General features: G+C 47.1%; 6 protein-coding genes and 1 non-coding gene across 14 annotated transcripts; 4 read left to right on the top strand and 3 right to left on the bottom strand.

Annotated features, from left to right (window-relative positions):
• Positions 1–4,606: 4,606 nt before the first annotated feature.
• Positions 4,607–11,133, top strand: Foxr1 (forkhead box R1). Its single transcript, XM_055622033.1, is given in 7 exon segments — positions 4,607–4,667; positions 8,697–8,771; positions 8,873–9,054; positions 9,056–9,096; positions 9,363–9,515; positions 10,433–10,671; positions 11,067–11,133. Coding segments are annotated over 7 exon segments (804 nt in total). The 3' UTR covers positions 11,120–11,133.
• A 14,341-nt stretch (positions 11,134–25,474) lies between these two features.
• Positions 25,475–32,528, top strand: Cenatac (centrosomal AT-AC splicing factor). Its single transcript, XM_055621814.1, has 11 exons — positions 25,475–25,632; positions 25,708–25,871; positions 26,235–26,333; positions 29,509–29,575; positions 29,647–29,709; positions 30,007–30,071; positions 30,188–30,293; positions 30,717–30,747; positions 31,904–31,993; positions 32,160–32,292; positions 32,375–32,528. The coding sequence occupies exons 1-11, from the start codon at positions 25,513–25,515 to the stop codon at positions 32,421–32,423; spliced, it is 987 nt and encodes a 328-aa protein (XP_055477789.1). The 5' UTR covers positions 25,475–25,512; the 3' UTR covers positions 32,424–32,528.
• Positions 32,491–35,103, bottom strand: Rps25 (ribosomal protein S25). Its single transcript, XM_055621818.1, has 5 exons — positions 35,007–35,103; positions 34,683–34,778; positions 33,965–34,148; positions 32,644–32,742; positions 32,491–32,541 (listed from the first exon to the last, which is right to left on the bottom strand). Exons 1-4 carry the CDS (start codon positions 35,007–35,009, stop codon positions 32,648–32,650), a joined length of 378 nt encoding a protein of 125 aa, XP_055477793.1. The 5' UTR covers positions 35,010–35,103; the 3' UTR covers positions 32,491–32,541; positions 32,644–32,647.
• Positions 35,104–35,388: 285 nt separating this feature from the next.
• Positions 35,389–38,429, top strand: Trappc4 (trafficking protein particle complex subunit 4). Of its 3 annotated transcripts, none has more exons than XM_055621815.1 (5): positions 35,389–35,622; positions 35,830–36,004; positions 37,020–37,123; positions 37,726–37,852; positions 38,081–38,429. In XM_055621815.1, the coding sequence occupies exons 1-5, from the start codon at positions 35,448–35,450 to the stop codon at positions 38,157–38,159; spliced, it is 660 nt and encodes a 219-aa protein (XP_055477790.1). In that variant the 5' UTR covers positions 35,389–35,447; the 3' UTR covers positions 38,160–38,429. The 3 variants fall into 3 exon arrangements, with proteins under 3 accessions (XP_055477790.1, XP_055477791.1, XP_055477792.1); XM_055621816.1 differs by lacking the exon at positions 35,389–35,622 and adding an exon at positions 35,651–35,713; XM_055621817.1 differs by lacking the exons at positions 35,389–35,622; positions 37,020–37,123 and having other exon boundaries at positions 35,720–36,004.
• A 747-nt stretch (positions 38,430–39,176) lies between these two features.
• On the bottom strand, positions 39,177–45,403 carry Slc37a4 (solute carrier family 37 member 4). Of its 4 annotated transcripts, none has more exons than XM_055622117.1 (10): positions 45,250–45,403; positions 43,845–44,187; positions 42,752–42,984; positions 42,182–42,425; positions 41,584–41,742; positions 41,289–41,374; positions 40,673–40,786; positions 40,445–40,507; positions 40,005–40,143; positions 39,177–39,744 (listed from the first exon to the last, which is right to left on the bottom strand). In XM_055622117.1, exons 1-10 carry the CDS (start codon positions 45,316–45,318, stop codon positions 39,629–39,631), a joined length of 1,566 nt encoding a protein of 521 aa, XP_055478092.1. In that variant the 5' UTR covers positions 45,319–45,403; the 3' UTR covers positions 39,177–39,628. The 4 variants fall into 4 exon arrangements, with proteins under 4 accessions (XP_055478092.1, XP_055478091.1, XP_055478093.1 ...); XM_055622116.1 differs by having other exon boundaries at positions 39,177–39,881; positions 45,250–45,401; XM_055622118.1 differs by lacking the exon at positions 40,445–40,507 and having other exon boundaries at positions 39,177–39,881; positions 45,250–45,399.
• A 911-nt stretch (positions 45,404–46,314) lies between these two features.
• LOC129687859 (small nucleolar RNA SNORA40) lies at positions 46,315–46,439 on the top strand. The gene has a single exon (XR_008721826.1). It is a non-coding gene; the product is annotated as a small nucleolar RNA SNORA40 (small nucleolar RNA).
• Positions 46,440–49,818: 3,379 nt separating this feature from the next.
• On the bottom strand, positions 49,819–62,826 carry Hyou1 (hypoxia up-regulated 1). Of its 3 annotated transcripts, none has more exons than XM_055622014.1 (26): positions 62,805–62,826; positions 61,584–61,681; positions 61,278–61,371; positions 61,057–61,135; positions 60,779–60,933; positions 60,599–60,675; positions 60,102–60,283; positions 59,556–59,671; positions 57,515–57,707; positions 57,229–57,363; positions 57,039–57,121; positions 56,793–56,925; positions 56,440–56,627; positions 56,048–56,186; positions 54,965–55,025; positions 54,730–54,809; positions 54,173–54,361; positions 53,856–54,028; positions 53,668–53,755; positions 53,444–53,566; positions 53,200–53,333; positions 53,001–53,085; positions 52,607–52,847; positions 52,457–52,507; positions 51,191–51,241; positions 49,819–51,090 (listed from the first exon to the last, which is right to left on the bottom strand). In XM_055622014.1, the coding sequence occupies exons 2-26, from the start codon at positions 61,672–61,674 to the stop codon at positions 51,029–51,031; spliced, it is 3,003 nt and encodes a 1,000-aa protein (XP_055477989.1). In that variant the 5' UTR covers positions 61,675–61,681; positions 62,805–62,826; the 3' UTR covers positions 49,819–51,028. The 3 variants fall into 3 exon arrangements, with proteins under 3 accessions (XP_055477989.1, XP_055477988.1, XP_055477987.1); XM_055622013.1 differs by lacking the exon at positions 62,805–62,826 and adding an exon at positions 62,617–62,682; XM_055622012.1 differs by lacking the exon at positions 62,805–62,826 and adding an exon at positions 62,274–62,598.
• Positions 62,827–67,533: the final 4,707 nt, after the last annotated feature.

The raw sequence follows: 67,533 nt of genomic DNA, 5'->3' as shown, positions 1-67,533 counted from the left end.
CCTGGGCAACAGGACAAGACCCCTTCTCAAAAAGGGAAGAGTTGTGGGTTTGTTTTGTTTTTTGAGACACTTTTGTCCACACTGGCCTGTTCCATAGGGTGAGTGTGCAGATAGAAAGCCATCCACCTGCTGGGATTGAAGCACCAAACCTGGTCCTGTTATAATTCACCTTAAAAAAGTAGCAATCTAGGGCTGGAGAGATGGCTCAGAGGTTAAGAACACTCACTGCTCTTCCAAGGGTCCTGAGTTCAATTCCCAGCAACCACATGGTGGCTCATAACCATCTAAAATAAGATCTGGTGTACAGGCAGAATGTTGTATAAATAATAAGTAAATATTTAAAAAAAATAGTAATCTATGTAAGGGTACTTTATGGGGCTACTTTATTTGAATTCTTATACCTTCTTTCCAACCCTTATTCCACGCTAATCCCTTCTAACCCCCTAACACTAGGTAGGAGAGAAAGGCGGCATAGATCTCATTAGACTACTTCCTGTTGAACAGGGGCGTTGGGTTTCTTGGGCCAAGTCTAATCTTTGTCAACAGGATATCTTCAGCTTCTTCTCCTCAAACCACAAGAGCGACCAGAAGCAGCAGGAGGAGCAGCCTCCTTTTCAGAGCACCCCCCACCCTTCTCTGGGCTCTGGCACTTATACTCTCTCAAGAGTCTCCAGAATTCCAAAGTAAACTATCTGCAGGTGGCACAAATCACATCCCTGCCAGAACACAAGACATGTTATCGTCTGCTGCTGTGGGCAATCTGAAGCAGCCCCATATCCCACACCTGGGATTAAAACAAAAACATACTCCGATAACGTAGCTGGAGATATATAGGATCATATATATAGGATTTATGTATTATTTATGCAGCATTGTGCCTGCATGTGTGCTTGCACACCAGAAGAGGGCACCAGATCTCACTATAGATGGTTATGAGCCACCATGTGGTTGTTGGGAATTGAACTCAGGACATTTGAAAAGAACAGCTGTTGCTCTTAACCTCTGAGCTATGTCTCCAGCCCCATAGCTGGATTTTTTTTTTTTTTTTTAAAGAAACTAAAGTTCTCACTACAAATTTTTGCTGGAAGCTTAGCTCGTGGCTACAGAACTTGCTATGAGACCCTAAATTCAATCCCCAACACCATAGCACCACAACAAACAAATAAAAAAGTTAAAAAATCAGAAGGTCACTCATGGTGACTCATGCTCTTTTGTTTTGGCTTTTTTTTTTTTTTTTTTTGCTTTTGCTTTGTTTTTTAGATGGAGTCTCTCTGTCTTAGAACTCTCTAAGTACATAGGACTGGCTGGCCTCAAACTCACTGAGATCCAATTGTATGCACCACCAATGCCTACAGTGACCCACAATTCTGGGCAGTCTGGGCTACATAGTGGGACCCAGTCTCAAAATACAAAAAAACAAGAACATTGTTGGGACAACTGATGAAATTTGAATAAGATCTATAAATTAAATGCAGTATTGAGTCAATGTTAAATTTTCTGGTGGTCGGGGCTGGAGAGATGGCTCAGCAGTAGAGAGCGCGTGCTATTCAAGAACAGGCTACCCTCTTCCAGCCTTCAAGGGTGGCCACACACGTGTGTATACACTCACTCATAAATAAAATAAAGCTTTAAAAAACTCAGACTCAGGAAACTGGAGCGATGGCTCCACAGTGAAGAGCACCGACTACTCTTGCAGAGGTCCTGGGTTCAATTCCCAGCAACTACATGGTGGCTCACCACCATCTGCCTAATGGGATCTGATTCCTTCTTCTAGTATAAATGAAGCAGAACACTTACAAACATTAAAAAAAAAAAAAAAAAAAAAAGACAAAAACTCAGACTCAGACGTAATCCCAGCACTCGGGGAGAGACAGTGGTAGGTCAGCCTGGTCTACAAAACAAGTCCAGGACAGCCAAGGCTACACAGAGAAACCCTGTCTCAAACAAAACAAAACAAAACAAAAAACCCATGAATAAATAAATATGTCAATTCTGGATTCCTGTCTATGTAAGCTAATAGCTCTGTTTTTTAGGAAATACCAACTACAACTACAGTGTTTCTTGGTGAAAGAATATGCTGTTGACGGAACTATTCCTAAATAACCATTAAAAATTATACACTTTCAAGGGCTGGATGTTACCTAGTAGCAGAGCAGTTGCCTGAAACACCTACAGCCCTGGGTTCTATTTCCAGCACCAATCAGTCCATCAATAATTGGACGTGGTGGTGCACACCTTTAATCCCAGAAAAGGCAGAGGCAGGTGGATCTCTGTGAGTTCAAGGAGGCCAGCCTGGTCTACTTTGGGAATTCCTAGGGCTACCCAATGAGACCCTGTCTCAAGCAAACAAAACTAAAAAGAAAGAAAGAAAAAATGCCTACTGAGGACTTGTAAGACAGCCCAGTGGGTAAAGGCACTTGCCGAATTTGATGAATTTGACAATCTGAGTTTGATCCCTGGGACCCACACGGTGGAAGGAGAGACACAACCCCCCTAAGTTTGTCCTCTGACCTCCACACTAGCACAGTGTCCTGCAGACATGCATGCATTATCATAAGATAAATAAAACGTAATAAAAATGTAAAAGCACATGTAATGGGCTGAACACAGTGATGAATCCCATGAGTGCCTGTGATCTTGGCACTTGGGGGGGGGGGGGATGAAATAGCACCAGGATTTTCCAGCTAGTCTCAGCACAGAGTCCATATGCAGACTTTGTGAGTACAGTCCTATTTTCAAAACGTTGAAAAGAAAAAAATGGCATGTGCAAGGTGTGCCATCCCAGCCCTGAGGGAAACAACTGGTTAAATGAAGAAAAGGTTAATAAGAATGTAAAGAAATTTCTTTTTTTCGGGGGAGGGGCAGATAAGGGGGGTTGTTTTAAGACAGGGTTTCTCTGTGTAGCCCTGGCTGCCCTTGCCTCACTTTGTAGACCAGGTTTGCTTGGAACTCAGAGAGATCTGCCTGCCTCTGTTGGGTATAAAGAAATGTCTAAAGCACATAATTTTTCTGTACATTTGAAATTAAGAACAAAAATTTTAAAATCAAATTGCTGTTTAGTGTCAGCTCTACCTGCTAATGCTGTAATCTTAGATAAACTCTTTAAAACTTTTATGAAATATAAATGTATTTTTTTTTTGAGTCATGGTGTGTGCCACCATGCCCGACTGAAATATAAATTTATTAAGAAATAAAATATAGTTGGGCAGTAGTGGCTCACACCTTTAATCCCAGCAGTCCGTAGGCAGAGGCTGGCAGAACTCTTGAATTCGAGGCCAGCCTGGTCTACAGCATGAGTTCCAGGACAGCCAGGACTATACGCCAAAATTCTATCTTAAAAAACTTAATCAATCAATTAAATAAAATATAAATCTTTGTTTATATTTTATTTAAGTTTTTAAAAGTTTTCCTGAGTTCTATAATATAGATATTAATATAATCACGGGATCATTAAGGAGGAGCTTTTCTCAAATGTAGTAGGGAATGGTCTGGGACATATTTCTTCTGTATCTTCAAATCCTTTTGCTATGACATTTATTTCTTTTTATTTATTCAGTCGGGTGGGGGAGTCACCTGGATGAACCTTGACCTTTCCCTCAGAGCCATCTGGTCTTTTTTTCCTTTAGTTTTTTTCTAGATAGGATCTCTGAAGGTAGACCAGTCTGTCCTTGAACCCATCCAAAGTGCTGGGATAAAGATGTGCCCCACCACAGCGCTCTCTCTCTCTCTCTCTCTCTCTCTCTCTCTCTCTCTCTCTTTCTCTTTTCCTAGACAGAGTCTCTCTGTGTGGTGCTAGCTGTCCTTGAATTCAGAGACCAACTGCCTCTGACTCTCTAGTGCTGGGATTTAAGGCTTGAAGAGAGTTACCACGCCCTGCTTTCTTTTTTCTTTTCTTCTTCTTCCTTCTCTTCTTCTTTTTCTCTTTCTTCTTCTTTTTCTAGAAAAGGGTTTCTCTGTGTAGCCTTGGCTGTCCTGGCTTTGTAGACCAGGCAGGCTTCAAAGTCACAGAGACCCACCTGACTCTGCCTCCCCGAGAGTTGGGATTACAGCTGTGTGCCATTAGCGCGGGCTTTTTTTTTTTTTTAAGACCTGCTGGTGCAGCACCACCAGCCTGTACCACCACGCCCCGCATTTCAGTCATGCTCCACCCCATCCATTCCCTAGCCCACCCACCCAGACACCCACGCCCTCCAGCCAGGCTCTCTAGTAGCCCAGACTGGCCTACTTCGTTTAGTTTGACTTTGATTTTGTGCTTCCGCCAAATGCTTGTAGCAAGAAATCTGGTTTTAGGCGGTACGGGGCTTCGAACTTGCTAGCGAGCACTCTACCAGCTGAGCCACATCCGCGGGCGGAGGAAAGCCTGGCGATGTGAGCGCTGGGTGGATCCCGAGTTAATGAGGAGTGTCTGCAGGGGAGCTGCACACCTGACCGCTCCCACCGGCTCAATTGCCCGGGTTTGAAGAAGCACCTTCCACGCTGGAGTCTCCCTGCCTCTCGCACCCGGCACTCCTCGAATCCTCCATCCTTAAAAGTGGACCTCAAACTCCAGGACCGGGACTTCTGGGCCAGCCTCCATGGCCAGGTCCCGGGCTTGCTGGACTGGGACATGGGCAACGAGTGTTTCTTGACCTTCACCACGACGCACTTGTCGCTGGCCACGCAGAAACGTGAGTGAGGCTGTGGGGGAGGGGCGCGTGGGTGATGGCCGCATCAAGCGGGCGGGCCATCTGTGGCTTCCCAGGCTCACCACCTCCCTGGGCTCAGTGTCTGGAACCCCCACACTGGAGTGGGAGTGACCTTCTACCGTAACTGACTCCCCAGAGCCCACATAACCTTGGACTTTCAGCCCTTAACTCGTCACCTCCTACATTATTTCTAGCCCTCTTCTGAAATTTGGCCTTGAGCATCGGAACTTGGCATACCTCAGGCTTTATGATTCAGAATAAAACAGTCGGGGGCTGGAGAGGTGGCTCAGGGCTTAAGAGCACTTGACTGTTCTTCCTAAAGGTTCTGAGTTCAATTCCCAGCAACCACATGTTGGCTCATCACCATCTATAATGAGATCTGGTGCCCTCCTCTGGCATGTGAGGAGGGTATAAATAAATCATTTAAATCCATATATAAATCATTAAAAAAATCATATAAATCTATCTATAAATCATAAAAAATTTAAAAAGCAGTCACTGTTCTTTTGGGGGAAGTACCCTTGCCTCTTTGTGTTTGGCTGCCGATTGTGTTCCTGTTTGAGGCCCAGGCTTGCCTCAATTCCTAACAGTTAACCTCCTGTAGGCTTGGGCACGAACCCTCACTATTAGCCCACTTTTTCTTGTTTTGTCTGTAGTACCAGATGGACTTAATATTGCCGAAGGGATGGTGGACCAGAATGCTCTTTGTAAGTTTTTCCTCTTCCTTGCGCTTTTTTTTTTTTTTTTTTCTGTTTTTTTTTTTTTTTTTTTTAACCACTGCAAGGTTGTTGGGTTAATTACTTCCTCCTCCCCCACCCCCTTTTTTTTTTGGTTAGTCACAGCCATCCTCTCCACTTCCACATATACAAGTCATAAACTCGAGAGGCTGAGATGGGAGTGGCTGAGGCCAGGGGTTCTAAGCCAGCCTACAAGTGTCTCCTGCAAGGCCTTTGTCTTTGTTTCTGGGAAGTTTCTTTTTTTTCTTTTTGCATTTTGAGACAGGGTCTCACCAAGTAGCCTTGGGTGAGTCCAGAACTGTAGACTACAGCCTTGTAGTCCCTGCCTTGGGGTCATTTCTCCAAGCAGGAACAGAAAGTAGGCAGTTAGACCTTAGGGTGTGGGGTTCTGGGGAGAGGTGTGGATTGGTGACACAAATGTTGAGAATCTTTGGTATATGGTTGGTATTTAAGCACTAAGAATAATGGGACCAAGGCTGAACCCTTGAGGCACTGCAGTGCAGAGACTGAGGAAGAGATAATCATCCCCCAGAAGAAAGCCAGGAATGAAAACCGTCCTGCAGTGTACAGGAACCCTGCCGACAAGATGATTCTAGGACTGAGATTGGGAGATAGAGGCAGGAGCTCAAGGTCATCCTTAGCTTCAGGGGGACTCTAGCTGCTGCTGGTAAAGACCACGCCCCTCCCCCCAAATGGGGAGGAATAAAGAGTCTCAACAAAGAGTAATAGGGTAAATCTGATCAAATACTTTATATATGTGTGACGTGCTATAGAATTTTTGTTGTGAGACAGGTCTTTGCCATGTAGCCTCTCTAGGCTGTGATCCTCCCTTTAGCCTCACTAATGCTGGGGTCACTGGTACAAGCCTCTAGTCACAGCTTCCTATCTCTTACGATTAATCCATGCAAATAAAGAGATTAAAGAGCTAGGCAGGGTGCTGCCTGCATTTAATCCCAGCACTTGGGAGGCAGAGGTAGGCAGATCTCCTAGAGTTCAAAGCCAGCCTGGTCTACATAGTAACTGCCAGGCCAGCTAGAGCTATGGGGAGACCCCGTTAAAAAAATAAAATAAAAACTGGCTGTGGTGGCACTCACCTGTGGAAAATCTTAAGCTCCAGCCCAGCCCAGGCCACATCTCAGAATCCTGTCTCTAGATAACAATGGGAGATGGGGGGGAGGGGCAGGGATGGGAGATGCAGATAACCAGAGTTTAATTCCTGGAACTCAGATGGGAAAGTGGCCTTGACCTACTCACACACGGTACCTAAAGAAATAAGTAAATAAATGTTCAAAAGAATCACTAAATCATATTTTTCAGGTGTAAAGCTTTCTGAAATAGGTCTTTCATCTAATCCAGATTAGTTTGAATTTAGTATGTTGCTGAATCTGGCTTTGAATTCCAGATCCTCCAGCCCTTACCATACAAGTGCTAGGATTAGATGTGTGCCACCACCATTCCTGGCTTTAATGTGCTTTCCTTTTTTATTTTTATTTTATTTTTTTCAAGACAGGACTTCTCTGTGTGGCCCTGTCTATCCTGGAACTCATATTTTGTAGACTAGCATGGCCTCAAATTCAGAGATCCTTCTGGCTCTGCCTCCTGAGTGCTTACTCGAAAAAACAAACAAACAAAAAAAGAACAGAAACCTTTCTGGTTGTGGTGGTGCACACCTTTTAACACAGCCCCTCAAAAAAGAAAAAAATTTGTGCAGTGAAAACACTGCAGTTCAAACTGGGCACACCTTTAATCCCAGCACTTGGGAGGCAGAGGCATGCCGATCTCTGAGTTCCAGGACAGCCAAGGCTACGCACACAGAGAGACCTTGTCTCAAAAAAAAAAACAAAATCAAACAGATAAAAACCCAAAACATTGCAGTTCCTAATGTCAGGTTCCCTTGTAGTGTGATGGTGTGTGCAGCACCTGTGTAGATTTTGGTTTAGCTGGGTTGTTGTTTTGTTTTCTTCGGTTTTTCAAGAGTGCTGGGGTTAACTACAAACACTACCACTGCCCTGCTGGTTTTAGTTTTTTTGGGTTTTTGTTTGTTTGTTTTTGTTTTGTTTTCCCAGAAGGGTCTTCTCTGTGTAGCCTTGGCTGTCCTGGAGTCACTTTGTAGACCAGGCTGGCCTCGAACTCACAGAAATCTGCCTCTGCCTCTCAAGTGCTGGGATTACAGACCTGTGCCACTGCACCCTGTTTTCTGTTTGTTTGTTTGTTTTAACAGGGTCTCTCTACATAGCTCTGGCTGTCCTGAAACTCCCAATGTAGACCAGGCTGGCCTGTAACTTATATCCTTCTGCCTCTGCCTCCTAAATTCTGAGATTAAAGGCATGTGCCACCAAGCCTGGCCGTTCTTGTTTAAATGTGGTTCTGTAGATTGAAGTGAGTGAGGTGTAAGTGCTCTGAGCTATGTTTTCAACCAAGAAATTTATTTTTGAGTAATATTCCATATGCAGAGACCTTTTACTGGTGGCTGTAAGCCGCCATCTTCAAACCCAGGGCTCTCAAACCTACCTATGTGCCAGAAGTCCACTGTCTGTGACCTGCACGTTCAGTTGAGGTTTTGACTCACGGGTGGGTAGTTTACTAAGGTATAATGAATGGCACTTCTGTGTAGGGGCGGGGGGCAGGGGGAGAGGATTTCCTCTGAACCTTACCTTATGTCATCTTGCCAGCCCAAGAAAATGTAATTGAATTTTAGATATGTTAATCTAGGGAGCTGGCCATATAATACAGCTCTGTATTCCTGGGAGGCGGAGGCAGGGAGATATCAAGTTTGAGGCCAGCCTGGGATTTATAACAGGATCCCTGTTAGTATTTTGGAACACAACCTGCTCCTGGGTTACCCAGCAACCTATGATGTCATGTGTCGCCGGCCAGGTGGCCATACCTGGAAGGCGTGGTTACCTTGCCCCTTAAAGGGATGACCCCGACACAAAGTCTCTCTCTTACACTCTCTCTTGCTCTCCTCTTTCTCTCTCATAACAATCCCACGACAGGAGGAAAAGCGCAAAGGGGAGAGAGGGAAGGCTGATGGCCATGGCATGTATGAGGCTACTCAAAGACAGTATATGTAGAGGGAGGGGGGAAAAAAGTAGAAAATTCAGAAGTTACAGTTGAAGGGAACAGCAGTCTCTATAGCCTCATACAACCTGCTCCCAGAGAGCTTCGAGGCCCAGAATATCTTGACTCTTCTTTTTGCCAGTTGCCAAGTACAGACTCCAGATCGTTGAACCACCAAAACTGCCTTTGTCTTGACTCTCTTTCCTTTTGCCAGTTGCCAGATACAGACTCCAAATAGTTTATCCACCAAAGCTGCCTTTGGAAAAAATACCCAACCCGGATAAAGATGGTATGTGTTGCTTTATGTGTTCTGTCTCCTAAGCCGGGATCACCTTGCTCCTCAAAGCCAGTGAACCACGGGATGTCTCCTTCTCCTTTTCCTCTGCCCAGGTCCAGACATTAAGCCCAGCCTGTGGATGTGGGTGAATCCAAACATTGTGTATCCTCCCGGGAAGCTGGAGGTCAAAAGACCTAAAAAGGAGCCAATCCTGGAAGAGGAAGGAGCCTCAGAGGCGTGGTCATGGCTGCCTTCCTCCAGCCAGCTGTCACCTCGAAAGTGGAAGAGGAAGCAGAAGGAGAAGCACCTTGCCTCTTCCTCTAAGGCCTGCAAAGAGGTATGGATGGTTGGGCACAGAGCTGAAGCATCAGCAGCTGGGTTTCTGAGGGCTAGTAAAAGTTTAGAACTGACCTGTACCCTTGGGTTGGGGAGAATGCCAGATGGCAGATTCTAGACTGTTCCCCTATCTGCCACTGCACCCTGGAGCTGAGGCCGAGGAGTCAGGACCAGATCCTACTCTGTGCCTCTCTAGCATCCAGAAGAGGAGCAGGCCAAGGACCAGGATGACAGCTCCTCTGTGGCTCTCCCATCCCTTCCCACAAGGGCCCCCCTCCAGAGGAGGCTTCGGCAAGCTATCAGCTCAGAGGGGAGGCTCTGGTCCCGCCCTCCTCTCAATTACTTCCATCTAATTGCCTTGGCACTCAGAAACAGTCCTCCCTGTGGCCTCACCGTGCAGCAGATCTACAACTTCACTCGGTATGTGCCCAGGGGTCCCTGTGAGTAGGGAAAGGGGGGGTCAGCCCCCGCCCCCGGGCTGCTGACTCAAATTTTCTTTCCCCTGGCAAATGTATGCCTACCTAGTGTTCAGGAACATAACCACTTCCACCTGCTTTGACCTCTTAAAATTCAGCCTTCCCTTCACCAGGGTCAAGTTGCATTTTCTTCCACATATGAGAGAGACCCATATGTGGTTAGCCAGGGTAAAGTCCAGTGTCCCCACCAACATCTCCCACCTACTGCTCGTTGGGCTTTCCTGCTTGGCACAGAGGCCTGTACCCCCAAGGGTCAAGGAAGCTTCACTGAGAATTTGCATTTAGTGTATGTGTCTGTGTGTATGATCACTGAGATTGGAATTAGGGCCTCACTTTTGAGACAAGGACTCCGCTTTGTAGCTCTGGTTGGCTGGATCTATATAGACTAGGCCTCGCTTGAACTCAGATCTCAATTGCCTCTGCCTTCTGAGTGACGGTTTCTCTGTGTAGGTCTGGCTGTTCTAGAACTCAATATGTAAACCAGGCTGCCCTTGAAATGGGAGATCCACCTGCCTCTGCCTTTTTGTGTGTTGGGATTTGACCAGCTAACATTTAGCTTTGATAGCAAAGAGCCCAGTGTCTCAGTGTTTTTTCTCTGGAGGTTTAATCCTGTTAATGTTTTTTTTTAATTTATTTATTTTTATTAATTACAGCTTATTCACTTTGTATCCCAGCTGTAGCCCCCTCCCTCGCCCCCTCCCAATTCCACCCTCCTCTCTTCTATGCCCCTCTGTTATGGTTTTGCTTTGTTTCTGCTTTCACCCTGATAGGTAGGGCTGAGGCTCCAGGGGAGAATAAGGACCAAAATAGGTCTTATTTGGAGGAGCCATACCTTTCTTTACTTTTCTTCCCTGTCCACAGAGAACACTTCCCTTTTTTCCGGACAGCTCCAGAAGGCTGGAAGAATACAGTCCGTCACAATCTCTGTTTCCGAGACAGCTTTGAGAAAGTGCCGGTCAGTATGCAGGGTGAGGCCAGCATTCGGCCTCGATCCTGCCTCTGGAAGTTGACTGAGGAGGGACACCGCCGCTTTGCGGAGGAGGCCCGCACCTTGGCTTCCACACGGCTGGAAAGTATCCAACAGTGCATGAGCCAGCCAGGTGTGAAGGCTTGTCATGCATGTGCCCAAGGGTGGGGGACCTGAGGCCCAGATCCTGGATGTACCTACCTGGGTCACACCAGTAGGAAGCAGGGAGAATAGGAGTGGTTGAGACTCTCTAGTGATGTTTGCCTTTGAGACCTCCCACAAGAGTGGAACTTCTATACAAGGACTACTTTGGGAAACTGAAGCTGCAGCTGGCTCTGCTCTTGGCCCAGCATCCTGGGGAAATGGCATTTGAGCTGGGTAGGAAGTAGAAGGGTTTATGTGGGAAGAGGACTCTTCTGTAACAAGGAGAAAGGCTTCAGAAGTGGTCTCATTAAGCTCAGTGGGACAGCAGAGCAGACCCAGGAGAGAGCAGGTTGAGATTACAAGCCCCTCTGAACTCTCTTACAGATGTGATGTTTTTCCTCTTTGACCTTCAAGAAGAATCCACCATGCCCTATTAAAGTTCCCTTCAGCAACACCTGTGTGTGTTTCTGTGATCTCTAAGGATGGGGCCAATCAGGGAGTGGAATTCAACTCGAAGAATGAAAATAGGGGTTCTGGAAGCTGGCAGATGCTCTCTAGGCAGTTTCCTGTCAGGCAGGAGGGGAAGAATCTCTCTTTCCTCAGGAGGAAAATATTCAACACTCTTCAGGTTCCTGGAGCAGATTCTGTTTTTCTGGGGCATAGAGATCTTGGGAGACACTTATGGCAGCCAGCCCTGGAATAAGAAACCACTCCTTCAGCTGACCTCACAGCTTACTCCTTACAGCTGCTGATCCTGAGCTAAGGACAAGAGACAGACCCTGCCAAAGCTGCCAGGGAAGGACAAGCAGTGCTCAGGGAACACATCAGTTTGTGTGAGCTGGGGTCTCACTGTGAAGGCAGGCTAGCCTTGAACCAAGACCTGGCTTGCCTGGGCAGCTGGGACTTCAGGCATGGTGTGGTTCAGATTTGAAAACTTCAGTCACCAAAAAGACAAATGAATGGCCACATAGACCCCTCATGGATAATTTTGCTTGTTGTTCAAGACAGGGTTTCTCTGTTTTAGTCTTGCTATCCTGGAACTCACTCTGAAGACCAGGCTAGCCTCACACAGAGATCCGCCTGCCTCTGCCTCCTGAGTGCTGGCATTAAAGGCATGTGCCACCAATGCCCTGCAGCTAACCTTGTGTTTTTTAAAGTGTTTTATACTGTATGTATATGAGTGAGTATTTTAGTTACAAGATGCCTGCATGACAGAAGCGGGCATCAGATCCCATTATAGGTGGTTGTGAGTCACCAATTGGTTGCTGGGAGCTGAACTCAGGACCTCTAGAAATATATAGCACCAGGTCATGGTGATAATGCCTGTAATCTCAGCATTTGGAGGAACAGGCTGGAGGGTCAGGTATAGAAGAATTTTAATTCAGAATATGGCTGTTCTGGCAATAGGTCACATCCAAAGACCTTTGTTGGTATTATGTTTTTTTGGAATGTATGTAATTTATCCTTGGTCATTCAAATACAGATTTTTCTACCTCTCTATTTGGTTTCAATCTGGGCATGCTTAATCTAAGCATCACCTGTCTCATGTGTAAACATGCCACCATTTGTTCTTTATGTTGTCAATGAGTCAACCAGCCATTGCTGTGCAACAGGCAGAATAGGGTGGGACATCCTGGTCTAGAAATGAGAGGAAGGAAGCAGGAGGGTAGGAGCAGAGAATCAACAGGAGAGGTCTTAGAACCACATGGAGAGATGAACCAAACCTAAGATATGACTAAAAGCAAGTATAGTGGGTAAAATCTGAGTGGTAGGAAACTGCAGGCTTGGAGGTTTAGGATGGAGTAGCTTGCCCAGCATTGTGCTCTAGGTCAAATAAATCCCAGTCACTCTGGTGATTTGGTTATTCAGCTGTTTAGGAATAACCGCTGCTTAACTAAAAGATATGTCAATAAATATTAATCACCCTTAATATGTCAATAAATATTAATCATCTGGCTGGAATACAAACAGGCCTTTAACCCAGAAGACAGACAAGATCTGAGTTCAAGGCCAGCCTGGTATAGAGCACAGTTCAAGTAAAGAAAAGGTTAGATCTAGGCATGGTGGCACATGCCTTTAACTTCAAATAATGAAGGTAAAAGATAGTTTGTAGAAGGAAGCACCCATGTTTGAAAGTGATGCCTAATTTAGTGGCAGGAAAGGTGACGAATCTGTCCAAGACTTGACAGAATATGCCCAACTCTCATGAAAAGAGAGAGGAAAGGGAAGCTGCTAAAAGGGCAATGTGAGAAGAGGCAGTTTTACTGAGAGTTTTGCAGAGGTTGAATGAGAGAGCAAGTTAGACACTGGTGAAGATAGAACTAGCCAGAGAATGAGATGGAGCCAGGTTAGGAAAGACTGCTGAAGGTAGCTTGAGGCCAAGCAGAGCAATTCAGAGGCTGAGAGAGAAACCAGATTGAATATGTCAGCTGGGAGAGGAATCTGAGCCAGAACAGCTGAGTTGAACCAGCCAGGTCTAAGCTCAGGAAGAACCTTATTCAGCAGTAAGCCTCAGGCTGAAAAGATTCTAGGCCTAGGTTAGATTATAAGGAGACTAGAAGCTTCGAGGACTAGGCCTAGGTTAGTAGAGTGACAGTAAGCCTCTGAGACAATTGAAACAGGCGAATAAAAGGTTTTTTGTTTTTGTTTTACAGTGTAGTCAAGGATAGTCTTGAATTGTTGGTCATCTTGACTCTGCACCCCTGGCTAGAGGGAAGCATTTGAATCAAGGATGGTTGGGTACAGAGTAAAAGACTAAGCAGGGTCCTCCAGAGTGGAAGGCCACCGCAGAAGTGGAGGAGGTATGCGGTAGCTACCATGAAGGAAGCAGTGAGAGCTGGACAAGGAAGCACGTTTCAGGTGTTCATATCTTAGGTTCAAGATCAACTAGCAATTCCGTGAATGATGAGGAAGGGAAGGGTGAGGCTAGAGACTGCTCTTACGAGGTGATGAGTGGTTAAGAGAAAAACAACTGAGAGCTGGTCTCAGTTAAAAGTAGTGAATCTAGGTGTGGTGATGCACACCTTTAATCCCAGCACTGGGAGGCAGAGATAGGTGGATCTCCCTGAGTTTGAAGCCAACCTGCTCTGCAAAGAAAGTTCCAGGCCAGGATTGTTTCGCAGAAAAACTCTGCCTAGAAAAAACAAAAAAAGGAATGAATTTGGCTATGTATCAAGTTCCAGACCAGCCTGAACTATGTAGTAAGACCTAATTAAAACCAGAACTCAGGAGGCAGGTGGATCTCTGTAAATTCCAAGGCTGCATAAAGGGACCCTGTCAAAAACAAGGAGCCATGCACATTGACACATGACTGCAATCCTAGGATTTGGGGAAGTAGAGGCAGGGTGAACTTGGAATCTGGCTGACTACAGCTTGAGTAGTGTATTAGCCAGGGTTCTCCAGAAGAACAGAACTTACAGAATGAGTCTATATATATACCTATAGAAAGGGAATTTAATAAAGTGGCATACAGGCTGTGATGCTGCTAGTCCAACAATGGCTGTCTAGCAACAGCAAGTCCAAGAATCCAGTAGCTATTCAGTGCCTGGATGTCTCCAGTGGTCTTCAGTGTAGGCTAGAGTCCTGAAGAGGGAGGATCTTATGTTAATGAAGGAATGCGCTTGCCAGCAGGAGTGCAGGCAAGCAAGGGAAGAGAGCAAGCTTCCTTCTTTCGTGTCTATAATAAACTGCCAGCAGAAGGCGTGGTCTACATTCAAGGTGGATCTTCCCACCCCTGGCCAGTGGTGTAAAAAAACCTTTAATCCCAGCATTCTGGAAGCAGAGGCAAGTTGATCTCTGAGTTTGAGGCCAGCCTATTCTACAGAGCAAGTTCTAGGACAACCAGGACTACACAGAGAAACTCTGTCTTGAAAAAACAAAAAAAAAGTGGATTGTAGAAGTGACATTCATTCACATTGTATTAAAGTGTGTCTCTATACATTCCATTGGTAATTGCTGAACCCTCAGAGAGCTAAATGCTAACAGATTCTAGTATTGTCATTACTATTGAAAAATCTGTCTCAGTGTTGTGTAAAAATTGTTCTCCATCATCTCTGATTGGCCAATAAAGAGCATTCTTGGCATTTGCTGTATGCATGGGTTAGGTTGTTGGAGTTTCCCATTGCCTTTAAACACAGGACGACATGGTAGCACCAAGAGACGCTTTAATGGGTTTTTTGCACTCCAGACATAATTTTTCTTTCTTCTTTTTCCCTTGTTCTTTTGTTTTGTTGAGACGGGGCTTCTCTGTATAACTTTAGCTGTCCTGTTCCTGGTACTCTGTTGCACAGGCTGGCCTAACACACAGATCCACCTGCCTCTTCCTCCTGAGTGCTGGGATTAAAGGCATTTGCCACCACAGCCCAGCTGACATAATTTTTCTTAGGTTTATTGTAGAGAAGCAATTCAATTTCCTGATGGTAATATGGATCAGTTACCCCTCCTAACACTGTTAATTTCTTTCTTAGCCTGTTGGCTTAAGGGCATTAGTAGCCCAAAGTGGCTTCCAACTCAGTGGAATGTTTGTTGTGGGAACAGGAAACAAACAAACAAAAAAAATCTCTTAGTGGGTCACTGGGGGTGATATTCCCTTTTCTACTGTTGATTCCTGGACCCATGGGTCCAGGAGCTATGGGAGAAACCTTACCATATACTGGACAATTATTTAAAGCATATGCTGCCTTCTGGAGGACGCTGCCCTAGCATCCAGGCCACTGCCACCTAATCAGTGCTGTAACTGTCTTCAAAAGGCCAGTCCCTATTTCTATCAGGCCAGCTGCTTCAGGATGGTGAGCAACCTAGTAGGACCAGTTTATCCCATAATCATGAGCACATTGTTGGACTTCTCAGGCTGTGAAGTGAGTCCATTTGTCAGAAGCAATACTGTAGTGAGAATTTTGGAATTTTGGTTTCTTTAAAGAACACAGAAATACAAGAATATGTTTTTGTTTTAATCCCAGGTATGGGGATATGCGGCTGCTTTGCAGCAGCCGACTATGACTGGCCTCATGCTCTGGCATGGTTTTGCCAGCTGCAGATAGTTTCTGTGACTGTGTAGTGTTTGGAATTCTAGGGACTTTTCAGAGGGTCTATAAATGCTAAGGCGCTGAGAGGTGTGGTGGGCGTTTGTTAAGTGTTGTCCATGGAGGAAGTGGCCCGATGTACTCAACCCACCACTAGGTCAGTGGCTAGTCATCCCGGGAATGGTGCCAACCTGGGGCTCGTTGTTAGCAGCAACAGCAATAGCCAGGTCAGCCTCAGTGAGTGGAAGTCCATGTTGGTTGAGTCCATGCATAACCCCTATCTCTCCCACAATAGCCACTTTGTTTATGGGCCCATTGAACAGTGACAGGGGTGAATGGAGAAAGAGGCAGGCTGTCCACAGAATGGCTCATCCTATTTATTTAATTATTGAACCTCTCAGCTGAAGTCTTTTCATGAACGTTTACATGGGACACGAGTATCTTAACATCCTTTGCCCTTTTGGAGAGATCTATCCACAAACTTTTCCCTAGATGTCTTTCTCACCAATTTCCCAATCATGTTCTTTCCTAGTCCATGACCATCTACCCAATTCATTGGCTACAGCCTATAAATCAGTGAGCAATTGCACACTTGGCCATTTCTCCTTCCAAATAAAATGTATGACCATGTGTACTGCCCGAAGCTGTGCCGCTGTGAAGATTTCCTTCACCACTGTCTTTCAGGGCTGTCTCAGGAAGGGGTTGTAATGCTGCAGCTGCCCACATCTGGATGGTGCCTGCATAAGATGCAGAACCATCAGTAAACGAGGCTCTGGTCTTCTCTTCCTCAGTCAATCAGAGAGCATACCCCCCCGAGGCTAAAGGTGGATGCTTGGCAGCAGATGGCATCATAGTGGGAGCAGAAGCCTTAGGCTTTTAGGCAACTTCCTCATGTAACTTGTTGGTGCCTTCAGGACCTGCTCAGTCCCAATCACATATGTACCACTTCCATTTGATAATAGATTGCTGCTGTGTACATCCTACTTTATGACTTGGTGGACCAGATAACATCCAGCTCATGATGGGTAGCTCAGGTCACATGGTAACTTGATGACCCATTGCCAAACATTCAGTTTCCATTAAGGCCCGATAGCAGGCCAAGAGCTGTCTCTCAAAGGGAGAATAGTTGTCTGCAGATGGTGGTAGAGCCTTGCTTCAAATTCCCAAAGTTCTCTTCTGTGATTCGCTATAGGGGCCTGCCAAAGGCTCTAAACAGCATCCCTATCTGCCACTGACAGTCAGGTCTGCTGAGATGGTCCAAGTGGTAGAGCAACCTGCACAGCAGCCTTCCGTTTGGTCCAGGCCCCATTCAATGATAGCAGCTTTCCGAGTCGCTTGGTAAATGGGCTAGAGGAGCACACTCAAGTGAAGAATGTGCCGTCTCCAGAATCCTGGGAGGCCACTGAACATTGTGCTTCTTTCTTGGTGGTGGGAGAGGCCAGATGCAACACTTAGAGCAGTGCAACCCTCACTTAGAAGGAATATATCTGTATGCCTCACACTACTGGCTCCTAAGAAGTTCACTGAGGTAGAAGGCCCTTGAAGTTTTTGTTGGCCTCTGATATGCATAGGTGTTGCCAACAAAGTCGTTGCTACCTCCTACTCACTTGGTCCAATCAGCATAATGTCACCAGTACAATGAACTAATGTGAAATTTTGTGAAAGAGACGGACGATCAAAATCCCTTCAAACGAAGTTGTGACACAGGGCTGAGGCGTTACTATATCCTTGAGGTAGAACTGCTGGCCTTGTCAGCTGAAAACAAATTGCTTCTAGTGGTCCTTATGGACTGGTACCAAGAAAAGGGCATTTGATAGACCAATAGCTGCATATCATGTACCAGGAGATGTGCTAATCTGCTCAAGAAAGGATACCACATCTGGTACAGCAGCAGCAATTGGAGTCAATCTCCATGACCCGTCTGTCTTCTGCTCTGTACGGATAGAGTTGAAATGAGATGTGGTAGGACTCACCACCCCTGCAGACAAACAGAACTTCCTCGGACTGACAGCTCCCAAGAATGTCACAGTGACCCTTTATATTTATTATGAAAGCTTGGCCTTAGCTTAGGCTTGTTCCCAACCTGCTCTTTTCTTAAATTATCCTGTTTACACTAATCTACGTTCCTTCTGTCACATGGCCCCCATCACAAGTCATAGGAGACAGGGAGGCATTGGGGAAGGAGTGAGAATTTGGGACCTGCGGCCTCTTCGCTCTTGCTATAGCATCTCAGCAAACATCAAGAGGAGAGAGGACACTAAGGTATAACTGTCCTGGAAGCTACAAGTCTCAGCTGGGCTGTAGCCTTTCTGACTGCCTCAGGCAATCTTTAGGATAGAATAAACCATCCCCTCAGGTCTATAGGGAGAAGCCAGAGGATAAGGAAAAAGGAATAGGGCTCAAGAGTAGCTCAGTGGGCAAAAAAAAAAGCCCTTGCTACCCAAGCCGGAATTACACCTTGATCCCACAATGGAAGACTAGAGTTGAGCCCCACCCACATACTGTGACATGTACATACATAACATAAGTAATAAAGAAAACAGTGCATTCATTTATTTATTTATTGAGACAGTTACTCCATACAGCCCTGGCTGTCCTGTAGACTCACTCTGTAGACCAGGCCTCTGCCTCTGCTAGGATTTAAGGGATGTGCCGTCACTGCCTCAGAAATAATGTTTTTATTTTTAACTTCTATGTATGTGTGTGCCTGTGCCCATGAGTGCAGGCGCCTCCAGAGGCTAGAGGTGTTGAATCTGCCTGGAGCTAGAGTTACAGGGAGGTTGTGAGCCACCCAAGGTGGGTTCTGGAAATCAAATTCTGGTCCTCTGGAAGAGCAGCAAGTGTTCTTAACAACAGAGCTGTTTCTCCAGCCCAAGTAAAAAAGGTTTTTGAAAGGCACCAGGCTAGGTGTAGTGGCTCATGCCTGTAATCCTGGTACTTGGGAGGCTAAGGCAGGCAGATCGCTGAAAGTTCTGAGTGAGCTCTTGTCTCATAAAAAGGGGGAGGCCTGATGGGTGGGGAGGGGACAGGATGTGGCTCAGTTGCTGAGCCATGCATAAAGTCCTGAGCTTGATCTGCAGCACCACGGAAAACTGGTGGTCCACACCTGTAATCTCAGCCTTCTGGAGGTAGAGGCAGGAGTATCAGAAGTTCAAGGTCATCAGCTGAGCAGTGAGTTGGAGGACAGCTAAGATATACAACTCGTCTATAAATAAGAACATAAGGGGGCTAGAGAGATGGTTCATAGGTTAAGAGCCCTGGCTGCTCTTCTAGAGGTCCTGAGTTCAATTCCCAGCAACTACATGGTGAATCACAACCATCTGTAATGAAATCTGGTGTCCTCTTTGGGCATGCAGGTAGAATACTGTATACATAATAAATAATTAAGTAAATATTAAATAAATGAAAAGATAAATAATAATAAATGTGTGGTTGCCAGGCACGGTGGTACACATCTGTATTCCCAGCACTCTGGGAGGCAGAGGCAGGCAGATCTTTGTGGGTTCTAGGCCAGCCTGGTCTACAAAACAAGTCCAGGAAAGCCAAGGCTACACAGAGAGACCCTGTCTCAAAAAAGCAAAAATAAAATTAAAAAAAAAAAAAAAAAAAAACAAAAAAGAAAAGAAAAAAAGAAAGAAAGAAATGTGTGGAGTTTAAGGCTTATCAGCCTCTGGGATAAGGAGTGTGTATTGAAAAGCCCTGTCTCCCCTGGGCTGATCTGACTGTTCTCTTCAGTATTTCTCCACCCAAGTCTGGGTCCTCTGGAGCCCCTTGCCTGAGTTTCCTCTCTGGAGACTGCCAGGGTGTGACTGCCTCCTGAGCATGAGTCTAGGAGAGGGCTTCAGGTCCTGCAGCTGTCTGCTCTAAGGTGGTCTCCTCCTCTTTCCTTGGCCCGCTTCCTGGTTGTCCAGTCTGCAGTAGCTCTTACCCACTCCTCCTCGTTCTAGAGCCTGCCTTGGATAAGGTCTTAGTGTTATGATCAGGAACACGAGGCCTCTTTCTTAGACTGTGAAAGGAACGGGATGAAGTGCAGAGTCTGGTTCTTAGTGGGAGCTAAGTGAGTGATAGCTGTTTTACTGTTCGCTGTGATTTCTTCTTGTTCCAGGAGGCAGATGGACTAATCACAGTCTGGATCGACTTTTAGTCCTGATGACTCCCACCGATAACTTGGACCTACATGTTGTTTAGCGACATTTTTATTTTTGTCTTTGACACCCCTCTTGCTGTCTGAGTAAATAACCTGTCCTGAATTGAGCTGTGTTTTTGGCACAAGTTTTCCTAACATTTCTAAGCCTGTTTCCTCGATATGTAAAGTGGGGATAATGAAATAAAGTGAAGATTCGATTTGAAAACAAAATAAGATCATGGAAAGGGCATAGTCTGGTGCACTGAGGAGAGGGCTGCTTAATCAGATCAGATGTCATTCTGTGTGTGCTGCTGGGCTTCGTGCAGCCCAGCGTCGTCAGGAGTAGGTACTGTTGTTCTCTGTCCTTGTTGGTGGCTTGCTTGTTCATGTGTGTTTGGTAGACTGGGTTTTTTACATTTGTTTATTTAATGTGTGGGAGAAAGAGTGGGCTGGCAAGTGTGTGTGAGTGTGCACACACAGCATAGCACAGTGTGCATGTGGAGGCTGGAGGCCAGCTTTTAGGGATGGATGCTCCCCTTCCACCCCGTGGTTTCAGGTCTGAACTCAGGTCTTCCGGTTTGGCAGTCAGTGCCTTTCTCCACTGAGGCGTCTCAGCAATTCAGATGGTGAATTTCTCCGGAGTGTCATGGATTCCTGACTGGCCTCAACCTTAGTAAGCAGCTGAGGATGACCTTGAACTCCTGATCATCTTTCGAAGCCTTCAAGTCTAGGATTATAGGTATATTCCACATGGCGGTATTTTGTTGTTGCTTTGTCTTGTTTTATTTTTTTAAAGACAAGATCTTCCTGTGTAGCCCCGATTGTCCTTTGACCTGTGGAGAGGTGCCATAATACACATGCCTATACTCATACACATATCACTTATGTGCACATACACACACACACTCACAATAATGATGAAGTTTTAAAACGTGAAAGAGAATCTGGAGAGATAGTTCAGCAGTTATGAACCCTGGCTGAATTTCTAGAGAAACTGGGTTCCAGTCCCAGCGCCCGCAAAGCGGCTCACAACCCTCTGTAACTACATCCCAGGAAATTTGGCTTCTCACAGCACTGCACAGACATGGTACACAGACATTCATGCAGGCAAAACATATAAAAATAAAAAAATAGCTGGGCCATAGTGGTGCACGCCTTTAATCCCAGCACTTGGGAGGCAGAGGCAGGTGGATTCAAAGTTGTGAGTTCAAAGTCGGCCTGGTATCCAAAGTGAGTTCCAGGACAGCCAAGGCTACATGGAGAAACCCTGTCTCAACCAGCTCCCTCCCCCCAAAAACAAAAACAAAAAGAGGTCAGTATTAGGAATGTATATGAGGAAAAAAAGTAGTTAACACAGCATAAAGCATCTTTCTGTTCCTTTGAATATCATCTTTTTTAGTTTATTTACATGCGCATCTCATTTTCAAGTACAGTTGTCCACTGCAATATCTTTCATTAAGTTTTTTACCTTTGCTTTTTGAGTTAAGTCAGTTAGGGAATTGCAGTGAGGCTGGCTTTTATTTCTCTTATTGAGACTTGGTTTCATGTAGTCCAGGCTGACCTTGGACTCCCGATATTATTGACAATCACCTTCAACTCCTGATCCCTTACACTTTCCAAGGGTTAACAGCACCATACTTGGCTGTATAAGAAGCTTTTCAAGGTTACATGTGTGGTAGGTTGTTGGGCCTGATAAGGCCTGCTGCATCTACCTGAACCTGGCTCGAGTTTGGAGACCTATCTTTAGCTTCTGATTTAAGAGGTGCTGCTTCCGGGCAAAAGTAATTCAGCATATCCACCTTAAAATTAACCCTGCCTGGTAACTGTTACGTGGAGTTTTCCCGCTGGCCCACCTCTCCTTGCACTACCTAACCTTGCCCTCTGCGTCATCTTACCTCACTTCCTTAAGCCTGCCCCCTGACCCAAACCTATAAAGAGGACCGCTTTATTCAATAAACCAAGTTCCTGCTTCAACAGATCTCCCAGCTCGGGGTGGTGTTTTATTCCCTGGGGCATCCAGGGAGGTTTGGGCTGTTGACACTCATCATCCGCTCAGCCATGGAGGGCATCCAGCTGGACTGGCCACCCTCCTCTCAGCTCCACCTGCCAGGTATCGACCTGGCAGTAGGTTATTCTGTCAGTAAGAGTCATTTCAGAGAAGTGAAGTGTTTGTTCTCTCCCTGGCCTAAGGCTGATGAGGTAGAGCTGCTAAACTAAGCAGGATAGAATAGATGGCTTCCACCCCACAGGGCCCCTTTTCAGTGCTCCTGGCAGCCAGGGAGGACAACACAAAGGAATAAGTGATGTTCACCTCCAAGTCCTCAGAGCCTAGCATGGGGTCTGTTAGGTCATAAGGCCTCACCATTGCCTATGAATAGTCACTTCTGTAGCAAGCAGATTCCGAGTATTCCTGGAAAGCATAGAGAAAGGAGCAATTAGCTCTCGCTGCAGAAGCTGGGGAAGCGTTCTCACAGGAGGAGACACTGGCTCTGAGGGGTTTCCAAGTCTAGGAAAATAGTCACTAGTCAACCCACAAGTACCCTAGGCTAATCCTGCTCAGTGGGATCAGCTCATGGTCCAAAGAAGCATAGGTAAAGGTTGGGGAAGTGAAGAGCAGAGATGGGAAGGGTAGACATGGATTGTAGATGTGCATGGGCTATGTGCAGATAAAGGGATCCCCCCACTGTAAATGGGAAATGCACCGAATTCTTCTAACACGAGGAATTTCCTTATTCACTTTAGAGCATCGGTTGTTTGTCTCATGATGCCAGGGCTAACTGGAGTTGTGGCATATGCTGCTGCCCAGCATCAAAAGAAAAAAAAGCTGGGGGCTGGAGAAATGGCTCTGTGGTTAAGAATGCTACTGGCTGCTCTTTCAGAGGACCTCTGTTTGATTCCCAGCACCCATACCTACAGCTCACACCTTCTGTAACTAACACCAGTTCCAGGAGAATTGATGCCCTCTTATGGATTCCAAGGACACTAGGCTTGCATGTAGTACAGACACACACACACACACACACACACACACACACAAACACACACAAAACAAAATATTAGAAACTGAAAAGCTGAACATGATGGCTTACACTTAAAAATTCCAGCACTCAAACGCTGAAGCAGGAGGATCACTGTGAGTTAAGAGGCCAGCCTTGGTGAAAGGGGAGGGAGAGAAAGAAAATGAGAGAGAAGGAGAACACACTCATGCTGGACAGACGGGGTTCAGCGACGAACAACGCTTGCTGCTCTTGCAGAGCATCGTGCTTAGTACTCAGAACCCTCTAACTCCAGTTCCAGGGGATCCAACATCCTCTTCTGGCCTCTGAGGGCACCAGGCCGACATGTGGTACACATATGTGCATGCAAGTAAAATACTCGAATCATGGAATCAGTCAATAAATATTTTTAGAAGAAAGAGAAGCTAGACGTGGTGGCAGGCCGGACAGTGGCACAGGCCTTTCATCCCAGCACTCGGGAGGCAGGCAGAGCTCTGTGAGTTTGAGGCCAGCCTGGTTTACAGAGTGAGTTCCAGGGCAGCCAGGGCTAAAACAGAGAAACCCTGTTTCAAAAACAACAACAACAACAACAAAAAACAAAAAACAACAAAACAAAGCCAAAAAGATGTGGTGACACATGCCTATAATTCCTAGAGGAAGCTAAGGTAAGAGGACCACTGGAGGAGGACATGGGATTGGAAAGAGGCCAATTCCAGGCATAGGAAATTGAGGTATAAAGATGCTAAAGTCCATTGGAACAATAAGACTATTGAATGTTGTCTGAAAGAAAGGTGGAAGCCGGTGGAGGTTCTGGAAAGGGGTGAATCAAGGAAGTTGGGAATCATCTGGTAAAAAGTTTTAAATGGCATGCAGTGAGGCTAAGGTTTACTCTGAAGGCAATTCAGTCATTAGTTACTAATCAGGAAAGTGGATTCGCAGATCATAAATGAAGTGGGAAGTGAGCAAATACTTGGAAACCAGTTATCTCTTATATGGCTGATGGGCCCAGATGTATAGACAGCTGTAATCCCAGCATTTGGGAGTGGATGAAGGACAGTCAGGAGCTAAAAGTCATCTCCAGCAACACAGCAAGATAGAGACCAGCGTAGGGCACATGAGATCCTGTCTCAAAAAATAAACTCGAAACAAAACAACAGATTGTGCATGAATCCAAGCAAGGCAAGAAAGGAAGTAAAAGAGATGCTGTGCATGCCTGTAATACCAGCATTGGAGGAGGCAGAGGCAAATGGATCCTGTGAGTTCAAGGCCAGCCTGGTCTACATAGCAAGTCCAGGAAAACCAAGGCTACACAGAGAAACACTGTCTTGAAAAACTAAAGAGACAGAGAGACAAACACACAGAGAAACACACACAGAGAGAGGCTGGTTTTAAAATACCTCAGGAGTCCAGTGAATAAGACAGCTTATTGCAGGGTGCCTGTGGGACTGAGGAGAGGTGTTACAGCTCTGAGGAGAAAGGCTTCCCAACTCATAAACTGCCCTGGTGCACGTGTTGCAGCTCTGAAGGGAAAGGTATCCCAGCAGTCAGGAGCAGAGGAATACCAGTATAACAAACCTCACACAAGACATTTATTGAGAAGGACGGAAGAGAGTGGCTGACTCTGCTCAGGCAAGAAGCGGAAAAGGACTCAGGCTTTAGATATGGTTTTGCCGGGGAAGGGTTGAGGAGCTTTCCAGGGTGTTCTGGGATGGGCGGAATTTTGTAGCCCAATCTTGTTTGTTTGTTTGTTTGTTTGTTTGTTTGTTTTTCTGTGGGGCGGCGGCTGACTATCTCTGTTCTGAGAGGCTTACAGCCATTAGTCTCCTGGGAGGCCTGGCTGCTCAGCTTCATGAAGAGGAAGATGTTGGATTCTGTTTCACACAAACTAAGATCAGGTGGGAAATGAGCACTTGGCAGGGAAATACTTTCATAACTGAAAATACTTTCAAATTGCAGAGGCATAGGACGTTCATAGTAATTGGGGCAGACAGCTTTGAGGAGCTTGGGAACAAACGAGGAAAAACACCTGCCTGGGCTGACAGAGGTGGCATATGACATAGGAGAATTTATGCAAGGTCGATAGAGCACGATTCACTTTAAGCACTGCAGTTTAAGGAATTAGGTTTCCAAGCCAGTGCTGGGAGAAGTGATTTACAAAGAATATTCTACTGCGGGGCACTTTTAAAGATGACGGCTCTCACAGTCACTTAGACTGAGCGTTCTCCTGCAGGCTTTCTAGAAGCCGGAGGAGCTGACTACCTGCTTAACACACCTCTGCAGCCTTCCTCAGAGGCCCTCATTTCTTCCGAGCCGAATCTTTCCCACGTGTAAAATGCCAACAGTGCCACACCACAAAGCGTCGGGCATACAGTGTGTGCCCTGTAATTGCCAGTTCTGACTTGTTACATTGTCTAACTTGGGTCTTTGTCAACGCTTAGAAGTGTGTGGTCTGAGGTCCTAACTGGAGTGCGCGCTGTCTCCTGTACCCACACCAGACTGTGGAAGGGGCAAGGCGGTGAGTGGTCTGCGCAGCCGCAGAATGGATTGCAATAGCGCCTACAGCCTCTAGGGGGCCCCAGGGACCGCCCAGGTTCTCCTCGCCCCGCCCCGCCCCGCCCTGAGGGGTCAGGGTTCAGTGGGTGGTGACAAGCCGGCTGAAGGTGGCGGTGATCGGGAGTCCTGGGTCTATGGCGCCACCGCAGCGATGTCCTCTGTGTCGCCAAACTTTCTTCTGTGGTCGTGGACACGTCTACAGCCACAAGCACCAGCGGCAGTTGAAGGGGGCTCTGGAGCGGCTTCTGCCGCAGGTGCGGACGCGGGGCTGGGGGAGGCCGGAGATGCGGGCTGTGGTTTCAGGGTCCTAGCTGGCTTCCGTCCTGCAGGTGGAGGCCGCCCGCCGGGCCGTCCGCGCCGCCCAGGTGGAGCGTTATGTCCCCGAGCATGATCGGTGCTGTTGGTGCCCGTGCTGTGGCTGCGAAGTGCGGAAACACCTGAGCCATGGAAACCTGACAGTGCTGCAGGGCGGCCTGCTGGAACATCTGGCCAGGTGATAGCTGGGGAACACCCCTCGCCCCGGTACACACGCAGAGAGGCGCACACAGGTGGCGTGGAAAGTTGGAAGTGGGGAGAGGACGGTCGGTTTTGTGACTTAGTTGGGGTATGAATTACCTCGGAGCATAGGGTGTCTTAGCCCCACTGTGGTCCCAGTGGTGTAGGTGGTTTTGCTAAAAAAAGCCAGCTTGCCCTCCTCCTCCCACTTTATTGGAAGAAAGGAGTTCTGAGATAGAGACCTGCCTTGTCCACGGAAGCAACCCAGAGGCCAATCTGCATTACCTATCTAATGCTTTGATGCCTAGTACCGTTTTGCTGCTTTAATGTAGCTGCGATTACTCTTCCTTTCCATTCTCAGCCCAGAGCATAAGAAAGCTACTAACAGATTCTGGTGGGAGAACAAGGCCAATGCCCAAATGAAAGAGAAGTTTCTGATCTCCCCCCAGGACTATGCAAGGTAAGTCATCTGTTATAAAAGATGTAGCAAAGTGAACTCTACAGATCTTTGTCAGGCACAAAAGCTTCTATCAATTGGAAAGTTCGGAGGGAGTGCGGTGGTTCTAATCCCATGACTAGGGAGGCGGAGAGTGGATCCTTGAGAGTTGGAAGCCAGCCTGGGTACAGAATGAGACCTTATCTCGAAACCAGAACAGACTGGGGAAGTTCAGCTATGTCGGCGCTCATTTATTGTTGCAGGTCCTAGCCGAATCAGGGTCACAAACTCCAGATCCGCCCAAGCCATGTACTGGAAAGTCCAGCAAGGATTTCATTATTATCTAGTGTTTTCATAGCACTTTTTTTTTTTTTCCTTTTTGAGATAGGGTTTCTCTTTGTAGCCTTTGCTGTCCTGGACTCACTTTGTAGACCAGGCTGGACTCAGACTCACAGAGATCCGCCTCCCTGAGTGCTGGGATTACAGGTCTGCACCACTGTGTCCAGCTTCATAGCACTTTTTATCAGTACACCCACACATTAAAAACGTGTTGACTGGGTATGGTGCCTTAGGCCTGTAGTCCCAGCTGTTTGGAAGGCTGAGACAAGAAGTCAGAGGTCAGAAGAGGCTATCTTGATCCCCGGGAACTGGAGTCACAGATGGTGGTAAACTCTCTTGTGGGTGCTTTAAACCTATGTTTCTATAAAGCAGGTAGTACTTTTAATGTCTGAGCTATTTCTTCAGCATCCAGCATCTGATTTTTGATGAGTGAATGAAGAGCTATAGAAACTTATTATTGAGGGTAATGAATTTTCTTTTCCTTTTTTTTTTTTTTTTTGAGGCAGGGCCTCTCTGTAGTCTTGGTTGTCCTGGAACTCACTATTAGATTGGGCTGGCCATGAATTCACAGAGACCTGCCTCTACCATTTAAAAAAAAAAAAAGGTATAAAAGAGTATACCAATGCAGATTATAGGTATATTGCTGCACCCAGGAGGCTAAGACAATTGCCTCACTTGCTTAGAGATAGGATCTCAGTATATAATCCATGCTGGCCTCAAACTCAAGATCTTTCTCCCTCCACTTCCTCAGTGGTGGTATTAGTTAAGACTTATTTTTATTTTATGTATAGGAGTGTTTTGCCTGTATATGTATATGTGTATATGCTGTGAGCATGTAGTGCCTGCAGAGGCCAGAAGAGGATGTCATGTACCCTAGAAGTAGAGTTATGACAGTTGTGAACCAGCATTTGGGTGCTAAAAACTAAAACCAGGTCCTCTCCAAGAGCATCAAGAGCTTTTAACCTCTGAGCCATTTCTCTAACCCTTATTATTATTATTATTATTCTTGATAATGGTGTCTGTGTATGCATGTGTGCAAATTTAGGTGTCCTGGCGGCCAGAGGTGGCGTTTCCCTGGAGCTGGAGTTACAGGCAGTTGTGAACAGGCCCGCCTTTGTGTTGGGTGTGAATTTGGGTGGATCTTTCTCCACATCAATACTGTTTGTTTTGTTTTGTTTTTGAAGATTGATTAGTGTGTGTGTGTGTGTGTGTCTGTGTGTGTGTGTGTGTTGGGTATGTGCTTGTGAGTGCTGCTGCACAAGGAAACCAGAAGCATCAAACCCCCTGGAGTTGGAGTTATAGGTTGTTGTCAGCTGCCCAACATGGATGCTAAGAACTGAACTTGACTCATTGGAAGAGCAGTATATGCTTTTCTTTAAAAAAATATATATATATATTTATGTGTATGGGTTTTTACCAGCATGTATTTGTGTGCCTGGTGCCCTCTAAAGGTAGAAGGGAGCATTAGATGCCCTGGAACTAGAGTTATAGTCTCCATGAACCACCGAATGGGCACTGGGAGTCCATCCTGACAGAGTTCTCTAGAAGAGCAGCCAGTGCTCTTAACCACTGAGGTATCTCTTCTTAAGTATTGCAGTATAAAACAAATACAAATATGTTGTTGGGGACCAGAGTTTTTGCTGTGGCAGAAGGGAGATACATGTTAGGAATGGAGGGATTTAAATAGGAAAATACCCTACAAATTCCTTAGGTATAAAGGTTAAGTGGAGGGACTGTCTCTGACATGAACTCAGTGACTAGCTCTTTGACCACCCGCCCTGAGGGAGAGGCAGCCTTGCCAGGGCACAGAGGAGGACAAGGACATTACAGCCAGTCCTGATGAGACCTGATAAGCTAGGGTCAGATGGAAGGGGGGGACCTCCCTATCAGTGGACTTAGAGAGGGACATAAGAGGAGATGAGAGAGGGAGTATGGGATTGGGAGGGAATGAGGAAGGGGGCTACAGCTGGGATACAAAACAAATAAAATGTAATTAATATAAAAAAATAAAAATTTAATTAAAAAAATAAAGATTAAGTGGGCTGGGCAGTGGTGGCGCACATCTTTAATCCTAGCACTCAGGAGGCAGAGGCAGATCTCTGTGAGTTTGAGCCAGCCAGTGTTATACAGAGAAACCCTGTCTCAAAAAGCCAAAAAAAAAAAAAAGGGTGGCATTAATGGGGACAGGGTAAGTGCTGGCACTTCACCAACAGTGTAATATTTCTGTTAGAAACTTTTAACCTGAGTGGCGCATGCCTTTCATCCCAATGTGGATTTCTGTAAGTTCAAGGACAGCCTGGTCTACCGGGGCTAGAGATCATTCTCAGCGGTTAAGAGAACTTTACTCCTCTTGCAGAAGGCTTGAGTTCAGTTTCCAGTTCCCACTAGTTGTGCAGCTCACAACCACCCATAACTGTAGCTCAAAGTGATCCAACGTCCTTTTCTGCAATCCAAGGGAACCAGAAAGGCATGTAGCATACAGACATACATGCAGGCAAAACATCCAAATGTGTTTAAAAAATAAAGGCTCGTAGAACTGTGTGACAGTGTTAGGTGTACTAGGTAAGAGGAATAGATGCTCACTTTAGCAGTTTTTTCGTTTGAAAATTCTCAGAATTAAGCTGAGCATGGTGGTTCATTCCTGTAATCTCAGCACTAAGATTGGAGTTGAGGTGAGGTGGAGTTGGCTGAGGTGGAGTTCCATGCTAGTTTAAGCTATACAATCGGATCCTGCCTGCCATTGTGTTTTTTTTTCCCTCAGAATCAGAAACTATCCACTGAAATGTTCTTTATAGCTGGTGGGGCTGGAGTTTTAGGTGGATTTATCTCTTTTTCAGTATTTCTGTAATTATATTTTTAGGTTTAAGAAATCCATGGTGAAAGGCTTGGATTCCTATGAGGAAAAAGAGGATGGTGTGATTAAAGAGGTAGGAAGAAAGGCCTCTGAAGGACCTCTCCCCATAGTCCTGAACCGACCTAAGTATTGTCTCTCCCACAGATGGCAGCTCAGATCCGTGAGGTAGAGCAGAGTCGGCAGGAAGTGGTCCGCTCTGCCTTAGAGGTTGGTTTCCCTCGGAGGACCCTGAGCAGTATCCAAACCCACTGATGCCCGGCGTTTCCTGTCCAGCATTTCAAGTCAGCTCTCCTCTCAGGAACTACTGGGTCACAAGTTCATATGCCTCAATTCCCTTCCCTGTTCACCCGGGGCAGGCCGCTTTAGTAGAGATGTGGGTAGGGCTGGGAGCTGGCAGATGGGCAGTACCCTCCGTAAGTTACTGGAGTCTGCAGTGTTGGGGGCATGGCCCAGGCAGGCTCTTAAGCACTTTAGACACATTTATTTTTCCTGAATCAAACTCAGCCTCAGGCAGAGCCAGATCCAGAAGAGGGCTCTTCGGCTTCTGGAAGCTGGAAAGCAACCAATGGGTAAGTTACTAGGGAGCATCTTGAGTTGGATGCTGGGAAATGGGAGCAGACCTAATCTTTGCCACCCTCGCTGCTCAAGGACCTCATCTGCCAGTCTGGCTCCTCTATCTTTTCAGCCACATAGCCTCCAGCTCACAGCAGGTAACACACTTGGACCCGCAACGTGTTCCAGAGCTTGACTGGATGGAGACAGGACAGCACCTAACTTTCATAGGCCATCAGGTACAATGGACAAGCAAACCCAGAGTTGTCACCAACCCTTCAGGTGCCAGAACACTATTTCGGCTTTTCTACCTACTCTAGCTATCTTCATCTTCTCCATTTATTTTCCCTTACTGAACCCTTCCTTGGTAGTGTTCCCAGACTCCTTTGCAACTTTTCAGGGTGTTCAGCATCAGGGATTTGAAGCTATGCCCTACTACCCTGCCACTGAATCCTAGCACCTCCTTCCATTTTTTGTTGTCATGTAACTTTGCCAACCAGTTTTACCCCATCTACCTCAGTCCCACCTTGGGATTGTTCTCAGTGACTGGTGAGTTCTTCAGAAGTGAAGCAGATTGTCACAAGTTGTGTTCCCTCCCTTAACATTTACTGTCTCTAGCTATTTTATCTTAGATCTATTTTCCCTCCCCATTTTTACCACAGGACACACCTGGAGTTGGCAACATCCACTCAGGTAAGTTTCTGAAGTGTTTGTGTGGCTGGTTTTGTTGAGGCAGGCTCTCACTGTGTAGACGTGGCTAGGGGTGGCCTGGAAATCACCGGCGAGTGCTGACATTGAAGGTGTATCACCACACTCAGCTCTTTTAAGACAGATTAACTCTTAGCTCATGCAACTCAAGTGCTAGAATTAGACATGCCATATTTAACCAGTTTGCTGTTTTGTTTTTTAAATAAAGCTTTGAAATTTGTATGCAAAATAGATAAAAACTTGCAAGAGGTGAGGAAATGGTTCAATGAGAGTACTTGCTTCCAATCTGCAGTAACCATAAGTCACACGTGACTTTAACCCTTGCTGGCCAGCAACCCTAGCTGAAACCAGGCTTTAGTTACTGGCATTCTCAATGCAAGACACAGCAAAAGAAAACCTTTGTTCAGCACTTGGGAAGCTGAGGCAGGGAGCTCTTGATTTTGAAGCCTGCCTGAGCTAACTGCATGCAACAAGTGCTTGGCAGTGAGGTGGAACTTGCCGTAGTTCTGGGAGTAGAATATACCACCTTGAAAGAGCTCAGCTGCACTTACAAATATCCCTTCCAGAGCACAAAAGCTTTAGGAGTAAAACCCCGGAAAAGTGCAGTTATATTGGAAGTGTTTTAATGAAGCCTAATGCTTCATTGAACTATTAATTCAGGGCTTTCACTGTAGTAACTCATACTTTTATCAGGATTTTTCCTTTAAAAAAAAAAAGCAAACAAAACCACTCATACTTTTACCAGGATTTTTCCTTAAAAAAACAAAACCAAACCAAATAACCGGTGGTGCTATTGCATTCCTTTAAAGCACTGGCAAGTGGATCTGAGTTCAATGCCAGCTTGGTCTTCAAAGTAAGTTCCAGGACAGCCAAGGCTACAGAGAAACCCCATCTCAAAACAGAAAAGCCTTATGACCTCAGTAGACACAAGGCATGGGCATGGTACAGACATAAACACAGGCAAAACATAATACACATAGAAGTGAAGTAAAATCTAAAAAGCCACCAGAGAATATGGCTTCAGCCATGCCTATGCTGCCTACTGCCAAGCTCCAGGATCTCTGTGCTTTAATTACAAGCATACCTAGCTGGAGCATGTCCGACAGTATTGTGGATCTTAAAGGGCTTTGCTTTGTTCTAGGTGCTACACCCCCCTGGATGATCCAAGAGGAGGAACACAACTCTGGAAACCTCCCCATAGGACCTTCCTATGAAGAATTCCTTAAAGAAAGTAAGCAAGCTATCCCAAGCAAAACTCACTTCAAGTGTTTACATTCAAAGCATTACCCAAGGTGCTAGCTGCAGCGCAGTAACCTGCCTATAGACTCAGCTTAGTTGTCTGAGACAAGACTACTTAAATTCAAGATTAGCTGGGTCAGCTTATTTTCTGTTTGCAGAGGAAAAACAGAAACTGAAGAAACTCCCCCCAGAGCGAGTTGGTGCAAACTTTGACCACACCTCCAACACCAGTGCGGGTTGGTTGCCCTCTTTTGGCAGAGTCTGGAATAACGGACGCCGCTGGCAGTCCAGGTATGGATAAATCTCCAGAGTTTAATTAGCTACCTCCCTACAGGTTTTCTACTAATCTTGCTAAGTCCTTATTTCCTTTCAGGCATCAATTCAAAACTGAAGTGGCAACAAGAAGCAAGCAGTCACAATAAAGGAAAAAAGCTGAAGGGTCTCAGCCTGATACTCTTCTGATCTCATGGCCAACAACTCCAGCAACCATTCATTTAACTTAATAAAGTTTTATTTTTCAAAATGCACAGCTGATTGAACCTGTAAAAAAAAAAAAAAAAAAAGGAAAAAAATTAAATCATAATATAAGGCTCTCAAAGAGGGAATATACAATACTCCAACTGAAGGACCTCCAGTTCCCACCTGCTCATGCATCTTCACCAGCAGCTGGGGCATCTCCACCCTTTGTGTTTCTGGTGTAAATTACTTGGGCTCTGTGCTTTGAAACCAGCTTGATGAGTCCTAAGGAGAAAGGGTAAGGTTTTAAAACTTCAATTTGAAGGTTTTGCCTACATGAGTCTGTGTATATTCACAAATGTGTGTGCACCCGGTTATCTGAGAAGGCAACCTGACCCTCTGGAACTGGCATTACAAAGGGTTTTGAGCAATCTCTCCAGCCTTAAAGATATGACATTTTTCTCAAGTTAGCAGATGCTTTACACACATTTGCTATTTCTTTTCCAAACAGAATTACTTAGCAATTAGACCATCGGTGCTTATACTCTAGTCCATGCTAGTCTGGGAATTGGTACTGATCAGCCTTCAATGTGCTGGGATTTACAAGTATATGCATTTGAGCAGGGTAGTGGTGCCAGGCAGAGGCCAGCCTGGTACAAAGTGAATTCCAGGACAGCCAGGGCTACAGAGAAATCCTGTCTGAGGCAGGGAACAAACTAACGTGTGAACCACCAATGTTTTTTTTTAAGGATTTCCTATAAATTTAGTGTGTCTAAGTGCAGGGAGAATCAATTATCAGGAGTCAGTTTTCTTCTTCCATGCTGAGGCAAGATCTTCCTGCTGCTGCTACTGCATAGCAGTATACTAGGCTAACTGGCCTCAGAGCTTCCAGATCATTCTCCGGCTTCTTCCAATCTTGCCATAGAATATTTTGCACGAGGCTATGTAGGACAGGCACGTCTCTACCAGGTATCCTTCAGACCCCGAGCATAAATTTAATGGGCCACTATGCCCACATAAGGTCGACAGCTTATACTTGTGCTCCAACTAAAACTACAACACCCAGACCCTGTCACTTGAATCAGTGTAATTAGAAGAAATGGCAAATCGAAGGCAGGAAGATTATTTGCCTAGATTAAATAGCGAAACGGTAACGCAAAACAGCAGGGCATGGTAGTGCTTGCCTTCAATCCCAATATTAGTAAAAAGGATCAGGAATTCAAGGCCAGCTATAAATGAGAAGAACAGCAGTAGCTGGGCATGGTGGTGACTTTAATCTCAGCACTGGAGAGGCAGAGACAGGTCTATCTCTGTGGGTTCAAGGCCAGTCTGGCCTTTAATCCCAGCACTCAGACAGGAGGATCTCTGTGAATTCTTAAATTAGATCAAAGTTCTAGGACAGCCACGGCTACACAGAGAAACCTTGTCTCGGGGAAGAAAAACATCCTGCCCCCCCCCCCAAATGATGCTACCAACAAAACAACCCAGCCCTAAAAACACCTCTTACCTTTACTAAGTAGCTCCTGAAGGGCTGCCCTGGCCAAGGAACCACGAATCTTCAGTCTCTCAGAGACCACAGCTGGAGTAATAAGCTTATAGTTGGGAACTTCCTTACATAATTTGTCATATGTGGCTTTGTCAAACAGCACCAGGTTGTTGAGCTTGTCCCGAACTTTACCTTTGGACCACTTCTGCTCGTTAAGAACAAACACAAGCACTAGTCAGTTTCTCTCACAAGCAACACATGTCTGAGAAACCTTTGTCACCCCCTCAGGAAAGTTAAAGACTAAAAGCAGCAACGAAAACACTCTTACGGCTGGGGGGGGGGGGGGTCACCACATCATGGAGAACTGTATAAATGAGTCGCAGCATTAGGAAGGTTGAGAAACACTGCTTTAAAAATATATATATACCACCGTATTCTTGAAAATGACTACGAACTTGAGTAGAGATAATTAAGTCAAAAAGCTGGACCAGGTGGTGACGCCTATACCCCCAGCACTCGGGGAGGCAGAGGCAGACGGGATCTCTCTGAGTTCTAAGCCAGCCTGGTCTACAAAGCCGAGTCCAGGACAGCCAGGGCTACACTGAGAAACGCTGACTTGAAACACAAAACAAAAACCCAAAAGACAAAGTCAAAAGTATGATTCTAGAACTCACTATCTGGAAAAAAAAAAAAATCACATTACAGGTTCACAAAAGGTCCCCTAAAATCTTTCTCTTACCTTCTTTTTGGCCTTGCCACCAGACTTATTTACTGGGTCTTTGTCTTTTTTGGCTGACTTTCCGGCATCCTTCTTCTTCTTATCGTCCTTGGGAGGCTAGGGAAAGAAAGCGGGAATGCAGGCTGGTCATAGGGTGGCCCCACGCGCTCCCATCGAAGTTCTTCACCAACCCCGGCGGCGGCGCCGGAGCACATGGACGCAATGCCCGCGGCCGCCCCGAGACGCAGGGCCGCAGATCACGAAGCGCTGCGCAGAGTCGCCTCCACCACCCCCCAGCACCGCTCGGCCCTCTGAACCCCGCTGCTCGGCACTAGCGAGCCTCACCATGGCGAAGCTCCGAGAGCGGCGACGACCCCTGCAGCCTCACTAAGATGTCGGAAAAAAAGGAAGCCCGTCCGCCCGACAGTCCCAGAAACCTCCGCCTCGAGAGAGTACTTCCGGGGCAAGGGGTGGGGCCATGTTCGGGCTACTCTCCGCCTCATCCTGTCGCGTTAGACGGAATAGGGGGAGCGGCTTCCACCATGAAACCTATTCCCCCTAGGCGCTAGCCGTAAATTGCTTGACCCTGCTGCGGGACAGCGACAAATGCTCTTCTCTGGCACTAGAAACACACTAGACCAGTTTCCAGAAATTCGTTTCTCGGCTGGGGGGGGGGAAGCGGAGAACATAGTTTGCGCATGCGCCCAACGGGGCAGGGGGGCGGGGCTATGGCCAGTTCCGGGGCTGGAAGAGGCCAGATTGTTGCGCCCTATCGGTAGCTCAGCGATGGCAATTTTTAGTGTTTACGTGGTGAACAAAGCCGGCGGCCTGATTTACCAATGGGACAGCTACTCGCCACGGGCTGAGGCTGAGAAAACTTTCAGTTACCCGCTGGATCTGCTGCTTAAACTGCACGACGAGCGTGTACTGGTCGCTTTCGGCCAGCGCGACGGCATCCGGGGTGGGCTGGGCTCGAGGGCGGGGCCGGCGCTGCGGAAGCGGGCTGCTGGGAGTGACCGGAGGGATTGGGGGTAGAATGGGAGTAAAAGGAGGTGCGGGGCGTGGACCAGGGTGCCTCTGACAATTTTTTTTTTTTTTTAAATTTTCCGAGACAGTTTCTCTGTGTAGCCTTGGCTGGTGTCTCTGATTCTTAGCCTCTCTTCTGTAGTGGGCCACGCAGTGCTGGCCATCAATGGCGTGGATGTGAATGGCAAGTACACGGCCGACGGGAAAGAGGTGCTGGAGTATCTGGGTAACCCGGCGAATTACCCGGTGTCCATTCGATTCGGCCGGCCCCGCCTTACCTCCAACGAGAAGCTCATGCTGGCCTCCATGTTCCACTCGTAAGTGCCCCTTCCCCCTTTAAACTTTTCCTCCCCAGACTTTCTCTAGGCTGGCTAACCTGTTTTCTGTGTTCTGACAATCTTTTGCACTTCTTCAGTGGCTGAGCTCTTTTCATAAAGAAATAACTGATTAGCTATATCGAGGTTTGAGGTAGTTTGATCTTGCCCTGTCAGCTTCTGTCCTCTTAGCCCTAGTTTCTTCATCTTTAACAAATAAGGTAATTGACATTTTTAAATGGTTTTTCCAGACAGGGTTTCTCTGTGTAGCCCTGGCTGTCCTGGAACTCAGAGAACCGCCAGCCTCTGCCTTTGAAGGTGCTGGGTTTAAAGACATGTACCACTACTACCCGCCTAGGTAACTGAATTAAATGGACATTAAAAGTCTACCTGTGATTTCCTATGGTGTAAGGTGTGTTGACATAGGATTAGCCATGTATTCCTTAGCATGTTGGCTTTAGCTAACATACTTAGTGTAAAATGTTTCATATTGGGGCTGGAGAGATGGTTTGGTATTTTCTGCTCTTGGGAGAGCCAGCATCCACGTGGTGGCTCACAACTTTAAGTCCAAGGGATTCGATGCCTTCAGGCACCAGTCATACATGTGGCACACATGCATACATACATACGTGCAGGCAAGAACACTTCACTACCATTAACCCATTTGTATTTTGTCCTCATTGCTACATAAAGCAGCCCACCAAGGAGGCTAGAGATGAATTGACTTCTCTGTCACCAGATGACTGAATGACCAGACTTGAGACCATAAATAAATAAAAATTAATGTTAGGGAAACAATGTTACATAGCAAAATTATAACGTATAATGTGTATAAAAGGCAAATGAGCATAAAAGAAATTTTGACACTCCTGCTGAGCAGTTCACAGTATTTCTTCTGACTGTCCCAGGCTGTAAAGTGGACTCCTCCAAAGATTGGGTACTTGAGTGGAACAGTTTGAGGAGCACTTTTCCCTTACATCACTTGGTACATTCTCCACTTCACCTCCTTTGCATACAGGCTCTTTGCTATTGGTTCCCAGTTGTCTCCGGAGCAGGGCAGTTCAGGCATTGAGATGCTGGAGACAGACACATTTAAGCTGCACTGCTTCCAGACACTGACAGGTACGTGTTTGCAGGGGTCACAGGGGACAGCTGGGGCTGACAACCCCGGGATTGACCTGAGATTTGGTGGACAATGTCAGGGATGGTGTCAGGTTTCTCAGTTGTACAAACACATCCATTTGTTTTGTGAATCCAAAGCCAATATTGACTCAGAGGCTGATTTTGTTTATGTCAGCTAGTGTGCTCAACCCTGGGTTTTGATCAAATCCACATTAATGTTAGGTTTCACACATTTTGGAAGGTGTGTTCTTCTAAATAAAAGTCTAAAGCCGAATAGACCTGGCCCTTGGATCCTGCTTATCCTTGCTGCGCTCCTTGGTGTGGATGCCAGAACTGCCAGAGTTTGTCTTCTGGTTGTCCTCTCTACTGAGGAAGTCCAAATCTGAAAATGGCAGTTGACCTCGAGTCTAGTCACTCATAACCCAGTGACAGTGCAGCCACATCACCGCTATCCTCCTGTGTTAGCTGCTTTATGTGCCAAAAAGGACAAAATGAAAATGGGCTTATGGTAGTACTTAACAAAATTGAAAGGACTACAGAAATACAGAGTGCTATTTGCTGTATTCTCTGTCCTCCAGTAACCATTTCTGGCTTTACTCCAGGGATCAAGTTTGTGGTCCTAGCAGATCCTAGGCAAGCTGGAATAGATTCTCTTCTCCGAAAAATTTATGAAATTTACTCAGACTTTGCCCTCAAGAACCCTTTCTACTCCTTGGAAATGCCTATCAGGTAGGTAGTCCCATTCCCCAGATATTGCCAAAGCCTTGTGCTATCTCCCACGTCATTTAAAGTGTGACCAAGTATTGCTTTCAGATAGAGACAACAGTGACCAGCTCTATTTATCTTGAGGACCCTGGGTCTCCTTGTGCTTCAAGACCTTTAAATAATTTCTACCAGTTCTGCCTTGTAGTGGGAGTGTTATACCTCACAATGTTTTGTCTTCTGGGTCTGTCCTAGATGTGAGCTATTTGACCAGAACCTGAAGGTAGCTCTAGAGGTAGCAGAGAAGGCTGGCACTTTCGGGCCTGGGTCATAGGCTGAACCTGGAGTGGACCCCTAAATTCTGAGACATGCTGCAGAACATGCTTTGCCGTTTCTACTCCAGTGAGGATCCTATTTGCAGCAGCCTTGCTAACATACTTGAAAATGGAAGACTGCTGAGCCTGGTGATGGAGACAGATCCTGGGCTAGAAAGCTATGTTCTATGTCCTTTTGTATATATCACAGTCCTGTGCCCTACTCTGTACAGATTTATTTATGGAGGAAGCTGGCTTAGCAATGCTGTAATAAACATTCCTTTGTTCTAGTGTTTGCTGTCCTTACTGATGGTTTGGGAGAAAGGCATGAGAGGGGAAAGTAGAAATGGTAAGGGCATTCTGCGAAGGTGAGGTACTGTCTTCTAGTAGAAAACTAAACAAATTGGTGTTCATTAAACAAGCTAACATAATAGTTTGATTTTGAGTCTTAGATGTGGTCCCAGAGCTGCTCGTTTCCTGGGAACCTGAAGGGTGAAGGTGCATGATAGCGCACATATTATCACTTCAGTCAAGCTAAGTTTTATCTCAGTATACACTGACACCAGGATGTACATTCTTTTACACATAGAATTTAGGACATTACAAAGCACCTGTGCTGCCACAAGTCAAGCAGTTCTGATGGCCTGAGTTTGGACCCATGCTTTCTGACCACCCTTCATCAAGTTGTTTGTTCATTTGTTAGTTTGTTTTGCTTTTGGAGACAAGGTTTCTCTGTGTAGCCTTGGCTGTCTTGGACTCACTTTGTAGACACAGAGATCCGCCTGCCTCTGCCTCCCCTGGTGCTGGAATTACAGGCCTGTGCCCCCCGCCAGCCCATCACTTTAGTTAACCTACCTGCAACCCAGAAGTGTACAGTGTTCAGCTAATGCTGAGCTTGTGCTTCAAAGGCTCCATTTATGCCTCACTCCAGAGAAAAACCTTTCCTTTTGTGGGTGGAAAGTACCGATACTGAGTACTTTCCAACGGAAAGCAGCGTCCAGCTTATGTCTCCCTTTGAAAGGATGAGCCACTGACTGTTTAGTATCAAATCTAGTTTTATTAATATCTAACAAGTCGGCTCACCCTCTGTGTTCCTCCCTTTTGTCCCAGGGTATTGATGGGAGTGGTTGCTTCCTCCCTTCCCTTAGGGACTTAGCAATAACTTTGCCCCCTTGCCAAGAAGCCTTGGGATACAACAGAAACCACAGGCCATTAATGTTCTGCAGCTGCAGAGACAGCTTCACCTCACTAGGAGATGGGAACAGGACAGGGCCTAGGAGAGGATGAAGGGTATAGGAGACGCCCTGAATGCAGGAGTTGTCTGTCAACTAGATGACTAGATGGTAGAAACAAGTTAATGGAGTCTATAAAACAAACACCACCATTTAAATAGAGAGTAGGATGGGGAGTTGGGATCTCATTTGCCAGTGATAACTTGCAGCACCATGGACGTCCAGGGAGACAGTGTAGACACAGAAAGGCGAAGGTTCTATGCTGACCAGTGCAGCCCCTCTCCGTTTCTGTGCCCTGCCAGCAAGGCTGCAGTTGGGGACGCTCCGGAGTTGAGTACTGTCTTCACTCTGCCTTCTTGGGTACTCGGCCCATCTTGGTGCGGATATTTCGAAGCAAGAAGAAGACAGCTGTGCTGGCTATACAGATCACTTCTGCCACCCAGAAGGCTGTGCTCCAGCTATAGTGCTTGGCGATTGTGCTGAAGGGTAACCCAGCCAGAAATCCACCCACTGTTGTGGAGAAGGAGAAGAACCTGAGCCATGTGTGAGGGTTAAGCAGATAGGCAGTTCTACCTCTGATAGGCCTAAGCAAGGCATTGAAGGGAGGCAGCTGTTCCAGCAAATGCCACTTACCATTGGCCATGAGTCCCACAATGGCATGAGAGGTGCCACACAAGTTGGGAGGTGCGCTCTCATTGGCTATGACTCCAAACAAGGCAATGGGACCATAAGAAGAGAAACCAAACACAGCTCCCAACACCAGAATCCAGATCTGCAAGGGCAGCAAGAGACAGCACTGAAAATTAGGAACTGCCCACAAGTGCCTAAGGAGGAACAAACTAGTCAAGGCATAGCTAGCGGCCATCCTCACCCCACTCCCCAATACTGCTGATGATACAGCTGGCACAATGAATGAGCCAGCCAAAAGGGCCTAGGTGGGCAGAGGAGACATCCCTCTGAGTTGGATGCTGGCTGTTTCAGAATTTGTGCAAGCTGGGTTGGTTAGGGGTCAGACAGGGGTGAAACAAAAGTGAGACAGACCAGGAAGAAAACCAGAGATATCTGTAAGGCACCTCGTGCTCTGTAAAGCCTGTGAGCTCAGCCAAAGGATGGAGAGCAGGAGTCCAGAAAGCATCCTAGAGAGCAGAGGAAAGAGAAGAAAACCAGGCCCAGAGTGGAGGTGGGACACAGTACTGAAGAGAGAAAGTAAGGTACTAAAGAACCACAAAGGGAGAAGGAGCTGGCCCAGAGGAGAGGGTCTTGCTTTCTCTCCCTTGCAGACAGCGAGGCTCTATATTTACCTTGGGTGAGTCACTGGTCACCGTTACCCGGAAGAGGAACATGGACGCTGCCATGCCAGCCATCATGAGCAGCAACAGGCCATGGCGAGGGTTCCCATATATCGACAGCCCTGCCTAAGGATACATTGCCAGCCATATCAGGTCCTCCGAGCAGGGCGAAACACCCCCACCCCTGGACTCTGACACAGCAGGACTATTGCTGACAGGTCTTTGGCAATATGTCACAGTTCCTGGCCCCAGACAGCTCTGGGAGGCCCTGGTCACTGCTCAGTGTTCTGAGGCCAAATTCCACAACATCCCTTCCTCCACCTTGGGGCAGGCATGGGACACGTGCTAGGGAGCTGTACCTGGTCCAAAGCCACCCCTGGTTTTCTTAAAGGGCAGAGAAGCTTACTGACTAGAGAGAAAGATCCTGGCTTCCTTTGCCAGCAGTTAGAACTTTTCCACAAGCCTCATTTCTACATCTCTAAGGCAGGTAAGAGAAGCCTGGAATCATTCCTGTCCTACCCAACTTCAACCTTCTGTGCCAACCAGACCATACACCAGGATTCCTGTCTCTCCACTGACTGGCCTAGCCATGCAAGGACTCAAAGAGCCTCTCTTACTGCCTACTCACCTTTGCCATAGCCCGGTCTGACAGGTAGCCGGCTGCAATGCTGCCTACAAGGCCTCCAACCTCTAGGGCACTTACATAGGAACTACCTGCATGGGGAATTGTAGGGAGAAGGCAGGGAAGAGAGAGAAAATGTTTTCCCATTGAGGTTGTCCCACAGGCTTGTCCCACGAATCAGACCCACGACCAAGGGTGCCCAGCCTCAGGGAAGGACTAAATTGGTAAAGAGAAGCAGGGCCTGTATATCTCCTGCACTGACTGATTTTTACACCCTTCCCTGTCCAAACACTCATCTTACCCACAAGGGCGGACTGCCCTCTTTCCTGGATAAGGAAGAACTGGCCCCAGTCTGTACAACAGGTCTTTACTCCAAAGACCACAAGGTAGCCGGTGGAAAGCACCCATAGATAGGGCGACAGCAGCAGATCCTGTAGGGTGCTGTCCTCCTTTGATGAGCCTGCAGTGGGAAGAGGCCAGGTAGGATTCGGGCTCTGGCCCCAGGGCACCACCACCATTCATTAACCTGCTGTCAGGACAGAACCTAGGGGCACAACCAGGAATGACGTGAAAGTGACTCCTTAAACCCCTGCTCTCCTCTCCCTACCTTGCTCCAAATCCCTCAGCAAGTGAAAGAGAAACAAGACTGGTTCGAAAGGAAAAAGGCACCCAGACTGCTTAAACTTATGGCACTGTCCAGAATAGAGAGGTCTGTGCTGTCAGAAAAGGCCCAGGAGGTGCTGGCTCTGGCTTTCAGAATAGAATTTTACCTCTCCACCCAACCTCCATTGCCACTCCTTTGCCTACATCCATTGGCAAGCAAAGGCTACTCCTAATAAAACTGTGCCAACTAAAGGGTGAATGAAGGTGCCCTAGGTGTCAGCTTGGTAGACGCTTACCCTTTTTGCCCTTGGCGGGGGTAGGGTCCAGATTTCGGAGTCCAACATCAGCAGGTTCATTGTGGATGAGCAGCAGACAGAGGAAGGAGACAACCACACACAGTGCCCCAGACAGGGCCAGTGTGCTGCGCCAGCTATAGCTCTGGGCAAGGACTGTTGCCAAGATAGGTCCCAAACCTCCAGCCAGGTTCATGCTGGTTGACAACACAGCCCACCAAGTGCCAAACTGGGAAGGCTCAAACCACTGTGAGACAGAAGTGGGCAGAATAGGTGCCTGGCTTACAGTCCACGTCAAGGGAGCAGCTCAAGTGTGGCAGACCAAGAGACTCACATTACAGGCATGAGGGAAAAGAGTGCTTCCACTTGGCAGAGCCAATTCCCTCATCTGCCACCCGATCCCACCACTCTCAGGCTCCTAAAATATCCTAACAGCAGGAGGAGCTGGCGGGGAACTCCTGAGGAACCTGCTATGGGTTAGGGGAGGAAGGTGGGGGGGTGTCAGAAGGGGCATCTCCAAGTGTTCATTAGGTACAGTCTGCCATGCCAGGCAGGCATGTCGGATGCACTCACCTTCCTCAAGATCTTCCCACAGGGGGGCCAGCCTAGTCCCTGTGCAAGGCCATTAAGAAACCAGAGAGCAGCAAAGACTGGCACTGTGGAGCTCCAAGAGAAGACGACGTTGACCAGACCAACCAGGAGCAGCCCAGAGGAGAAGAGCCAGCGAGCACTCATCTGATCGGACAGCACCCCACTCACAAACTTGCTGATGGCATAGGCTGCCGACTGGCTGCTTGTAATGAGCCCTGCAGCAGAGAGGAGCAGGGAGCAGGACACCTGAGGGGTTAGGGACAGGGCAAAGGCACAGGAGGGACGGAGGAAGGCAAGGGGTCAGGTGTGTGCAGGTGCTTGGCAGGGTGAAACAGGTTCCTTCCCAGATTAACAGGCAGACCTGGACCGCAGATCCGACACTCTCCTGCCCGCCGAGCCATGCATAATAGGCCCAGGCTGACTTAGGACTTCTTAGATTTCTATCTGTCTGTCTGAACTGGAAGGGTGATGTTTTTCTCCCTGGAATTTGCAGTGCCTACCTCACCCTGAATGCCAACAGAAGGCCTCAAGCAGTTCTGTTGCCCCACCATGCCTGAATGTGGAGTGAAGGGCTCTAGAATAAAGTATGACACCAAGCATGGTGTCCCATGCCTATAATCCCAGCACTCGGGGAAGCATAGGCAGGCAGATCTCTGTGAGCTTGAGGACAGCCTGGTCTACAAAGTGAATCCAGGACAGCCAAGCCTACACAGAGAAACCCTGTCGCAGGAAACAACAAAAAAAGAAGAAGATCTTACTCCTCTTGGAAGGTGGCATGACAGGACATACCAAACCATGGCACTACTTTCCCTGTGTTCACTGTAACCTGCAGGTGTAGAATGCCACCTACAGGTGTGAAAACCTTGCTAGCCCCTCCACCCCTGTGCCTCCTGGGCACAGGCATGTATATCAGCTAAGGAGCCCGCCTCTGTCGTTCATCCACACCCATGCACATGGAACTCAGCCTCTGCACCTGGTACATGCTCGAAACCCTCCATGCACACTTCATGCTTGTATACACCATAGTCCAAATAGTGTATCCTACAGCCCACCACCCTACCCTTCCAAGGCTCACCCAAATCATCCTTGTCCAGAGCAATCTCATCCACCAAGGATGGCATGACAAAGGAGAAGGTTTTGCGGTTGAAGTAGTACAGGCTGTAGCCCCCAAACATGGCTGCAAATATGACAGTGCGGTAATAGCCATAGCCTTGGGCTGCCATGGTAGAAAAAGCAGGCCCTGCTGGCCAGGTCACAGTGCTTCTGACCACAGCCTCTTGACTGCTCCTGCTCGCAGCTCCCTTTAGTGCCCGGATCTGCTGAGCTGTGTTTTTCTGCTCCCTCCTCCACCCAGGCTCTTTATAGCCGCCTTCTGGACAATCATTAAGCCTGGGGCAGCAACCAGGGAACCCAGTGTCCTGAGGGAGACAAGAAAACAGTAGATTACTGAGAGCCAAACTGGGGGAGGAGGAGAGGGTCCCTGAAAGAGGCATGCCTGTCTCCAGGATTTCTGCCCTTTCCCTCCTTTCCCACATCCTCTTGCTGGTAAAACCAGCTGTGATTAAAGGCTCAGCCTAATTACTTTTGTCTGCATGAGCCCAGGGGAGGCTGGGGGACAGCAACGAGCTGAGAACTCTACGCCTAGTCCTACTCCCTTAGTCAATGAACTTTCTCACTCACCCAGGTTCACTGAGGGCTCCAGGCCTCATGAAAGGCACTAGGCTGGTTTCTACATCCAGTCTCTCTCAAACATGCCCATGGTCTCTCCTGGCCTTGCAGAGCTCACTGCACCCAATGGGTATACTTTTCCTAATAGGTATCCCCTTCATCGGAGGATACGTTCCTTGATCCCACTCATGATAGTGAACAATGCATACATTTTCCTTATATAAACAGTGATAACGCTTAAATCTATAAATCAGACATAGTAAGGAATTAATAAAACAACATTGCACCATAATAAAAGTGCCTAAGCCTATTGTTTATTTCTGTAATTTCCCATTTCATTCTGTCACTGAAATGTGCAAAGCACAACAGTGGATGAGAGGGACCTAGCTAATTGCAGTAGTTGCAGAATGAAACAAGGACAAGCCCCCTTACTTCGCTCCACAGTGACACACAGAAGGCGCGCTAGGGCCTAGGTCTGGATGAGAGCCCCTTGGAACTGCATCTGGGTCCCTATTACCCTGCAACATCAGTCGGGCTTCGGTACTGCAGGGGTGTGGGCCCGGTAGCACGCCACCGCGGCTTTCCGCTCGGCTGCGCGGACGCTGGAGCAGAAGGCGTAGGCGAGGGAGCCGCACGGAGCCTGGGGAGAGGATCCTCGCTCTGGCAGCCTAGGCTCCGCCAGTCAGGATGGGCGGGCGGCGCCGCTCGGCACCTGCCCAGCACCCCATGTCCTCAAGCCACCCGGGACACCCGACTCCAGGCTGGGAACTGCGGGTCCTGGGGACAGGAGCAGGAAAGCTGTGGAGACAGACCGCTGCAGCCACGAGTGCGCCCGCCGCGTCTGCACGACCGCCGTCCCTGGGCCGTGGAAATGTCGCCATCCCGGAAGGGCAGCCACAGGGACAGCCTCGCCGTAGTCGGAAGTCAGGGGAGCCCCAAGGCCCTAGAGCTGCCCTCGGGTCCCGCCCTCACTGACGCCCCTCCTTCGCATGCCACCCCTACCTGGATGGAGGCGGGGCTCGAGGAGGAAGGCTGGTGCGCGCGCACACCCTGTGAGGAAGACGTCATCGTGACTGCACTCGGCTCCCTTCATAAGGACAATGACGCTTATAGGCTGAGCACGTGTCCCATTACAGGCAGTCGGCCAGTTTCTATAGGGTGCCTCCTGTTACGACCAATCTAAAGAAATACTCCCAGCTTGAAGGGGCATGGTATTTTCTCTAAGAAATAAATGCAGCACAATTTGGAGTTTAAGTCGTGGTCAGGTTAGTGGGAACAGAGATAAAACAATATAGCCCCAGTATTTAAAAGACAGAATTTCGACGAAACCTCGGGTTCTTTAAAAATCCTTTTAATGGTCTTGTTTGTGTGTGCGTGTGTGTGTGAAGTCAGAGGACAGCCACAGGTGTCATCCTCTGGAATACTGTCTACTTTCTTTGAGACCTGTGTCTTACTGGGCCAGGCAACACACCTCTGGCCTTTTCTTTTTTCCATGGGTGCTAGGGAAGAAATGTACTGCTCAAACATTTTACCTACTGAGCCATCATCCCCCAACATCACATTCTAATCCTTGAGCCACTACTTTGTGGAGACAAGGTTATGGCCCCTGCGGGCCTAGAATTCTAGGTGATCCTCCTGCCTCCAAGTGCCTAGGGTTACAGAGATGTCTGTTACCTGAGTTGGACCTTCCATAGTCTAACAGTGGCCTAGGGCAGGAAGTTCACCTTAATCCTAAACCTAACCCTAACCAGCTCCATCCTGCCTGAGCTACAGGGTGAGTTCAAGACGAGAATGGGTATTTTGGCAACATCCTGTCGAGACAAAAAAAAAAAAAAAAAAAAGTAAAGGGAATGTACATCAATTTAAAAAAATGATGATAGACTGTGTGTTTGTTCAGCTGGTGGACAAAAGGCAGGTTAGCCAAGTGCAAAAATAAATCCTCTTTTGAAACCCAGAACTCAATTGTTCAGTGCGAGTTTTAATACATATAAAAAGGGAATATAAAGCTAGGTAGTAGTGGCATATGCTTTTACTCCCAACATGTAGAAGGCAGAGGCCAGTGGTTCTCTGAGTTAGAGGCCACACTGGTCTACAGAGTGAGGTCTAGGACAGCAAGGGCTACACAGAGAGACCTTGTCAAAAACCAAACCAAAACAACAAAGGAATCATAAATTGCATTGAATATATGAGTCTTTGTTGACTACAAATAAGAGTAGTGAGACAACTCAAAGCAAAAAGTTTTGTGATGGGTGGACAGTCAATAAGATTCCTGTAAAGTAGTTCAAGGTCATCCTTAACTGAGCAGCAAGTTTGGGCCAGCTTGAAGTTACATGAAACACAACAACAAAAACAGGCAGTATGGCTAAAACCATTAATCCCAAGAGCACTTTGAAGTCAGTACTTACAAGATCTCTGTAAGTTCAATGCCAGCCTCCTCAGCATAATGAGTTTCAGGCCAGCCAGATCTATATCTACCTATCTCTATCTATCTATCTATCTATCTATCTATCTTTCTTTCTTTCTTTCTTTCCTTTCTTTCTTTCTTCTTTCTTTCTTTCTTTCTTTCTTTCTTTCTTTCTCTTTCTTTCTTTCTTTCTTTCTTTCTTTCTATCTATAGTGAGATCCTATCTAATGCAAACAAGAGCCACTAATCTATGTCTTCTCTACTCTTGCCTTCTGCTTTTATAGTTGAATTTAGGACACCTCAGAATTTTCTCTTATCACACCATCCCACAGGAAAATGGCTGAAGTTTTTTTTCTTAAAGTACTCCAGATTGAAGAACAAAGATCTTTTAGAATACAGGAAGAGGGGAGGAAGAGATAAAATGGGATTGGTTCTACTGGTGCTAAACTTTCACTCAACATGTATCTTCCCAGCTGAAGCCTGGTGTATACCAGGCTCTGTGCTCTCAGGTAGATGACCGAACCAAGGAGTGAGTTTCTTCAAAAAGAAGCTCCAGGGGAGCCTTTAATCCTAGCACTATGGAAGCAGAGGCAGGGGATCTGAGTTTGAAGCTAGCCTGGTCTAGAAAGCAAGTTCCTGGACAGCCAGGGCTACATATAGGCATAGTAGGTCATCTCAGCACTTGGAAGACAGAGATGGCTTGACAATTAAGAGCACATACTGCTCTTGGGGAGTGCCGGAGTTTGTTTGGTTTCTGGCACTCACATGGGATAGCTTACAACCACCCTTTGAGCTCATCAGGCATCTGCATACATGTATGCACACATGTATACAATCACAAAGACACAGACACAGACAATTAAAAGAAACTGTTAATTGGGGCTGGGGGATGGCTCAGTGGTTAGGAGTATTTTCTCTGAGAGGACCTGAGTTTGGATCAGTGCACCCAAGCTGGGTAGCTTACATCTGGGTAGTTACATCATCTGTAACTCCAACTCCAGGGGATCCAGGAACCTCTTCCGGCTCGGCTCCAACAGGCACCGTGTGAACACGTGGTCTACATAGAGATATGCACACATATGTATATGTGTACATAAAATAAGTAAAAATTTAAAAACCTGGCTTTTATTCCATATATTAAGATGAATCTAAAAAAATAAAACAACAACAAAGCCTGGCAGTGGTGGCGGCACACACCTTTTAATCCCAATACTTGGGAGGCAGAGGCAGATGGATCTGAGTTCAAGGCCAGCCTGGGCTACAAAGTGAGTTCCAGGACAGCCAAAGATATACAGGGAAACCCCAAAAACGTCTCTTTATTTAACAGATGCATGATGTGGGAAACAATTAAGTTTCTCCCCTGTATGTGTATCAGCCCTGTAATTACTACTCAGATTAACAGATCTATTATTTATTTGGGGAAGTTTCAAACCTACCCCAAAGTTTCAAAATTTCACAAAAATATTCTCCTATACAACCACAATACCATAACCACACTAAACACATACAAGCACACATATCATAGTATGCCATTAGAAACCTAAGCATGTCTGTGTCCACACTGTAAAGTTTATCTAACTTTCCTAAGTAAATATACATAAACATGCCCACTGTCAAACCACATGGAAGCCAGTTGTTACATCATTATAAACTTTAATTGCAGTTTTGGGCTGTATTGCTGTAAAAATAAAAATATCCTATCCAGCCACACCACCATAATCACACATACACACAAGTCATGGTGTGCCACTAGAAACCTAAGCATGACACAGTGACCTATTAGATGTATTAATAGGCTCTAAAACATTACAGCTGGACAGATATTGATCTATCCTAAGCCATCTATACTAGCCCGGCTACTTCCCAGCCACATGCTCTTTTTTACTTGCCATCTTAGTCTCACCTCGGTTGCCTCTGCCCCATCTGCCTGTCCTTATGGCAACCTCTCCATGGCTCCTTCTCTGGTCCCTACCTCAGATCCACCACCCCCTCCCGACACTGACTGCCTCCTGTCCTTGGTCACCCTGCTACAGGCTGATCAGCTTCTTTATTGAACAGTGATGATGGAGAACAATTTTTACACAACATTGACAACAGGAGATTCTACATAGAAATGACAATGCCCAATGACAATCCAGACTGCAACCAGATCTCAGCACAGAAATCAGCACCTGAATGCACAGTGCACAAAACCATCCCCCAGCATGGTTTTTTGCCACAGGGTCTGTGCAAGTTTGACTGTCTTGAAATTTGCTCTAAAAAAAACCAAGCTGAACTGAGATCTCAAACTTAAGATACCCACCTGCCTCTGCCTCCTTCTGCTGGGATTAAACACATGTGCCAATACCTCCCAGCTTGTTGTTTTGGTCTCAGGGTGTGGCTCTGGCTGGCCTGGAACTGCCTATGCAGGCCAAGCTAGGCTTAAACTCAGGGCACTCAGGTTTCAATACAGATTTAAAACAGTAAGAGCCATACATGAATCTTAAGAACACCTGTGGATTTCTCATGAGAGAGTCATTTAAAAACGATTTTCCTCATACAAATTGTTAACTTTCCATCTTTTTTTTTTTCCTTCTTGGTTAAGGCAGGGTTTCTGTGTAGCCCTGGCTGTCCTGAAACTCCTTCTGTAGACACAGCTGGCCTTGCACTCAAACATCTGCTTGTTTCTGCCTCCCAAGTACTGGAATTAAAGGCATTAGCTTACCACAACCTGTCTTGTTAACTATCCATTTCATCACACCACATGATTGCTTATCTTCCAGAAAACCAACCACATTTTTAATATAAGCAAAATCCAAAATCTAAAATCTGCACTTGGTGACTCACAATTATAATTCCAGCATTGGACAAGTGGAAGGAGGAGGATCAGGAGAGCAAGGCCAACTTCAGTTATGAGTTAAAGGGTAGCTGGGCCTACAGATTACCTGTTTGAAAAACAACAAACAAAAGAAAGGAGGAGAAGAAGCAAAACACAATCTATAGAAAAGAATATTTTATTGAAACAGTTTCTCAATTAACAATGGAACAAAGTACAATCTGATTCAAACCTGTCCAACCAGCTTGAACTGCTAATAAAAGAACTCAAACATATAGGACTGTGTAGGACCTTTAGATCCCTCTGCCAATGTGGCAAAAAAAAAAAAAAAAAAAAAAAAAAAGAGGGAGGGTGGGGGTTAGAAAAGACAAAATGACTGACATAACAGGTTTGCTTTGCCCTGGAACTGGAGTGGCTCCTGCTACAGGTGCAATACTGGAGGACAGGCACTCTAGGCAGTTATAACTGGTAAGGGTCTCTCCTTCCTAGCAAAGTACACTGGGAAGTTGAACCCTAACTCCTCTTCTTTACCCACAAAACCTGCTTGACAGTGAGGTGGCATGGTTTTTCTGTCCCCAGGGTCTTGGAAGAGGGGCTCACAGTAGACAGCACGTTTCTGGTCAGCCCAGAGGGAAGAAGAGCAAGAAGGGGCAGGTGCCCCAGGGACTGGGGCTGGTAAGGATTGAGTGCCTGCAGTAGACTCCACCTTTGCAAACCTCGCTACAGACTTGTACTTTCCTGAGCCCAACAAGCCGTGCTGGGGGCTTCCCCTTCTTGTTTGCTCTGGCCGCCAGGGGTCGCATGAACTGTGGGAACATATTCTAGACAGTCCAGATAAAGGCTCTGGGCAGGACCATAGCCCAATCTGTACTGGGAAGGCAAGGACAGAAAGAAGAGCCAAGGAGGAAGAGCAAGGAAAAGAAGACACAGGAGAGAAAAGAGGCTCTCAGAAACCAAGCGATGACTGAGGCTCTGGGGACACTGGCCCACACAGGAAACTGATTGAGGAGGAAAGGCTAAAGGGATGCTCAGAAGACTGGGTACTCTGTGTCCCAAGACATCCTTCCCGCTACCAGGTCTCCAACAGCTACTGGCAGCCTTCTCTCACCCACAGGCAAAGAATTAAGACAAAATAGTGATTTCCCCTAAACACAGGAGCAGAGAGTCGGAGACCAGAGGGTGGGGCTGGGGACAGAACCAGAGCCGGTTTCACCCTGGAGCTATTCCAGGACTGTTGAGCAGCCACCTCCTGTCCCAGTTGAGCAAAGGAACTTGAGCCCCTAAGGGCACTAACACGATCCAACCCTGGCGTGTAATAAATAGAGGTGGTAGGAGAAGGGGCTGGAGGCAAGTGGGGAGACAGGAGGCAGGGTTATAGTTCATCATTTTTCAGAGGCCGCTTCTGTCCGGCTTCCTGCTCTTTCTCTTCAGATTCTGTTGGGTGGTGAGAAGGGGGTGGTGGTATAAGGGTCAACAGCCTGTTCTTCCCCTCCAACCCTACAAAGGTGCCCAACACCCCCGGCTTCCCCCTTACCTGCTCCAGGACCTCCTAATTCCAAAGGCTCAGAGTCCACTGGCTCCGTATCTGCATTTTAGAAGGAAAAGGCCAGTCACTAAAGAAGGGAGAAGCTAATACAGAGGCTTCAAATCCAGTTGGAAAATATTACAAATGCATGCCACTTTTGGGGTCTCTGCTTTTTTTCCCTTTTAAGTTTTTATTTAATGTTTGTGGGTATTTTCCCTGCATGTATGACTGTGTACTACATATGTGCCTCAGAGGCCACAAGAGGGCATCAGATCCTCTGGAAATGGGGTTACAGTGCATCTCTCCAGCTTTCTCCCACAAATTTTAAATTTTTCAGCCTAGTCCAGGACTACACAAAGAAACTGTCTCGAAAAAAGAAAAAAAGATACATATATATATATTCATTTTATGAGTGTTTTCCTCACATATATGTACACATGTGTACACCATCTTTGACTGATACCTGCAGAGGTCAGAAGGAAAATACTGGATCCCCTAAAACTAGAGTTATACTTGGTTGTTAAATGTTTTTAACAGCTGAACCATTTCTCCAGCCCTGCCCTGTTTTGTTTTTGTTTTTCTTCTTTTCCTTTTGGCTGTCCTGGAACTTGCGCTTTAGACTAGGCTGGCCTCTAACTCAGAGATCCACCTGCCTCTTGGGCTGGGACTAAGACACAGGCCACCACACACAGCAAATCTTTGCTTTAAAAACAAAACAAGTGTTGCCAGGTGGTTCACAACTTTAATTCCAGCACTCAGGAGGCAGAGGCAGGTAGATCTGTGTTTAAGGCTAGCCTGGTCTACAGAGCAAGTTCCAGGACAGCCAGGGTTATGCACAGAAAAAAACCTGTTAAGGTTTGCCCATAAATGTGCACCAGAGGCTGATTTGGTTTCTCCTCGTTGCTTCCTTCCTTCTATATTGAGGGAAGGTCTCTCACTTGAATCTGGTGACTAATCTAGACAAGCTAACTGACCTGCTCTAGACACTGTTTCTTCAACACACTGGGCTATTAAGTGAACAGTAGGCCTGCCTGGCATTTACATGGGTGCTGGGGATTGGAACTCCGATCCTCACACTATGTAACTAAGCGCTTTACCTACTAAGCCATCTCCCTAGGCTGTCCTTGACTTTTTTTTCTCTCCCAAAGAAAAATGCTTTTAAAAATGAAAGGCCACTCACAATTCATGGGCTGACCAGAAATAGGTCATGCTTGACAGTTTGTCTGCCCCCACACAAATGAAATGTCCCATTCCTGACCAGTTTCCCCAACTCACCAGTCTTTTCTTTGTCAGGTTCTAAAATGGGCTTTGCCTCTTCAGTCTGACCTAGAGGGAAACCAAGAGTTAGATGCAGCCCTGGCAGGGAGAGGTAGGTGGACTTCTCTGTGCCCACAGTAACTGGAGCCAAGCAGCCTCTCTCCTCACCTGCAGGTGGAATGACTTTCTCCCCTTGGTCACCGGCACTGGCATTGAGGGGAGGTTCTGTCCGGTTGCCATTCTTGTCCTTGGGCCGTGGCCGGGGTTTGGTAAACTTGGCTTTATTGAGCAGATACTGCACCTCACGGTCCAAGGCCATCATCTTGGCCTCAATGTCTTTAGAAAGCAGTACAGGCTTCTCTGTGGCAGGAAGCTTGGCCTGCTCGGCCAGAGTCGCATTCTTCCAGGCCTGTGGACGAGGCCAGGGAAGACTCAGAAGATGATGTGGCAGGTGTCACCCTCAGCCAGTTAAGGAAGCTCTTATTGACTGCAAATCACTCTGCCATCCTTACAATCCCAGGGTATCAGCTAAAGGGTTCAGTTACATATTAAAAGAGATTACCCAGGTGTCATTGATGACTTTCTCTAGCGTTGTCATCTCCACCTCAGTGAAGATCTGGTCCATCTCTGGGATGAGCCGAGCACCCCTAGAAGGCAAAGAAAAGATCAGCCTAGGGCAGAAGAACAGCAAGTTGACAGAAAGGGGAATCATGGTCTCAGCAGGACTCTACCAAGCAGAAAGGGTACACAAAAACACTCACTTGAGGAAAATGCTGGAGTGGTTGAGGAGATTATCCAGAGCTGAAAGCCGTTCTGGCCATTTCTTGCGCTCTTCTACCCGAAAAAACAGCCCTTGGCACAGCTTTCTCAACTCAGTCAGCTTCTCCTTTAACATCTGATGAATGAAGAGGAGGAGAAAGCCTGACACCCCAGCTCTTCTCACTCTAACCCGAGGAGGGCAGGTCAGCACTCCTATCTGCCTACAGCATCCTAGAAGGCCCTCACCACAGTGGTAGCTCCGAATCCCTCATCCTCCAGCCAGGTAGAAGCGGCGCTGAGTTTCCCAGAGATCTCCTCTCGCTGTTCCTCAGTAGACACTTCCTGGTATTCAGGTTGGTAGAGCTTGTCCTGTAAAGGACACAAATCCAAGCATACAGTGAGCTCTGGGGTATGGATCAGAGTCACATGGCCCTAAGCACAAGTTTCGGGGGCAGGGAGTGCCCACTAACCTGGGTTTCAAAGATAAAAGCTTCCAAGCTGTTAGCAGCTTTCTCCCTCTCTTGCTTTTCTAGGTCTCGCAGGGTCAAGTCCTCAAGTCTGTAAGATGAGCAAAAGGCAGGGATGAGGAGTGGTGGAACCGGCCCCTTCAGCATCACCTTTCCACTGTGCCCATCTTCCACACATGCCCAGCACTTACTTCTGCACAGAACGAGCCAGCTCATCCTCTGGCAAGTCTGGCAGGTCCAAGACAGTCAGCTCCACACCTATTTCCTCTACCATTTTCTGCTTCCGGGCAGGTTTCTGCTTTTTTGCTTCCTCAGGAGCTGGAGGGATGCCCTCAGGCCCTGCTTGTCCCTTCTCACTGGGCTTCTGGAGTAGAAAGAACAGTGATGTAAGGAAAAACATTAGCTGCCTCCTCCTCCTCCTCCTCCTCCTCCATAAGGTATGAACAAAGCAGCTTGCACGCACACACTAGCCCCTGGATAGCACTATCTTCCTTGAAAGGTAGCTCACCTGTGCCTCAGGCTTGTCCCCACTTTCTTTTTCATCAGGTTTCTCTTCCTCAGGGGCGGCATCACCCTTAGTAGGCTCAGAGGGTGGTGTCTGAGAGATATCTTCCATCGGGGCTTCAGCTTCCTCCTTGAGATCCCCCTGCTCTCCAGGCTCATCCTTGCTCCCCTCAGCAGGGCTCTCCTCTTCTTCCTAGGAGACAATGACAGGAATCTCAAGAGGTTATATATACACCATTAGCTGAGCCTATGACCACATCAACTCCTCTGGGAACACTGCTCAGGATAAGCTTGGGGTCAAACAGATGATACCTGTGGGCAAATAGGGGATTTGCAGAGATATAGGTGAACAAAAGGAAGGTAAAGGCATGGAAATGAAAATAAGCCTTCGGCTCTGGTGGCTCAAGTCTAATGGAGCAGGAGTATGGCAACCTGTCATAAGTTGAGAGATGAGCATCAGTGAGGTTCATTAAAGTCCAGGCAGCTGGGAGGCCCACTAGGTTCTGCTTCTGCCTCCATCACCCCAGCCCCCTGCTTTTTTCCACGCTTCTCTGTCCTTACCTGTACAGCATCAGTACCATTCTCTTTGGCATCTGATGAGGTACCACCTCCAAACAGGCTAGAAATGGTGTTGCCAAGTTCTAGGAAGAAGGAAGCAGAAGAGGTTCAAGAGGGAATCAAGTAACTCCACTTCCTGACCCAGAACAATGCTATTGCCTCCCCCGAGCACACACGTTAAGTTTACTCTTGCATTCATACACACTTGCATGCACAGAGGAGCCCATATTCATCTTACTGGTAAGAGTAGATTCTTCCTCTGGGCTGTCCTCCACCAGGGTCTCAAATACAGACTCCACCTATTTCAAAATGGATTCAAAATTAAGAATCCATAGTAATTCACCTTGTTCTATAAGTGTGTTGCTTATGCATACATTGGGAATGCAAAATGACTTGCAGGTTTGAGTGCCTACTCTCTCACCTTCCTTCTCTGATACTCCCGGATGGACCCCCCCCCCCCAAGTGACAGCCCTCTCAGGACAGGGCCTATTCCTCTTAGAGTCCTCCAGGTCTCCACTTGGTAATACAACAGACCACAGTTTCCCATTGTGTCAGAAAATACTGATGCAAAATTACTTTTTTAAAAACGGGCTTATTTGAGTGCTGAAGAGATGGTCTAGCACTAAAAGTATGGACTGATTCCCAGAGAACCCAGGTATGATGCTCAGCACTGACACTGTGGCTCACAACCATCTGTAACTCAGTTTCAGATGATCTGACACCTTCTTCTGGCCTCATTGGACATCAAACACACGTGCAGGCAAACCACCCATACACATTCCATTTTAAATTAAAGAAGAAAGGAGTTTCTCTGGGATGGCAAGATGGCTTAGCAGGTAAAGATGTTACTCTCGCCAAAGGCAGAAGGGAGAAACCAATTCTGTGAGGTCTACATCTGCTATGGCATGCTTGTGCCCCACCGCCATACACACATACTCAAAAAATTTTAAGGGGGTGGAGAGAGTAAGGACCTGGGTCCAATTTCCAGCATCCACATCCATTTGTAACTCCAGTTCTAGGGGATCCAATACCCTCTTTCAGCCTCCATGGGCACCAGGCACACAAATGTGTACAGAAATATATCCATACGTGTGTTTTTAAAAAAACAAAAAATTTCGGTACTTCCCTGTAGTACCGAAGTACAGTGAGCATAAGCTCGTGCTATCCACAAATAGCCCCATTGTGGCACTGTGTTTAAGCCCAAAACTCATCAGGTCTGCTTTCAAAACACTTCGTGTCCATCCTGCAGAACCCACACTGGGAGAGGCCGGTGGGACCAGGGGTCAACCCTTACACAGATAAAGGTTCCCTTTTCTCTCACCCTGTCTAAACTGAGCACCCCACTCTCATCCAGGTTGAAGTGGGCCTTGATGCCTTTGGACTCATAGTCGGGGTATTTCTTGAAGCTTTCTCCCACACCTTTTAGCTTCACTGTGGTCAAATTCTGGGAGCCAAATACCCTGGTTGGGAAGGAAAAGAAAAGTTTGAGGAGACCCCCCTGGCCCAACCCCAACTCCAGAGCACATGGCTTAAGATGTCAGGGGCCCTACACAGGACACCCAGAAGAACGGACCCTCTCTAAGACAGGCTGCTTACAACTTGACCATAACCCACCTTCAGCCCTGCTAATCCCACACTCCCCTCCCATCCTCAGGTCATCTGGCAGGCACACCTCCCACTCCCTGGAGGTGCCATCCTGCCCCCGCCCCTCACCGAAGATCCTCAGGCCCCAGGAAGCCCAGGTCACCGTAGTTGATGTGGAAGTTGAAATCATGGCTGTAGCGGTTAAAGGTGATGACTTTGCGCTGGGGGTAGGGCCCCATTCGGGAGAAGAGCACACGTTTGTTGTGCTTCAGGCTTCGAACCCCGGGCTCCTCCTCCACCTCCCTTGTGAACTCCACCTACACAACAGGCAAAGAGAAGAAGGTGCACTGGAGAACTAGGAAAGTTCTGTGGGCAGATGGGAGAGAATAGGATCTTTCTTAGCATACAGAAAAAGGGACAGGTTGAGGTAAATAGAGATTGCACTTAGAGAAACAAACAGCATGTCACCAGATCAAGCTTACCAGGATGGGGTAGACGACGGCATCACGCACAACAAATGGTTTCACTTTGAAGGCTTTGCTGAGTGCCGCTGCCTGGTACACAGCCCCCATGGCAGCTGCTTCATCTGCATTAATGTTCTTTCCTAGCTCCTCCCTAGGAGACACAAGCTTCAGCATTATCCACCTGGGAGTGGCTTCTCCCTCCTCTCACTCCTGTAGCTAGCTGCCCAGCCTAGGCTCCATGGCTAGCTCCCACACCATACTCACTTGCCCACAGCCTTTAGCAGCACCTCTTGAACTTTGGGAACACGAGTGGCCCCACCCACCAGGATCACCTGCTCAATTTCATCCTGCAGAAGGGGAAGATGAGATGCAGGAGTTAATGCCCTTTCCCTTTGACACTTTGTGGGTGTCCTATCCTCACCCATAGGCACTTCTGTCTCCTTCATGCCCTCACCAAGTTCATCTCGGCACTCTGGAGGGCCTGCTGCACAGGCCCAGGCACTCGCTCAAACAAATCTGCACACAGCTCCTCGAACTCCACTCGAGTAACTTTTGCTTTGAAGTCCACATCATCCATCAAGCCCTCAATCTGTGGGAAGAGGTATCTGTTAAGACATTCTGACCAGGTCTGCTCTCTGGGCAAGAAAAGACAGAGTTCAAGGGAACAGGACTTTGGGAGGAAGAAAGGCCCTCTACCCTTGTGGGGGCCACAAGCCTGCCCTCCACCAGGCTTCCATCACCTGTGCCATGTGATCAGCATTGGCACTCAAGACTGTTTTAAGCCGATTGGCTTCCCGAAGCAGTTTAGCCATGGCACGTGGGTTTTCCCGAACATCCTTGGCATTCTGGCCCTTGCGCTGCTCATTGAAGAGTCTAGCCAGGTGTTCTCGCAGCCGAAGCTCCATCTCTAGCCCACCAAGGGTGCGGTCAAACCTGTTCAAGAGAAGGAGCAGGTACAGTGTGAGGACATAGATGGCCTTCCCACTGGCACAGGAGACAAGAGCACTCTGCCTGCAGGTACAGCAGGAATAGTAACTCATCCACTTATCACTGCGTATCAACTATCTGAATATAAGTGACAAGAGGAGCAGCAGAAGGGACAGTTTCCTGCGGTCAAGGAGTTTATAATGTAATAGACAAATAATCTCCTAAATGTGAAATCACACACATGCCATAAAAAAGAAGCATCCAGCATTAGGGAGACTGAAACAGGTGGATTTCTGTGAGTTTGAGGCTAGTCTGCTCTACACAGACTCCCAGGCCAGCCAGGGCTAAACAGCGAGACCCTGTCTCAAACCGAAAGAAAAGCAGAGAAGGCGAGTGGGATACACACATAAAGTCTGTGCTACTCGGGGGAGTCAGAGGAACCTTCCCCAAAGAAGCACACTGGAACTGAAAGCTCAAGATCTGGAGTTGACTAGCTACAGAAGAAGAGTGAAGCACGTTCTTGGCAGAAGGAATAGCTCTGCTAAAGACACAAGGTCGGAAGTAGGAAAAGCTATGAAGGATGAGATGGTGGCTCACAACCATCTATAACGGGATCTGATGCCCTCTTCTGGCATGCATGCCACATGCAGACAAAACACTCATACACAAATAAATGAAATAATAATAAAAAGGAAACGGATTACTGTCATATCAGTATTCATTTCTTTATCTTTTTGTTAGTGCTATGGATTGAGTCTAGGGTCCATGAATACTATGCAAAGTCCTGCCACTGATATACTGTCCTTACACCAGTATCTTTTTTTTTTTTTAAAGATGTTTTAATGTATTATTTATATATTATTCTGGCTGCATGTGTGCTTGCATGCCAGAAGAGGGCACCAGATCTCATTATAGATGGTTGTGAGCCACCATGTGGTTGCTGGCAATTAAACTCAGGACCTATTAAGGAGCTTTTTCCCCCCCCATATGGGGTCTCATGTAGTCTATGTTGGACTAAGACTCCATATGCTAAAAATGATTTTGAATTTCTGATCCTCCTGCCTCCACCTCCTGCGTGTTAGGATTATACCCCAATGTCTTGTTTAGGAAGGGTTTTTTTGGTTTGTTTTTAAAATTCATTAGATCAGGAGGCAGAAATAGGACTGCCAGAAGTTTCTGACCAACCTGGTTAACACAGCAAGTTCCAGGGATAGCTAGTTCAGCAGCAAACTCTTGTGCAGAATGTATGAGACCCTAGATTCAACCTCAGTGCAAATCCTAGCACTCAGAAGGCAGGGGCAGGTGGGTCTCAAGGCCAGCCTGGTCTACAGAGCAAGTTCCAAGATAGCCAGGGCTACATAGAAAAACCCTGTCTCAAAACATCAAAAAAAACCAAACCAAACCAAACCAAAAACAAAACAAAAAAAAGAGGGAAGACAGACAGACAAACAGGCTGGAGAGATGGCTCAGAGATTAAGAGCACTGCCTACTCTTGCAGAGGTCCTGAGTTCAATTCCCAGCAATCATAAGGTGGCTCACCACCATCTATGAGATCTGGTACCCTCTTCTGGCATTCAACATGCAAGCAGAGCACTGCATATATAATAATTCTTAAAAATAAAAAAGGACAAACAATGACAATGATATAGACAACCTAAATGTCAAGAATCCAAGAATCAATTGTACCTGACTCAATCTGTATCTCCTAAACTGCTCCCTCCCACATGCTTTCATGTCTTCTTTGGGAGCAGCCCCTACAGTAAATGATACTGTATCCAGAAAGTGCTCCTTCAAGGATCAGAAAGGCAACTGAAATCCAGGCAGAAACCCTTCCCTGAGGTCACAGTAACCTACCCCACACCCCGGATCTGCAGCTGTGGTTGCATCCCGGCTTCCTTAGTCTTCACTGTTTGGTAGGTCACAATGGTGCACACAGTGCTGCCTGAGCCCATGTCATAGAACATGATATTCTGTGGAGATACCAAGGGCACTGTCATGGGAATCTTATCAAACATAGAATGCCAAGCTAGGCAAGTGATGCACACTTTTAATTCCAGCCCTCAGGAGGCAGAGGCAGGTGGACCTCTGAGTTTGAGGCCAGTGTGGTCTACACAGTGAGCACCAAGACAGTCAGGCCACACAGGGAAATCCCGTCTCACCCTCTCCAACCTCTCCCACCCTACAAAACAGAGTGATTGTTGGTTTATCAATACAGGATGCCTGTCCACTTGCCCACCTGAAAACAAAAAGCTGACCAACTCCAATGGAGACTAAAAGGAAGGTACCGTTGCACTTGTCAAGAAATGGCCATGCAAACAAGATGCAAATTGGGCCAAGAACTCTATATCCTCAGACTTGGAGTCTTGTGTATCTGGTGGTCAGGAGGCCTCCCTGGCTCACCTGTGCAGTGGAATTGATATCTTTCCGCCGGAAGACACCATAGCTGAGGGCTGTGGCGGTGTTGTCATTGATGAGCTGCAGCACCTTGAGGCCAGCCATGCGAGCAGCCTGCAGAACAGCTCGGCGCTCAGCCTGGTTGAAAAACGCTGGCACAGTGATCACTGCATCCTTAATGGGTTGTTCTACAGTGGACAAAAGATCAGGATCTCTCTCACCAACTCCAAACCTCAGATCAAGGTTTCCAAATTCAGTACCACTGACACTGAGGCAGGTGATTAATTCTCTCTTGTTGGGCCGGTACTGTACATTACAGTTGTTCACTAGTCTCCTAATCCTGTGCTCACTAGATGCCAGTAGCACAGCCCAAGTTAGTGACAATCAAACATGTCTTCAGGTATGGCCCAATTTTTGATGAGAAATAGAAATGCCTCTGCTTTACACTCACTGCAGATCTCAGGGAGTCTTGCTGCCACTGGCCCCACGGCGATGCTGCTCACCTGCAAAATCTTCAGCCAAGGAACGAGAGTAGTTCAGAACCATGCCCAGCACCTCCTCAGGAGAGAACTGCAGCTGCCTGAGGAGAGGAGGAGTTGAGACACGAGAAGGTAAACACCAAGACCAATAATCATGAGCACAGTAAGGAGCGACTGAGCCCACCTTCCCCTCTGGACACTCACGGGCTGATCTGGAAGCGCACAGTCTGCCTCTCTGGGTCAATATTTAGCTCATGTTCTGGGAAACGGGACCGATAAAGGGCCACGTGCGGGTTATCCGCCTGTTTTCCTAGGAGGTGCTGGAAATAACGGAGTGTAGCCTTTGGGTTCTTGATGGCCTGAAAGGAGAGGACCCGGCAGGTTCTTAGGCCCAAACCCAGCTTAGCTTGCCTCTACTTCATCAAGAGAGACAAGAGACCATTCTCTGGGGGAACCAATCTGGCGAGGAGGCTGCTACTCACCATGCCTGCTGCACTGTCACCTAAAAACCTTTCGTTTTCTTTCAAGGTCACAGTCACTGGGGTTTTCCTCCGAGATTCCCTAAGAAAAAGCAGCATTAGCCTAGCTTCCTGAAGCAGAGTATGAACCTAGCAGCCTCCAGGTCCCACACTGGTCCAGCCACCAGAGTCTGTTCTGTGGGCACTACTAATTACATACACACCCGACACACATCTACCCTTACTTGTTCAATACAATCTCCATGGGCACGCCAGGCTTCACAATGGCCACCTTCATGGATTCACTGCCCAGGTCCACAGACATCACAGCCAATGTGTCTGAAGAGAAGACAGAAAGTAGGTTTATGTGCTATTTCTCTGCTTCCCACACCTTACTGGGTTAAACCAATTAAAGGAGCACTTTCTATGGAGAAAGATGGCAAAGACAAAGAAAAACAGCTTAGATTCAGCAAACCTACAGACTGAACAGACAACTCGTGCCCTCTTCCTACTCTTACATTTACTCTTCGATCCCTCTACCAGGTACATACCGCTCAGTGCCAACAGGTCTGCCAAGAGGATAGCCACCAAGGCCCAACAGAGTAGCCTCCTTGGCCTCTGCCTTCTTACTGTGGCTGCCATTGTGACCCTGGCAGAGAAGGAAAAACACTTGTAACTGGATGCTGAGTGAAGAAGGAAACAGAATCACATCCCAGAACAGACAAGCTCTTATCTATTCTTATCTATTGCACTTTTGGCTAAGGCAGAGCAGCCTGTACTGCTTCCCTTCCTTCCCGAGAAGTTTCAATCATTCTAAACATCCTCCCAAAGCGTCCAACATTTGGACCTAGGCAAGTGGCCCTCCACCACATCTTTAGAAAGAGACAGAGGAAGGAGATTTGACCTCTTTTCTGTCCACACACAGGCAAGTAACTGGCGCACCACAGTACTGTACTGTACTGTCACACACCTGGAGCGGTGCCAGGGACCCTCGAAACCGGCTCAACTACCTCATACCTGGAGCTTCTCGGTGGTGGAAAAAGCCAGGCTGGGCCTGGACAGGAACTGGAAGATGGTGACGTTGGGGATGGCTGGCAGAGAAGGGCCTTTCCTCTCCTCTGCATCCCCTGAGCATTGTCCGGCCCACCCTCTCTGCCCATCCTACTCCTGGGCCCCGCTGCCTACGCAGACCCTGTGCGGGCTAAGGTTACCGGGCGGGCGAGTGTTCACCTAAACCTCACCTGATGAAGGTGGAAGATCCCACTCCCGGAAACGGATTCCTGCCCACCCCGAGCGCGAGGGGGCAGCCCAGCGCCTGAACTGCAGGGCCGAAGACACCGGTGTCCGTGCGGCCCTCGCTCTCGCCACTGGCCCGCCCCCGAAGCTAGCACGCTGCCTCCCCTAGGAGCCGCGGCCCGGCTGCTGCTCCATCCTCACCCCCCGCTCCCTTTGGCCTTCAGCTCCTGCGGCCCTCGCTCCGGGATCAACGAGGTGCGGATGTGCCCACACCGCCAGCAGCACGACCCCAACCCCAGGCCCCTCACAACTCCCCTCCGTTTGCAAACTGTTACTGTAGCCACCAACCTCTCCGCGGCGTCTCGCGCACCAGCCGGCCCCGGACGCGGCGCACGCTCATTGGCGCCTCCGCTGCCCGGCCCTGCGCCGCACACCTGGCCCTGCCCCCAGGGCCCGGCGCGCGTCTCCATTGGGCCACGTTTTAGGCCCGCCCCCTCCCCGGCTCCGCCCCCGAAGCTGCCGGACCGCTGGAGTACCGGTTGGGACGAAACCGCCGGAGCCGGCTGTAGATTGGGCCACGTCACGGTTCGCGGCCGGGTTGCTCCTCGCGGGACTTCTGCCAGCCTCGGTGCTAGACGCTTCGTCGCGGAGGCCTGGCGGAGCCCCGCGTGCGAGCAGGTGCGCTCGTGGATTACGAAGTGCTCGGGCTGCTTCCGGTTACCCGGGGCGTCCGCGCGAAGGAACGGAACTGCGCTGCGTTCGCTGCTGCGACGCGGAACAGGCGCGTGCGTTTGGTGGCGCTAAACTGCCCTGGGCTTGGGATAGATACCAGAGGACCGCTGGTTGTTCCAACATTGAGGAAACCGCAAAAGCGATGTTCGCTGATGGGTCGGAGAGAAACCATGTCTGTGACAGAAATTGGCCTTAATTCTGCGTCATCCAGTTAAAAGATGCACCCATCTTCCCAGCTCTTTTCACTCCTCACTCCCCCTTCTATTAAGTTAGTGTCCGGTGTACTCTTTGAAGAGTGCACATATTTTACAGCATCAGACAAACAAAAGATGAGCATTCAGGTGATACATAAATTAGAAATATATAGACGTTTGCTTGGAAATTGATTCTTTTCACTAAATTGAAACCAGTACCGAAGATCTTTTTAATTCTGCTTTGTTTGTTTTCCTTCGGTTCTGGGAAGATGAAGCTGGTGCCAGTTCTGTTGCTGCCAGGTTCTGCAAAGCCAGAGCTTAATGAACGTTACTTGTTCTCTACAATTTTCATGATGCTTAAGAGCTAAAACAATCTGGTGTCTGTGCCTAGGGAAACCTTTGGTATTGTCTTCAGGAATGGTTCAGGGCTGGAAAAGTAGCTCACTGATTGATACAGGTCTTGCCCGGCGTTCGTGAGCCCGAATTCCATCAACAGCACCGTTCAAAAATAAAAGGGAAAGAAAAGTAATTAGTATTCAGGTGATACAAAAATTAGAAGCAGGCCCAGCATGGTGGCGCACTCCTTTAGGCCCACCACTCAGAAGGCGGAGGGGGGTGGATCTGTGAGCTCAAGACCACCCTGGTTTTGGGTACACAGAGAAACCCTGTCTGAAAAGAAAAAAGGAAAGAAAAAAACAGAGTCCTAATACAGTGTAGTTACACCAGATGACACATATACAATCTTGGAAAGATTTATAAATAAAAAAATCCCCTGACATCAACCACAACCTCCTACTCCCATCTGTAGCATGATATATCACTTTCCTGCTTGTTCTGGTTTACACATACATGTTTCTCTCTAGAAAAGTAGCTTATGTATTTTCTGAACAACAAAATACACAATTATATTATTTGCTATTTTTCAACTAAAAGAATTTTCTATGTTGGTGGAATTCACCTCATTCTTGTTACTACTGTACAACTTGGCTTAAAGGGGGTTTGTTTGGCCGTAATGATGGATGTGTTATCAGTTCTGTTGCTTTTTTTCTTCTTTTTTGTGTGTGGTGTGCACACATAAATGGGGACTGTGTGCACAGAGTGCAGAAAAGAATTTGGGTATCCTGTTATATCAATTTCTGCCTTAATTTTTTTTAGATAGGGTCTCTCATGGAACATGGAGCTGGGCAAGTGCCCATCAAGCCGCAGTGGATTTCCCTATTTCCAGCCTCAATATTACTGTGGTTACAAGTTTACAGAGGCTTGTTTTGTTTTGTTTTGTTTTGAGACAGTGTATCTCTGTGTAACCTAGGCTGTCCTGTACACCAGGCTGGCCTGGAACTCACAGAGATCTGCCTGCCTCTGCCTTCTGGATGCTGGGATTAAAGGCATGCACCACCATGCCTAGCTGTGTGTGTGTGTGTGTGTGTGTGTGTGTGTGTGTGCGCGTGTGTTTAACAAATTCATCTTTGCCCTTGGAGAAGTTACAACCCAATGTCCAATGGCTTCATATACTTATTTAAGCCTATCAGGTGATGGCTGATCTGGAAACCTAGGAGAACTCTTAGGCCCAGAATACCCTTGACAGAAGAATGAAATTGCCATTACAGTCCTCAGCCTGGATATCTGTTCCCCTGGGAGGAGTAGCAGGTGTGATTGCTCTAGGGAGGCACCTGTTTTGTTCTTTAGCCATAAAAAGAGATCAGTATTTCACAAGAACAAGTTGTAGAATGATGGAAAATTTTCTGGTAAAAAATGCATGCTTTGGATTGACCTTAGCTGATAAACTCAGTATTCCAATCCAGAGCAACTGAGTAATGTAGCCCTTCTTTGGCAGTGTACAGAAATCTGAGGAAAGAACATTGATGTCATACAAGACAAGGATGGGGCGAAACTGACAAGATTAAACTGAAACAATTTGAGTATAGCAGCAGAGGCCTGTACAGGATGAGGTAGAAGGATCCAGAGTTCAAGACCAGACTAGGATACCTAGCCGGAAAAACCCAGTCAAAAGCCAGGCATGGTGGTGCACACCTGTAATTCCAGCATCAGGGAAACAGAGGCAGGTGGATCTCATTGAGTTTGAGGTCAGCCTGGTTTACAGATTGGGTTCCAGGTCAGTGAGGGCTGCACAGAGAAATTCTGTCTCAAAACACAATACAAAAAAGATCTGACTGTAAGGCATTTTCTTAATGATTGGTGGGGAGGGCCCAGCCCATGGGGGTGGTACCATCCCTGGGCCGGTGGCCTTGGATTTTATAAGAAAGCAAGCTGAGCAAGCCATGGGGAGCAAGCCAGTAAGGATAGCAACCTTCCAGGGCCTCTGCTTCAGCTCCTGCCTCCAGATTCTTGCCCTGTTTGAGTCCCTGTTCTGACTTCCTTTGATGGTGAATATTGATATGGAAATATAAGCCAAATAAACCCTTTCCTCCCCAACTTGTTTTTGGGCATGGTGTTTCATCACAGCAATAGTAACCCTCACTAGAACACATGAGAACTGCCATGACTTTTTTTTAATGGAAAAAATTAAAGATTTATTTCATTTCTTTTATGTGTATAAGAATTTACCTGCACGAATGTGTGCCGAGTGAGTGCAGGGCCCAAGGATGCCATAAGAAGGGGGCAGATCCCCTGGAAAGGCAGTTATGAATGGTCACCATGTGGATGCTGAAAAGGAACAGTTATCTGCTCAGGAACCCCAAGACCAAGTTCTCAGCATAAAGATGATTTATTTGCCTTAGAGGGACAAAGGGCAGGGAATAAGAGACAAAGACAGGAGATAGAGAATGAGGGAGAAGGGAAAAGCAACAAGGGAGAGGGGAAAGGTTATTTGTCCCGGAGAAGGAATAAAGAGCTGCCTCTGGATAGAGAGGAGACAGACCTGACCCATATGCCGATGGTAGTTTATAAAGGTAAAGGGGGGAAACCCGTGTTAGGATGAGGTGTGTAATTTTAATTGGGCATGCTAATTAGGTGAGCAAAAAAGGGCTTTTGATTGCTGGACTTCAATACTTTGATAGCTGGACCTTGGGAGTCAGCCTCAGCAGGATGAAGTGGCCAAATAAGGGAATGGACCTTGGTGGTTAATTTTAGCAATGTAGTCTAACAGTTTTTAGCAAGGCAGAGGGCATGAGGGAGAAGGGCAAGGCCTCTCAGAGCCATGTTAGCAGTACTGAGTAGAGTTCCTTCAGATGCTGAAAAAAGAACTTGCGCCCTCTACAAGAGCAGCAGATGCTCTTAACTACTGAGCTCTGTCTTCAGCTCTTTCAAATTCATTGGAGACAATTCTTCTATAGCCCAGGCTGGCCTTGAACTTAGTTGAGGTTGTCTTTGAAGTCTATTCCTGCTTGTCTCCACCTCCCAAGTGCTAGGATTATAAATATGTGAAACTATGCCTGCCTTTGTGTGTGTGTGTGCTATTATTTTGGCTCACTTTCTTTTCTTTTTTACAGATTTATTTTTTCATTTGTTTTAAAGAGCTTATATTTATTTTACATACATGTAAGAAGCTTTGCTGGCAGGCATGTATGTGCAGTGAGTGTGCAGTTCTTTTGGAGGCCAGAAGATGGTGTCAGTTCATCTAGTAGATTCTAGAACTAGAGTTATTAGATGGCTGCTGGTTGCCAAGTGGGTGCTGGGAAACCAAACGTGGGTCCTCTGCCAGAGCAACAAGTGCTCTTAAGTCCCTATTTAAAAAACAAAACAGAACAAAACAAAAAAACTGAGACAAGGTCTTGTCATTTAGTGTAAACTGGCCTTAAACTTACTGTGTAGTCTACATTGGCCTCAAAGTTACTGTGATCCTCCTGTCTCAGACTACCAGATGTTGGGATCATAGGGGTGTACCACCATGCTATGCTTCAGCCTTTGATTCTGAATTGTAACCTCTTCAAGTTCTTCTCCCCACCCCTGGCAAAAGTGATTGAAACTAGGGGCACTTTCACACAAGGAAAGAGTTCTACCATGCAGATACAACTTTAGCCCTTAAAAACTATTTTAAAGAAACAAAGAAACAAACAAACAAAAAAAACCTATTTTTATATTTTTTTATTTTATGTATATGAATGTTTTTTTGCACGTATGTTTGTGTACCACCTGTGTTCCTGGTGACCTCTGACATCAGAAAAGGCTGCTTTTCTTTTTTTATTTAAAAAAAATACACCAATATATATAAAATACACCAATATATATAAAATACACCAATGTATTTTATATACATTGGTGTTTGTCTGCATGTGAGGGTGTCCGGTCCTCTGGAACAGGAGTTTCAGACAGTTGTGAGCTGCCATGTGGGTGCTGGGAATTGCACTTGGGTCCTCTGGAAGAGCAGTTAGTGCTCCTA

The sequence above is a fragment of the Psammomys obesus genome, unplaced genomic scaffold, assembly GCF_907164565.1.
Source record: "Psammomys obesus unplaced genomic scaffold, mPsaObe1.curated_primary_1811, whole genome shotgun sequence".
NCBI classification, from domain to species: Eukaryota; Metazoa; Chordata; class Mammalia; order Rodentia; family Muridae; genus Psammomys; species Psammomys obesus.
Note: the sequence above shows the minus strand (reverse complement) of the source record. Positions and strands in the feature narration are given on the sequence as shown.

What these genes read in the sequence shown, in the direction of transcription:
- Cenatac (XM_055621814.1), top strand. Translation starts at nt 25,513, where the DNA reads ATGGCGCCACCGCAGCGATGTCCTCTGTGTCGCCAAACTTTCTTCTGT. An exon ending in TGGAGCGGCTTCTGCCGCAG is followed by an intron (nt 25,633 to 25,707) that starts GTGCGGACGCGG and finishes TCCGTCCTGCAG; the next exon opens with GTGGAGGCCGCCCGCCGGGC. An exon ending in AGTTGGCAACATCCACTCAG is followed by an intron (nt 30,748 to 31,903) that starts GTAAGTTTCTGA and finishes GCTTTGTTCTAG; the next exon opens with GTGCTACACCCCCCTGGATG.
- Rps25 (XM_055621818.1), bottom strand. An exon ending in GTGGCAAGGCCAAAAAGAAG is followed by an intron (nt 34,149 to 34,682) that starts GTAAGAGAAAGA and finishes CTTAACGAGCAG; the next exon opens with AAGTGGTCCAAAGGTAAAGT. An exon ending in TCAGGAGCTACTTAGTAAAG is followed by an intron (nt 32,743 to 33,964) that starts GTAAGAGGTGTT and finishes CTTTCTCCTTAG; the next exon opens with GACTCATCAAGCTGGTTTCA.
- Trappc4 (XM_055621815.1), top strand. Translation starts at nt 35,448, where the DNA reads ATGGCAATTTTTAGTGTTTACGTGGTGAACAAAGCCGGCGGCCTGATT. An exon ending in CTGCTTCCAGACACTGACAG is followed by an intron (nt 37,124 to 37,725) that starts GTACGTGTTTGC and finishes GCTTTACTCCAG; the next exon opens with GGATCAAGTTTGTGGTCCTA. An exon ending in TCCTTGGAAATGCCTATCAG is followed by an intron (nt 37,853 to 38,080) that starts GTAGGTAGTCCC and finishes GGTCTGTCCTAG; the next exon opens with ATGTGAGCTATTTGACCAGA.
- Slc37a4 (XM_055622116.1), bottom strand. Translation starts at nt 45,318, where the DNA reads ATGGCGACATTTCCACGGCCCAGGGACGGCGGTCGTGCAGACGCGGCG. An exon ending in TCTGGACAAGGATGATTTGG is followed by an intron (nt 42,985 to 43,844) that starts GTGAGCCTTGGA and finishes TCTCTGCTGCAG; the next exon opens with GGCTCATTACAAGCAGCCAG. An exon ending in CCCCGCCAAGGGCAAAAAGG is followed by an intron (nt 41,743 to 42,181) that starts GTAAGCGTCTAC and finishes TTCCCACTGCAG; the next exon opens with GCTCATCAAAGGAGGACAGC.
- Hyou1 (XM_055622014.1), bottom strand. Translation starts at nt 61,674, where the DNA reads ATGGCAGCCACAGTAAGAAGGCAGAGGCCAAGGAGGCTACTCTGTTGG. An exon ending in CCGTCGTCTACCCCATCCTG is followed by an intron (nt 56,628 to 56,792) that starts GTAAGCTTGATC and finishes CCTGTTGTGTAG; the next exon opens with GTGGAGTTCACAAGGGAGGT. An exon ending in ATGGTACTGATGCTGTACAG is followed by an intron (nt 54,362 to 54,729) that starts GTAAGGACAGAG and finishes ATTGTCTCCTAG; the next exon opens with GAAGAAGAGGAGAGCCCTGC.